This window comes from Lonchura striata, chromosome 18 (genome assembly GCF_046129695.1).
Source record: "Lonchura striata isolate bLonStr1 chromosome 18, bLonStr1.mat, whole genome shotgun sequence".
NCBI classification, from domain to species: domain Eukaryota; kingdom Metazoa; phylum Chordata; class Aves; order Passeriformes; family Estrildidae; genus Lonchura; species Lonchura striata.
In genome coordinates this window covers 5,802,477-5,872,667 of record NC_134620.1, presented here as the reverse complement: position 1 = coordinate 5,872,667, position 70,191 = coordinate 5,802,477, and the positions used below count along the sequence as shown (strand labels likewise).

Sequence of the window (70,191 nt, the reverse complement as noted above, 5' to 3'; positions counted from 1 at the left end):
GGAAGAAACGAGTTATTAATGACAGAAAATAGACATTGTCCTGAACGGCGGCTCCTCGGGCCCCCGGAGTGGGGGGGTTGGTGGCTCCTGTGCCCGCAGCCTGCGGGGGGACCCGGGCCCAGCTCCGCAGGTCCCGGGTGCTTTTTTTTGTGCAGAGATTCGAGCGCTCCTTTCCCCTCAGAAGAATTTTTTCGTTGGAAATGAACGATTTTCAACCCAAAATGAGCTGGTAAAATCATTAACCCACGGCCCCTGTGGTGGCAGCCTGGCAGACACACACGGGGCAGGTAAACACGCCTGGCTGCCCCCCAAAAATCCCAGGCAGGAACGAAACGAGCTCCTAAAATTTTCTCCAGTTGGGGTGAAAGTAGGAAATTTTTTTGTGCCCAAAACCACAGGACAGAGAAGCACGTATCAGCAGGAACTGTTGATATCCGTGGAACAGGTACAAATCTATAGGGTTGTATGGATGGAAGCACACGCGGGCTTATAAAAAAATCATATTTACCACAACGAGTACCGACACCACCCAAATATTCAGCCCCGATTCCCACTTCTGTTTGTGTGGAAAAGCTCGCCAGGGAAGATACCTGTTGCCCTCAGCATTAACTCCATGACATTTCGGGAAGCAGGATGGGGCATCCCACTGCTCCCAGATATCGCTGATAACCCTCGGGGCTCTGCCCCTCCAAAACCGATTTCTCCTCTGCACTCGGGTAGCTCAGGGCCCTGAAGTTGCAGTTTGGGACCTCACCCAGCCCTGGAACGAGAGGGGAAATGCTCATTTTTTTTTTCTTTTCTATTTCTCCTAAGATCATTTTTTGGTATTTAACTTTTCTGAACACGCACACAAAGGAAATCTCAAGAACTCTTTGCGTTATTGATATAATCTGTATTTTTCCTGCGGAGATAAGAATGGATTTTAGGATGCCCGTGATACCCGTCCAAAGCCGAGTTAACGCAATTCCCGTGCTGGGGGCCCACAGCCAGCTCTACCCCCGCCTCCCTGGGAGCGTCTCCCGCTCCCAAAATTCGTGACTAGCCGAATACAAAGGATAATCGCGGTAACACAGAGCGGCCGCCCTGCGCTGTCCTCGGCGTTATTTAGGGCAGGGGAAGAAAAGCGACCGGGGGCGAGAAAAGGGTGGGGGGGAAACGGAAAATGTGGAAGCAAAGAGGAGAAAGGGCTTGGAAAGGAGTAAAGAGTGAAAGAAAAATGAGCTGGAGAGAAAGGGAGCAAGAAATTGTGCCGGGATGAGGGAACTGGGGGTGCCCGGGGGGTCCCCCCGCCCAGGCTCCTCTCCCGGGGAGAGCGGGGCTCCGGGAGGGCTCCGGGAGGGAAAAACATTCGCAGGTGATGCTTTGAGGCCTTTTAGCTTCAAACCCCGCGGGATCGGGCTCCTTCTGCCACCCCCGCCTGCCCTTCCAGGTCACGGCGGGATCGCTCTCAGGGGCGCGGAGGATTTTCCCTTTTTGCCCCATTTCGTTTCTTCCCAGGGAGCGGAGAGAGCGAAGGCCTTATCAGCTTTTATTTCTCCTCGGGGCTGAGATAAAGCCTTGACTGCCGCCCTGGCTGGGCAGAGCGCAGCAGATCAGTCCCGGCCGTGCCCCTCTCTCCGCTGGGGGCACCGGGATGGATCGGGCACGGAGCCCAAAAATCACCCATGAGAAGGGCGCAAAGAGAAATGCAGCGCAATTCCCTCTTTTCCTGGGCAACACTGGGGGGAAACTGGGGAGGGGGCGGTGGAGCCCTGTCTCCCGGGACTCTCCTGCCTCCTCCTCTGCTCTCAAGATGCCTTTTGGAGGGAACGGGGAAAAGAGAACGGATCCCTTCTGCTCCATTAGGGATTAATTCAGGGATCCTCACGCTCTGCTCGGCATCCAGGAGGAAAAGGGATCTTCACCCCCACGCGTGGGAGGTGCGGAAGGGCAGCGCCGTGCCCGCGCCATGCCAAGCCCTGCCTCTGCCCCGCTCCTTCTTTTTCATTTTCGTCACTATTTTAAAGCCTGTAGCTCGCCTGGGAAATTAATGGGCTCAAGGAGGGGAAAAGTGTCTTAATTACAAACTTTTTTTTTTCTTAAGGTAGCTAGAAGCGCGGGAAAAAATCCCCACAAATCGACAAAAACCAAATCCCAAACAGCCGAAACCACAAACTTTAAAAGAAAAACTCTATTCACCTGTAATTAAAAAAAAAAAAAAAAAAAAAAAGAGAGAGAAAAAAGAAAAAAGTTCGAGCCAGGTATCTCCCCTCGAAGGCTCGTCTAAAGCAATTCTGCAGCACTAAATGCGGGATTTTGTAATGGAAATAATGACACAACAGAACTGTGTTGGCAGGACTTTCATACAAATATTTTGTTGATACCAACTCTGAGATCAATGCAGTCAGTCCCTGCCCCCATGACTGAGGGGAAAGAAAATAGGAAGCAATTGGGAGAAAAAACCCAACACATATAAAAAACTCCCAAAAACTGAATGGACAAAAATGCTTCCAGAGAGGAGGATTCTTTTAAACACTTGTTTGCTCCCAGGTGCGTATTTCGCCAAAGCGAAAAGCGGCCAACAAAAGGGAAATAAAAGCAAAGAGAGAACTGGTCCGAAAGGGGAAGTAAATTATCTAAAAATGGAAAGGAAAAATAATAATCCCTGCTAGGAGGGAGCTGATTTTCTCTGAAATTATGTGAAGGAGGAAAAAAAAGAGCGTTGGGAAGCCGCTAGTGCTGATGTCTCTGTATTTTACAAGCCGGGCGGCCGCGCTGCCCCGTCCCTGGGCAGGGTGGCCGCCGAGGAGCCGCGAGAGAAATGCAAAAGCCTCTTCGATTTGGTTAAGCCGACCCAAAAAGTGATTTTAAAGGGGTGTGGAGGGCGGGCGGAGAGGGGGGAGAGCGAGTTCACGCTCGGCACTATTTCTTACTGCTGACACCTCGACCCCACGGCGAGCCAGCACCCCGGCCATCCCCCTCCCTGCGCCTGCCGGGGAATCCCGCAGGGAGAAACTCCGGGCCGGGGCAGGGAGAAACTCCGGGCCGGGGCAGGGAGAAACTCCGGGCCGGGGCAGGGAGGAAGCTCCGGGCCGGGGCACGGAGGAAGCCGGGGCACGGAGAAAGCTCCGGGCCGGGGCAGGGAGAAAGCTCCGGGCCGGGGCACGGAGGAAGCCGGGGCACGGAGGAAGCTCCGGGCCGGGGCACGGAGCGGCGGCCCCGGGAGGCTCGGGCCATGCGGGGCGCTGGGGCCGGGGCTCCCCGCAGCCCGGGGTGCCGGGGCCGGCCGGGGCTGCCGGGGCTGCCGGGGCCGGAGCGCCCGAGGAGCTGAAAAAGCGGGGATCGAGCCCGGCAGGGCTGCACGGAACTCGCGGGGGACGCCCCCCACGGAGGTAAGTGCTGCACGGTGTTTGGGGCCGTGGCTGCTGGAGAATGAGTGTGGGGGATTTGGATTTCTGGGTAATATATAAATATATATATATATGTATAGGGAGAGTGTGGCGCATAGGCGGTGCATCCACGCCGATCCGCTCGCCCGCCTTCTGCTGGTGCGCCCACTCCCACTGAGCTGTGAGGAGGGTGGGGGCAGATTAAGGCTTGTGTGCACCCAAAATGCGTCTTGAAATCCGGTAAAAATGTAAATATCCATATAAAACCAATAGAGGATGGGGCAGGGATGGCTTGAGCTGGCGGAAACGCTGTTGGGCAAGTGTTTGTGAAGATCTCATCACCTGCACATCCACACACGCGATTTTTGTGGGTATTTCCGTGTACAAACAGCCACGTTTATTCACGAGGAACTCTCGGATCTCAGCACTCGTGCGGTTACACTGCACGTTTAGTCTAAAGATACCGAATCAATAATACATGGAATACATGCGATATAAAAATCGCTTTAAGCTTGAGAGAAGAGGCATCGTGTGTGGAGCGTGTTTGCAAACGGGGTGTCCGCACTCCTGTATGCACATCTGTACTTATACATCTATTTCGGTGTATTTTCATCTGCATTCCTGCTCTCCGAGCCCTGATCCTCCCCGCTCCCCGGTGGGTCTCTCGTTCCCCGGCAGCAGCAGCAGAGGATGCCGGCCGCGGGGGAAAATGCTTTAATTCTCATTTTGGGTGAGGCCCTGTCCTGCTGCGCTGCCAGCACTCTGGGCGCTCGGTGCCAGCTGGAGAACCATCCTCGCTGGTTTTTTCCCTTCTCTCCGAGGTTTTTTTTCCCTCCATCCCGGACATTTGGGAGGACTCCGAGCTGACAAGCACGGCTAGATCCAGCAAATGGGGCTCATCGGGGTTAAGGGGGCCTTTTCATCTCTTTTTATTCTTTTTTCTCTCCGTCCTTGCTGGTGCTTTTCCTGCGGGCCTGGTTCCCCGGGGGCTCAGGGCAGAGCACAGGGCTGGGTGCGGGGGTGCTGCCTCAGCCCCTCGGCTCGGGCAGGGCTGCGGTGCCCGCTGGGACTCACCTGGGCAGCCTTCAGCTCCTCGCTCTTCCCTCCGTGGTGCTCTTTATTTCCTCGCTCTCTGTTCCTCCTCCTCTCTTTTTCTGTTGGAGGAAAAAACGCTTTAGCACCTTTTTATCTATGTGTGTGTGTGTGTGTATTTTTCCTTTTGGTTTTTTTTTTTCCTTTTATTTTTTTCCTTTTATTTTTTTCATTTTTATTTTTTTTTAATTTTGAGTGAAATCTTCTTGCTGCGACCCAAACTTCCTCCAGATTAAAGGAGAGCAGGGACACGGGGCAGCGCCAGCGGCATCACTGCAGCCACTGGCTGCGCATGGAGGGATCTGGAGAGTTTTGAGTTTTTTTTTTTTTCCTTGTCAATCTCATTTGGCAAATAATCGCCTGGACTTACTACTTTTTTTTTTTTTTCCTTTTTCCCCCCTATATTTTTTTATTTAATCAGAGCAAATAATTGGTTCCCGAAGCACACTTGAATCCGTGCAAATAACCAGGTTATCATTTACTATATATAGCCCAGCGTGCTTGCTTCCAGAGGCGCCTGAGCGTTCATTGGACAAGTTTCCTGCTCACCCTCACAGAATTATTTGTTTGGAAAAAGAACATCAGCTGAATAATGCCAATCCCGTTGGGTTATTTAACTTGTGGTGAAGAGAGAGTTTTGCTTCTGCTTTCTCCTTTTTCTGCTCCGAGGACGAGTGGGTTTCCCTGACGTTTCCAGCGGCTCCGTGCCTGCTCGTGTATGATATAAAACCCCTCACACCGGCGTGTCTAAGTCTGCCTTGTGAATATCTGTATTTATATATATAAACATACATCATATAGAGGTCGCACACACCCAGCCACGGCTCTTTTTTTTTTTTTTTTTTTTTTTTTTTTTTTTTTTTTGCATTTCACCGAATGGATTTGTTTTGAGGGAAAAAAAAAAAAAAAAAAAAAAAAAAAGCGCAGGAATCTCCCTGATCGAGCTCTAAAAAGAGGAGAATAATACAAATTAACCTTCCATTACTGCTGCAGTCAACCATGACAGAATAGGCCAGTTGCGTGGTATGTGACGTCTCCGTGTCCTATAGGAGCAAAGCTCGTGAGATAGCAGCTATCGCCTTGAACTCTCTTTATTTTATCGGAGTATGGCTGGTAATAAACAGTAATATTTAATTTGTCTGAGACTACAAACCGGCTTCGAGCTGGAAGGCTCCTCGCCTTACCCTTCCAGTCCTGGGGGAGCCTGAATTTGCCGTCCTTTTTTTCCCCAGCTGCTTTTTTTTTTTCCCCCTCCTTTCCCTCCTTGTCCACTCCTCCCCCCCCCCCAACCTGCAGACGGAAATAAATTCGATTTATTTGCATCGTTTTCAGCTTGTCTTCAAGGTGTTTGAGAGCTAGTTTGGCACTGGAGAGGTGAGTGCTTTTCTAGGCAGCGGCCGTGCTCGGGTTCGCTCTTCCGAACTTCAGCATTTTCACTTCTCCCTTTCTTTCCGCCGAGGGGAGGGAAGCTCTTGCTCTCTGCGAGAAACCTTTCTCCTCGTTGCTTTTGCTTTATTTATTTATTTAATTTTTTTAGGGAAAAGCCCCTCTCCTTTCGGGGATGCTCGCAGCACACGCGCGGCGCGGGGCCGGCCGTGCCCGCCCGCTGAGCTCCTTTCCCCCTTTCCCCGGACTTTGGGAGCCGTGCCCGTGCCAGGGGAAGGGCACGGCGGAGGGGCCGTGCCCGCCCGCCCCAGGCCGGGCCCGGGGCCGCTCCTGCGGCCGCCGCCTTCCCCGCGGGGGAACGAGCGCCCGCTCCGCTGCCTCGTTTATTTGTGTTTGGAAGGGCTCCACGGCTCCTTCCCCCTCGAAAAATAATGAAATATGGGACAAGCTTCGCTCTGTTTGTTTAAGTAGCGTTCTCTGGCTTATTCTCTGCGGCTACAAGTGCAGTTATTTTATTATTCTTATTTGCGAGCGTTTACTGTTGGCTGTTTCTTCTCAAGTAGCTGTTGGGACTGGCGTGCACATGGGAAGGGTTTGGGAGATGCCAAACTACACCCGCAGACGCGCCCCCCTCCCCAAGAGCCGCTCGCCCCCAGACTTTCCCCTTCCTCACCTCAAACTTTCAGAGGGCTCCGGTGTTATCGCTCCCTGCGAGAGCTGGGAGCGAGGGTGGATTTGCTGAAAACTTCCTCAAAACGCCAAAAAAAAAAAAAAAAAAATTGACTGAGAGGCAGAAAAGAGAGTGAGGGATTTTTTTTTTTTCTGGATGGGTGGGGGGACGGGACAGAGCGGCGAGCAGAGGGTGGGGGCTGCAGCAGGAGGAGGAGGAGGGTGGGCAGAGCAGATCTGAACCATGCCATTTATTCCGAGTCTTATCAAAAATCCGCCTCGCCAATCTGGTTCTCTTCAGCCTGCAGAATGCGACAGGGAGGCTGTTTACCCTGCGCTGACCTATTCAACTTTACCCTCCCAATAATACATTAAAAAAAAAAAAAAAGAAAAAAAAAAGAAAGAAAAAGAGAGAGCGAAGGAAGATGCAGATAAACCCCCAGCCCCTCTCCTCGCTGACGGCTTGATTATTTGAGGCCGTGGCAGAGAGGCGAGGGGTGAGGAAGAGGATGGAAAGGGCAGGGGAAGGACCTTGGATGCGGCCACAAGCGGCGACAAGGGCCACAGCCCCGCGCGCACGGCCCGGGGCCTTCGGTCCCGCTCCGCCGCGCTCTTTTGGGGGGTTCTACTCATTAGGAAAATCTGTTTTAGGGGAACACCTCGCACCCCCCAATAAAAGGCCTCTGTGAGCACCAGCAAATTTAGAGCTGGGTTTAAATCCACACCTCGGGGCTGCCTTTGAGGGCGGGAGGGGGGAACTGGGGGTGGTGCGAGCTTAGCGGAGCCGGCGATTTATTCAGGGGTGGGGGGGCAGGATATTCCCAGACGCTGAATTTTCTCTTTGGTTGGGAGAGATGGATGGAGGAGGGAGGGAGGGAAGGAGGGAGGGAGCGGGGAAGGAGGTAAAGCAGAGGGGGAGGGTTGCTGGGGAGTTTGATGATTGTCTTTGTGCCTTGTTCTTGTTTGCCGGCCAGAAAAATAGGCTGGAAAAGGAGGTTTGGGGGGGAGGGGGCGGGAGGGAGGGCTGTGGGAGAGGGAGTCTCTCCGGAGCAGGATCCCAGCTGGTTGGGCAGTGGGTCCCGGCACTTGGCGAGCGGAGCTGGACGAGCCCACGTCACCTCCGCGCTCCGCTCGGCTGCTCCGCGCCCCGCGCCCGGCTCCGCGCTCCGCGGCAGCGCCGCGAACCTGCCCGGAGGAGCGGGGCTTACCAGCCGCCCGAAACTTTTTTCTTCTTCTTCTTTTTTTTTTTCCGAGAGGGTGCTGTTTTCTTTTTCCGCTCTTTCGCCCTCTCGCGCTCTCTCTCTCCCTTTTTTTTTTTTTTTTTTTTAATTACTATTTAAAATTTTTAAATTATTTTTAGCTGAGCAGCGGCAAGAGTGGGCTGGGGAGAACTGCATCAGATCAGGCTGAGAAAAGAGTGGGGGTGGGGGTTTTATCTTGGTCTCAGGATCCTTTCTAGTGCGTCTGACAACCTGGAAGTGTTTGGAGAGAGCAGTAGAGAGAGAGAGAGAGAGAGAGAGAGAGAGAGAGAAGCAGGCTTGCATTGGATAGATTTTTTTCTTCCAGGCTGGGTTTTCACATGCTGATCCGCAAATATAAATAAATAAAAGGAAATATGCACACGAGAAGCCTGATCCCATTGTAATTTCCATTGCAAACGGGGGAAATAGAGCCACACATTATATATGTGGAGATGCATTGATTGCATGGAACTCGACGAGCAAGGTAACGGCTCTTGCATTGCCATGTCTGTCCGTGGGGTCTGTCCTCTGTGTGCGGGTGCGTGAGCGAGGCGCAGCGGCAGGAGCCCGGGGGCACCGCGGGCAGCGAGCCCCGGGAGCCCCGGGAGCCCCGGCAGCGGGCACGGAGCGGGCACGGAGCGGGCACGGAGCGGGCGCTGCTCTGCCCAGCGCTCCGCTGGGGCTGGGGGGGCCGGGCCGAAGCCGGAACAAAAGCAGAGGGTGGTGATTAGATTTGATTTTATTTCTATTTATTTCCCTCCTTGTGTTTTTTCCCCTCCCGCTCGGCGCTACTTTAGCAAAGCGAGATGCATTTTTCAGCCGGCCACCGCGGCCTGGTTCTGTCAAGCTCCATTTCTTCTCAGAAGCTCTTTTAAGGGGAAAAAAAAAAAAAAAAAAGAAATTAGAAGCTACGGATCGCCAAATGTTCTTAGTTGTGGGGTTATTTTTTGTCGTCACACCCTCTGTTTTTAAAATTATGATTATTTTTATATCTGCTTAATTATGTCTGGGCGCGGACAGCATCGAGGAGGCTTTGCAGGGCTGGGCTGCGCTGTCATGGCTGGGTCCCTCTTTGTTTTAATAAACATGCTTTAGGGTTTTTTATTATTATTTTCCTTCGTTCTACCCCCTAACCTTGCCAGCTCTAAGGGAATCATAGCTCCAAGCTGGAGGGAAATCGATTTAAAAATGCATAAGCGGCACTTCCCAAGGAAAAAAAAAAAAAACCAAAAAACCCAAACAAACAAGACATCACAACAGTCCAGGAGGAAAAAAAAAAAAAAAAAAAAGGAGGAGGAGGAGGAGGAGGAGGAGGAGGGGAAGAGAAAAGCCTTAAATGGTCCCTGGAGCTGCGGCTCTGCCCCCGCGGGCTGGGCCCGGGCCCGGCGCGGCGGCTCCCGCAGCGCCCCGCGCACTCTCCGCGCTCGCAGCGCTTTCGCTTCGCCCGTGGGTCTGCGGCTGAAAAAACCCCTTTGGGAAGGGACGGAAGGAGGGAGGGATCGGGCACGGGCCGCGTCTGCCCGAGCTGCAGCTCCAGAGGTGCGGACCGGAGTCCCCTCGCTTTTTGTCCTTTTAAACGATGTATCCGTCCGTGTGTGCCTTCCCCACCGCTAGCCGGGAAGATCATTTTCTCCCCTCTCCCTTCCACTCCCAATTTTCCGTGGCTTTTAAAGGAGAATTGCCTTTTTTCTCGCTCTCTCTGCTTGATTTTGAACAGCTTTCAAATATCGTTGCAGGGCGAAGAACTCATTTAAAAACATTCTCATGTATTTAAAGCAAATATTGCCTCCATATGGTTCGCCTTTCAAAACTTAATCCCTCTCTTTGAAACATGCTAGAAATATTGTTTTCAAAGCTGCAAAAACTCCGCACTCCTTAAGAACAATAAAAACCTAAGAGATAATTCAATGGCTTTTCTCTCTCTCTTTTTTTTTTTTTTTTTTTTTTTTTTTGTGTTGCTATTAAACTTTTACCATTCCTGATAGAGCCTTTAAAGCTAAGTCAAAATACGCTTTTAAAACTCACTGCGGTTACTCACATCAGATATAAACCATGTAATTTTAAAGCTCGTTTTTTCTGCTGATGCAGTTTTATCCTAAATGTTATGGCTTAGTTCATTCCAGCCCCAATTCCACCCCCGTTCACCAGCCCGAGTCCTCGTTACCTCGCACAGCCTTTGTCCGATTGATTTATTTGCATTTTATATTGTAATTTTCTCGTCCATCCTTTGCTTTTCTTCTAACTGCCCGGGGTAAGAGAAGAACGGGCTTTTAAAATTTTTCCTGTTTTACAAGAGGTGCAAAAAGTTGAATTTTCCTTGGGAATTGGGTGCCAGAAGTGGCCTCGTGTGTCAGTGATGTTTTCCTGCTCCAAACCGGAGCGGGATGAAAACTTCCACTTCCCTGGCAGGAAAGTTGGGACTTTAAACCCCCCTGGGCCGCAGCGAGCCGGGAGGAATTGGAGGTGACCAAGGCTCGGGGGAGGCTCTGGAGCTCCCAGCTCGAATCCCCCGGTTCTCCCGAGTCGTTTGTGCCCTGAGCTGCTCGTTCCGCAGCCCCGGGGGTGCCTCGCTGGCCGCGTGCTGCCGGGCAGCCCGAAAAACGCGCTGTTTACCTTTTCCAAAAGATGCATTCAATAATACCGCCTCCCCCTTCCCCTCCCTCTCCACCCCCCCGAGCTCCCCCCACCCCAATCCTATCATCCCTTGCGGGCTGCGATAATAAATAAAAGTCTTTATTTCTCCCTCTCCCAAAGTTAAAGGGCCTCGCTCCCTCCCCGGGCAGCTGAAGTGAGTGCTGCCACGGTCGCGGCCGCTGCGCTGGCTCGGGGCCGCCGCGCTCGATAAATAGCTATATTTTATTAAACCTCAGCATTGACTCGTGCGTCTCTTATCTCTGCTCTCTCCCGATGTGTGCCTGCAGTGGGGGATTCGGCGAAGGAAGCTCGTAACATGGCGGATAGCGAGGAAGGCTTCGGGCTGCCCAGCACGCCGGCGGATCCGGAGGCCAAGGAGCTGCAGGCCGAGGGCAAGCAGGACACGCAGCTGGGGGCCAGCAGCAAGCCGCCCACCTCGCCGCAAGCGGCCTTCACGCAGCAGGTAAGCAGCCCCGCTCCTCTCCTTCCACCCGGCCCTCTCCCATTCGGTCATTTCCCCCTTTTCCCCACGCTTTGCCCCCGCCCCGCCTGCGTGGTTGGGTTCTTCCAGGGCAAAGCCTCGCCTGGCCGTGGCCCCGTCCTGCTTTTGTGCTGTTTGAGGTCGCGCTCAAGCGCCAAAGCTGCGGGGAGGTGCCCGTGAGAGTTTTGGGGGAGCAGGAGCCCAAATAACAGCGAGGGGAAGCCGCCCTGCAGTGGCACCCCTACACCCACGAGTGTCCGCGCCTGAGTGGGCAAATGCACGGGCGAGCACCCGGAGAGCGGAGATACCTTTATATAGATATATAAATGTATATATTTGGTGCATTCTGCGCACGCCTTGGGCACCCAGGCGGGCACAGCTGCACCCCGCAGCCCCAGCGGGCACTCAGCGCAGGCTGGTCACGCGTGGGCACCCCCAGAGCGACATTTGGGGTGTCGCTCACCCCTCCCTCAGCCCTCGCTCCTCCCGGCGCTGCGTGTGCCGGGACACGCGTGGGTTCCGTGCGGGATCTCCGTGCTCCGAGCCGTCCCTCGGCTTCTCCCCGCGCTGGGAGCTCCCGGTGCTGGCAGCGGCCCCGGCGGCTCGGGCAGCCCTGCGAGAGGAGGGCAGAAATGCGGGAAAAGGAGATTTTCCGCCGCCGTCCTACTGGGGGGTCCCCCCTTATTCCCTGGCAGGTCCCCCCGATGGACCCCGCTGCCCACGGGGTGCGGCAGAAGGCTCGGAGGGCACCGGGGGTGTTTGGAAAGCGACCCCCGAAGTCTGGCCGGGCTTTTTTAGCGAGGGGAGAAGCGTTTGGCTTGGCCGGGGGTGCCCTGCGGCTGGAGGGATGCTCTGTCCCCGCGGTGGCATCTGCCCCAACCGCAGGGCTCGCTGCTCTCGGGTGGCAAAGCCAAAATCCGGGGGCGAGGGAGGTAGGGTGACACCCCACGCCGCTCCAGCCTGCAGAGCGCAGCCGGGGGTGTAAATCACTCGTGGGACCGTGTACATCTCCTCCGCTTGGCTCTGGGAGCGGCTGGGCCGGGTGCCGGGGGATTTCTCCGGGAGGATGCGCTTGGAGCCGGCTCCGGGGGCTCTGTCCCATCGCCCCCGCCCCGGGAGCCCCGCGGCCCGCAGGACCCCGCTCCGGGCCTGCCCTGAGCCGCATCGCCGCGCTCCGGCCCGGAGACAGGGTTATCCCGGCCCTGCCCCGAGCTCCGGCCCGCAGAGCCCGGCCCTGCCCCGGCCAGCTCCCCGCGGGGCCGTGCGGGGCCGGCCGCCCCGGTGGGGCTGTCCCCGCACCCCCTGGGGCTGTCCCCGCAACTCCTGGGGATGTCCCCGGAACCCCTGGGGATGTCCCGCTCCCCCTGGGGATGTCCTGCAACCTCTGGGGATGTCCCCGTTCCCCTCGGGGCTGTCCCCGCATCCCCTGGGGATGTCTCCGCAACACCAGGGGATGTCCCTGCAACCCCTGGGGATGTCCCCGCTCCCCCTGGGGACGTCCCCGCTCCTCTCGGGGATGTCCCCACACCCCTCGGGGATGTCCCTGCTCCCCCTGGGGATGTCCCCACACCCCTCGGGGATGTCCCCTCTCCTCTCGGGGCTGTCCCCGCTCCCCTGGGGCTGTCCCCGCGGCTCTCGGGGCTGACTGTGCCTCCCCGCTCCGCAGGGCATGGAGGGCATCAAGGTGTTTTTGCACGAACGCGAGCTGTGGCTGAAGTTCCACGAAGTGGGCACGGAGATGATCATAACAAAGGCCGGGAGGTAAGAGCAGGGGGGCTCCGGGGATGGGGGCACACACCCGCCCGGGGGGCACAACGGGCACCTCCTGGCACGGGGCCGGTCACAGCTCTCGTGTCCGAGCCCTCGTGTGGGTGTGTGTGAGAGAGAGCCCTCCCTGCCCGGAGAGAGGCGGCAGAAATTGTTTCTTCTGGCTTCTTTCTTAACCAGAACAGTTGGATCATTAATTCCGACTTCAGGCCTTTGGAAACTTTCCAGGCGAGCGCGAGTTGCAACCACTTGGCCAAAAAGCCAACTTTGTTTAGAGCAGCTCGGTGGGCCACTATTATTATTATTATTATTATTATTATTATTATTATTATTATTGGAGCAATTTGGCTCTTCTGCTCCCCCCTAAAGTTTCATGCTGTTTTACAGAGTTTTTTATTTCTTTTTGCTCACTCTGGAGTGAATATTCCCATCTCAGCCACTTCATCCTTTTTAAAAGTCCAGGCGGTCTTAAGCTACTGTTTATAGAGAGATAACAAAGCTGTTTAGATGCAGAGATAGATGCGTCCGCAAATAAATATCATGTGGGTGTGTTTCTGTGCGGGTGTTTATCTGCGTGGGTGTGCGGAAAAATATTCAGCCTTGCAAATTCGACTTTATTGGGGTTCTAATCGATTCCATGAGCGGCTGTGTAAACCTGACCCGCAGATATTTATATGTGGACGCGGGTATTTTTGAGGGGATTTAACATTATCCTGGATATTAATGTGCTGGAGGGTTGTTAAATTGAAGAGTGGCCAGCGAGACGCAGTAAAAAAGTCTCTCCAGTCCTATCAACAAATTGGGGGCAGCCCCAGGGAGGATTTTTCGTTGTGATTTTCAGTTAAAATCCTTGGAGGAAAAGGGGAAAAACCTCCACCTGTAGGAATAGTTTTAGATTGTAGGGACACAACAAGGCAGAAAACTTTCATTTTGCTGTCAGCTGGTATTTGTTGTAATTTGCTTGAAGAGGGAGGGGGAATATAAATATCGAGCTGGTTGGATAAAGTTTTAGCGAATAGATCTCGCCTTCCCCTTGAACCTCTCTTCTGCAAAAAATGGATTTGAAAGGGTTTTGTGGCCAAGGGGACATGGGATGATGTCGGTGTTGGGATGTCTCGAAACAAACAAACAAAAAAAAAAAAAACCCGGTTCACAGGGACAAAAAAAAAGAAAAAAAAAATAAAAAAAAAAATCAACTTTCGAAGGGAGACAGAAACCACCTTGCAGAATTTTCAAACAAAAATCCCTGCGGACAGAGATCTCATCTGGAGAGCAATAAAATAGAGACATTTACAGGCAGGGCTCGAGGGGCGATGCGGGCTGGGTTTCCTTTTTTACATCATTGCCCCTGGTCCTGCTGCTCAGGTGTTTTCGATGCAGTTGCAGATCAATCTCCATCTGGAATTTGCTTTCTTCCCTCTTAAAACGTTGAAGTTCAACACCCGCTTCCTTCGCTGGGCGCTTTTCACCCCCTTTAACTTTCTAGAAGCGAATTAAAGCCCAGCCCAGGTGCCCACGGCAGCGATAAGATCCCAGCCCCGGAGAGCAGCGCGGTATTTTTAGAGGTGTGGGACATTTTTTTTTTTTGGGTATTATTTTTTTTTTGGTTGTTTATGCGTGTTTTAAGCTCAGGGCTCCATTTTCATCTGCTTTATTTTTAAATATTTGGAAAGCTCGAACTAAAATAACAGCAGTGGTTTAAGTGCTTGCCTTGTAGTAATGGAAAATATTTCGAAAAGCGCCCGCCTTGTGTGTGTCCGAGGGTTTCCAAGGATTTGTCAGGTGTGCTTGCTGCTCTCCCGGGGTGACCACACGGCTGTTCACGGATTTTTCTCTTACACCTGAGTGCGTGCAGGGTTTTTGCTCCGTATCTGTCCCTACAACCTCAAGGTGTTAATATAAATGTATTTTAAAATGTTTATATTTCTATATATGTAATAGACGAGAACATAAAAACATATACATATTCTATAAACTTATACATTTATAGAAAGATATATAAATATAATTTTTATAGGAGTATCTATATTATAACTTTGATTTTAAAACAATTTTTGGCAAATTTCCTCTCCTGTTCCAGCGGTTTATGCAGGGAGGGAAGTAACTTGCTTCCAAAAGTTCTCACCCTCAGATTTTTTCGAAAAATGGAAATTCAAAATTTGGTGAAAGAAGTAATTAGTAAAAATAGTAACAGATGAGCAGGCACACGAGGAGGTGAATAAACAAACCAGCTTCGAAATTCCGATTTGGCTTCGATAAAACCCGCGGTTCGCCCGGGATGGGACCAGCAGCACCCAAGGGGAAGATCCGCCCGGCAATGTGGTTTAACCCTTTTGTTAAATGTTCTCCCCAGTGTCTCCCTCACGCGAAACCACCCTGGCAAACTTAACTGCTTTTATACTTTTATTTATTTATCTATTTATTCAACAGGCGAATGTTCCCCAGTTACAAAGTGAAGGTCACTGGACTCAATCCAAAAACGAAGTACATCCTGTTGATGGATATCGTGCCCGCGGATGACCACAGATACAAATTCGCGGATAATAAATGGTAGGCACGCGTGGGGGAGAGGGACGAGACCTCCGGGCTGCCCGGGTGGGAGAAATCCTTCCATCAGCGCCTCGTCCTTCTTTTTCCATGCAAAATGTTGGGCTGCAGGAGCCTCACCTGGGCGTAGTGGGGCGTTCCCACAGCCCCTGGGAGAGAAATGCATCCGGAAAAAAAAAGGAAAACCCGCAGGAATTCTGTCGCAATTAACGAATCCTGTTTGACGATGGCATTATTTGCTATTATGGAGCTGATTATTTAATTATATTAAGGAAGGGAATATCTCCGGGCAGGAGGATCTTTAAGGCTCGGTTCTTTGCTCCTGGCCCTTAATTCTGGAAAGGGGAAGGATGGGGTTAAACGGGCGAGAGCGGCGAGAGCCATCTCCGACGGGAAAGGTGCCAGAGAGCTCAGTAATTCCCGAGCCAGGCGTGCTGGGAATGCCCTTTCTGCGCTGGAAATGCCCTTTCTGCGCTGGAAATGCCCTTTCTGCGCTGGAAATGCCTTTGCTCCCCGACACGGGGTACCTGGGTGGGAGGGGACGGACGGGGAAGGAGCCCACGGGAGGAACCCCAGGAAGGGGCGGATGGGGCGTAGGAACCCCAGGAAAGACAGAGGGAGAACAGGAGCCCCAGGAAGGGGCGGATGGGGTGTAGGAACCCCAGGAAAGACAGAGGGGGTGCAGGAACCCAGGGAGAAGATAGACGGGGTGCAGGAGCCCCGGGAAGGGGCGGACGGGGTGCAGGAGCCCACGGGAGAGGATGGATGGGGAGCGGGAGCCCACGGGAGAGGATGGATGGGGTGCAGGAGCCCACGGGAGAGGATGGATGGGGAGCGGGAGCCCCGGGAAGGGGCGGACGGGGTGCAGGAGCCCACGGGCCGGCCCCGGTGCCGCGGCTCAGCCCCGTGTCCCCACGCAGGTCGGTGACAGGCAAGGCGGAGCCGGCCATGCCCGGCAGGCTGTACGTGCACCCCGATTCCCCGGCCACCGGCGCGCACTGGATGAGGCAGCTGGTCTCCTTCCAGAAGCTCAAACTCACCAACAACCACCTGGATCCCTTCGGACACGTAAGTACCGGCGCTGGGACCAGGGCACCGGTGTCCCCTGCCACCGAGGTGGTGCCAGTGTCACCCACCCGCAAATCCAGGTGTTGTTTCCAGCCCTGAGAGAGCGGGAGGAGCCCCGCTGGGAACCCCCAGGAACAGAAGTATGGACTTTAAAGCGGGTTATTTCGTGGGAATTGATGCCAGACCCCCGGGCCTGGACTTGGCGAGTGGGTGAAACTCTCCCGGCTTGACTGAGTATTTGGGCACCCTGATTTTAATTGCATGGGGAATCCCCAATCGTTAAAATCCGCCCGCTGCCTCCGGGAATTTGCCTAACAGGTAGAATCAATCAGGCATAATTAACGGAGGAAATAGGACCTTAAACGATGTGGATCCCTCGATCAGGGAAAAAAAAAATAATTAAAGACAATTAGAGAAATTGAAGTCCCGCTAGAACTTCTTGGGCATTAAAAAGGTCTTTGCGAGACTCGTGGGGCCGTGAAAATTTGTGTGAATTCTGCAGCCAGGAACAGCCCTCCTTCGAAGGTCTCCAAAGATGCGAGTTCCTCTGAGAAAATATATATGTGCATGTATGAATTAAAAGAAGTATATGTATATATATATTAAAAAAAAAAAATGTAATTGAACGAATATGTGACTCCAGATCCCGCCAGCCCTTTCCAAAGTGGATTTTTCTCCAGTCTCGTTTCAACACTTCAGTTTCATTTTTTCCAAGTTGTTTTTTTTTTTTTTCCTCTTCGCTTTTTAATGATAAATTTTGTGCTATTAAATCCTCGCCCACGTGGTAGCCAAGAAGTGAGAGAGCTTTAGGGGAGAGGAGCCAGCAGAGTCCCCAGCCCACCTCAATGCTGAGCATCATTTACAAGCTTTCCTTTGCACCTCCATTTGCGGGGGTTCATTTCCTTTTTCTTTTTCTAATTCGAATTTTATTTTAATTCTAATTGAGCTGGTGCGGAAGGAGTTTGCAAGGGCTGCTTCCCAGGGATCAGGAGCTTTCCTGCGGGAAGAGGGAGGGGAGCAGCGCAGCCGGGGGAACCCATCCCACCCCCGGGGTGCTTTTGGGGAGAAGGGGGGGATCCGGCCGGGGGGAAGGGGCCAGGCATCCCCGCTGGGAACAGGCGGCTCTGGGGAAAAAGTCCCTCCAAACAAACCCAAGACGCTGAGGGGACAATAAGGGACTTCAGAGGAGGAGCTGCGCCAGGAGCCTCTCAATTAGAGTCGCTGTAATGAAATTAAAAACCATTAGATCGTTCACCGTTGATGTCTACGACTTTCCTGGATGTCAGAGCAATTTGCTTAAACCCCCGGGACGGGGGAGGCGGCGGCGGGACGCGCTGCGTCTGCTGTCGCCAGGGTCCGGCAGTCATTACCGGGCCGAGCGGCCCCCCGCCGCCCCCATCCCCCCCGAGGCTAACCCGGTACCGAGCCGGGCCCGCTCTTTATCTGGGGCACCGCGCCAGCCCCTCCGGCTCCGCCACCCTCCTCTGCGGGGGGCTGGCGGGAGGGATGGCCCTAAACCCCTCCAGCTCTCGCCCCTCACCCTTTCTTCACTCTTTACCCACCCCCGGGATGGGATGGGGGTGCTGAGATGCCCCATTTGCCCCAGCACGTGTCGGGGGAGCAGTTCTGGCCCCTCAGGGGTTTGTGTGGCCGGAGCAGGGCTGGGGAGGGGGGAGCAGGTGAGGAAGCCCCTGGCAGCACCTCCCGGGAGGGTTTCTGGAGAGATCCGTGCCCCTAGCCCAGCAGCGCAATCTGCCCTTCCGAGGGGGTTCTGAAAAGGGCAAACATTTTGGGGAAGGGGCTGCGGGTTCCTGCTGGTGTGTGTCTCCTCCTTCCCTGGGAGGAAAAGGGGGGGAATGCGCCGTGTTGTGCCCCCTCCATTCCCACGGGATGTCCTCTCCTTCTCCCCTTGCCCAGATCATCCTGAACTCCATGCACAAATACCAGCCCCGGCTTCACATCGTGAAAGCGGACGAGAACAACGGCTTCGGCTCCAAGAACACCGCCTTCTGCACGCACGTCTTCCCGGAGACCGCCTTCATCGCCGTCACCTCCTACCAAAACCACAAGGTGAGCGGCTGGGCCGGCCCCCGCCCCGGCAAAGAGCATCCCGCTCCTTCACCCTTCCTCCTCCTGAGAGACTCAGCCCCTCTGCCCTCCCTACTTCTTCTTTCACCCCTGCTTTTTCTTTCCGCTCCTTCCTTCTCCTTTTTCTTTCTGTCCTTCTCCTTCCCCCTCCTTTCCCCTCTCCACTTCCTTGTCCCCCTTCCTCTTCTTGTCCTTGTCCCCCTTCCTTTTCTCCTCCTTCTCCTCTTTGTCCTTTTCCCCCTCCTTGTCCCCTTTTTCCTTTTCTCCTCCTCTCCCCTCCCTGTCCTTTCCTTTTCCTTCCTTCTCCTTTCTCTTCCCCTTTCTTTCCCTTTCTCCTTGTGCCTTTGTCCTTTCTTCTTGTCCTTTCCTCTCCCTTGCCCATTTTCTTCCTTCTCGCTCCTTCCCTTCCCCTTTCCTCTCTCCCATCCCATCCCATCCCATCCCCTCTGTTATTCCTGGCCGCACAAAGCCAGGCTCGGGGCGAGCCGGGGCGGGGGGAATGAGCTCACCAGGATGCTTTGCTCACACGGAGACGGACCAAGCGAGGAAGTTTGCTTTATCTCCCCCCTCCCCACGGGTCAAAGGCTCCTAATCTGGAGGAGGGAGCCGGGCGCTCCCCGCCGCGGCCGGGCGCTGATAACCCGGCTGCCCACGGGGGCTGCGGGCTCGGCAGCCGGGAGGCCCGGCCAGGAAAGGGAGGCTCAGCTCCCGGCAGCAGGCAAACAAAGCACGAAAAGAACGGCCTGGGTTTGTCCTCTGCTGGAGCAGAGAAGGGTTGGGTGGAATAAGGGGCTTTTTGGCGTGCTGTCGCTGCCCCTCTGTGAGGAGCCCGCTGCTCCCGCTCCTTCCCTGCTTTGGGTTTGGGCTTCCCCAGCCAGCAGGGGAGGAGGAGGAAGGCTGAGTGGTGAAGGCAGCGTGGTTCTCCACAGATGAATCAGGGATGTCTTTCACCAACTGTGCCACAGCCCCATGAAAACTCAATTCCTCTCTTAATCACACAAAAATCACGTACTGTAAACTTGTACTTACAGGCAGGTAGGATGGCTCCTTTGTACCCGATAGAATAATTGTTTCTCAAACAGAGAAAAGTCATTTAGCACCCCAAAGAAATCCTGGATGCTTTCCTGGAAATGCAGGTTCCTAACCAGTGTGAAATTATTGCATTTCCTCCATCCGTCAGCTGGCCAGCAAGATGCAGAGAGCAGAGCTGGGCTGGAGAAGAAAGAGTGTTCCACCATAACTAGGGAGAAAGGAAAATACTTCCCTGCCCTTTAAAATAGGAGCTGCTGGCACGGCCAGGACAAGCAAACCAAATCCAAATTGAGTCCTTGCCAAATTATGCCTTAAATTATAACTCCACTGTGGATGCTATAAAATCAAGTTTAACTTCTGCTTGATGGATTTGCAGAAAGAATATAATATTAATAGAAGTGGGAGTTAATAAAACAGGACACACTGCCTGCTTTAAAGGCATTTCCCGAGCAGAAAACAGACGTGAATGGGACTGCTCTCCTTTGAAGAAAAACGGGGCTGGTTTATAGGAAAAGAAATGATCATGCAAATAAAACGAAAGCAAAGCAGGAACATGTAAGTACAGTAGTTTGGGAAAACTGCCATGCTAGGAGGAGCAGGAATATTTGATTGTAAATCGGCAACATCTGTGTGATAAGAAATGACATCTGTGTATCTGACACAGGCAGGAATCCCCACAGACACACCAGGACACATTTTACACACCCCTGACACATTTCGCAGACTCTGACATCCCTCTGCCCCTGACACACACATTCCTCCCCATGCTGCTTGGAGTCAGGGGTGGAAAGGAGGAAGAGTGGCTGTAGCCCCACGATAAAATCCCAATTGGGAAAGAGAGAGCCATAAAAATAAACCAGGGGATGATCTTCCCTAAATGGCATCTCCCTGCAGGGAAGGGAATAAAACTTGCAGCTCATCCCAGTGCAGATGGGGAATGATATTGGGGTTGATGCAAATGCTGAGGAGAAACATCTTCCAGCTGAGGTGGGTGAAACTGAGTTGGGGTCTTTTCCACCAGCTGAAACTGAGCTCAGCTTTCACAGCTGAGAGGTTGCTTGGAAAATCAGATTTTCCTCTTGCAACGCAGGCTGCATTTCCCCAGCCATAAAGGATGGCAGCCCCTGACATGTGGGGCATCCCCATCTCTTGCTGTCATGCACTGTTGATTTTTTCCCAATTCTCTCTCACCTTCACCCCTCATCTGTAGCTCATCCCTCATGCAATCTTTCCCATCCACCCCACCCAGCCTCTGACATTTTACACAGAGTTTTATACACCCATGTATTTTACACACACACACACAGATTCATCCCTGCATGGGGTTTAGGTTTCAAGAGCTCTGTTATAGCTGAATTCTATTACAGAAGGAATTGTGTGACTCACCCCAAAATGCATTTGAGTCCCTGCTTACACAGCTTATAGAAATACCTGCCTGCATCCATATAGGTCAATTTATTTCGAGAGCACAGCTGCAATCCCAGTGTAGGACTTGTGCTTATTTCCCCTGGTATTTTAGACAGCCTGAAAAGATATTTAAGCACCCTGGGATCTCCCTCTCCTCAGCCCTACTCCCCAAAAAGAGGCTTAAGCTATGAGGAGAGTTTTGGTGAAGTTTTCAGGGTGGTTGTCAGCAGCTCCATTGGTCACCTCCCCCCTCTCTGCTACCCCTAAAAACACCCCAGAAATAGCGAGGTGTTAAAAAAGGTCACATGCACATTTCATTTCCTTGCCATTTACACAATGGGTGCTTGCAATCAGGTTGATTCCCAAATATTAACTTCCCCTGCAGTTAAGCACCATTTTGCTGTAGCTTAAATCATTGTGTTACTGGCTCGTATTTATTAGGTACGAGCTCTCTGCTTAGGACCAGGAAATGAACCTAATAGACAGAAATAATTAAGGTTCTGCCCTCACGAGGGTTCTTTCAAAAGCAAGAATTCACAACAATTATTCTCATTAATTTTTACAACCTACTTTCCCCCCTTAGCTGGACTTGGGCTTTATATTGGTTCCCCCCCCCAGGATATCCGGTTTTATGCTGATTTTTTCCCCCCACCCTAAGTTATTTAACATTCTTGGTAGTCAAAATTCTTTTAAGGAAACGTTAGCTCTGACTGGGATGTTACAGGCACCCAGAAATGCTGTGTGCACCAGGGAGGGGCAGGGCATGGCCCAAGACTGGATTCACTGCCAGAGATCTGGTGGGATTTCTGAAAACCGAGCTTCATCCTTCCCCTAGAAAGACCCAGCGCTAAAATCATGCTGGTGAGTCAGCTGGTGCTTCATTCTGGAGTTCTGGAGCCTGTCCCCCCTGAACTTGTGGCTTCTTGTCACTGTCTTTGAGGGCTGGAGGTGGGCAGGTCCTTGGGTGTGGGCTGTTTTCTCCTGAGAGCTCCCCTGTCCTTCTCTTTGGTCGCAGGTGGGCACCTCCACCTCTTCAGCAGTGTGGTGGCCAGGCTGGCACCTCATGGGATGTCCCCGTGCAGCCCCCAGGCTCTCCCTGCCCCTCCTGGGGTCATTGTCCCTGTGTTTCTCCATCTGGTTGGCAAGAGGGGACAGCCCCTCTCCGTGCCCAGGGCAGGCTCTTCTCCAAGAGGGGACCCCAAGTGCTGGGGTGCAGAGCTCCCTGGGGCTGAGCAAGGTGAGACCAAGTAGCTCCTCTTCATCGCCAGAGCTGGTGGCTTCTGTGCAGCCCTGGGGCACCTGAGGATGGCAGGGAGCTGCTGTTCTCTCCCCGACCCTCTCTGAGGCTCCTCATGGTCCTTACTGCTGTTCCAGCCTCGGTGGGACAGCGCTTCCTTCCAGAGGTCTTGTGTCCTTCACAACTCTGGCTGAAGCAGCCTTGTCTCCTTCCGTCCTCAGTCTTGTCCCTGCTCCCTGCCAGCCCTGGGATGGGGTGCTCAGCCAGCCCCGAGCCCCTGGACCCTTTTGGTCCTCAAAGCAGCCCCTCTCCTCAAGCTTGGCCAAGACTGCCTCTGGATCTGGCATCCATCCTGCCTGCAGACTCATCTCCTTCCCCAAAACCCTGTGCTGAGTCTCTCTGCCCATCCTTGGTCCTTGTGCCCCAGTTCAGGCAGCAGCCTCCTCAGTGAGCCTCACCCCAGTGCCCCCGAGCAGCCTCCCAGTGCCCCTGGCCAGCCTCCCAGTGCCCCTGGCCAGCCTCCCAGTGCCCCCGGCCAGCCTCCCAGTGCCCCCAGCCAGCCTCCCAGTGCCCCCAGCCAGCCTCCCAGTGCCCCCGACCAGCCTCCCAGTGCCCCCGACCAGCCTCCCAGTGCCCCCAGCCAGCCTCCCAGTGCCCCTGACCTGCCTCCCAGTGCCCCCAGCCAGCCTCCCAGTGCCCCCGACCAGCCTCCCAGTGCCCCCGACCAGCCTCCCAGTGCCCCCAGCCAGCCTCCCAGTGCCCCCGACCTGCCTCCCAGTGCCCCCAGCCAGCCTCCCAGTGCCCCTGGCCAGCCTCCCAGTGCCCCCGGCCAGCCTCCCAGTGCCCCCAGCCAGCCTCCCAGTGCCTCCCACTTCCTTCACTGCCTTTGGGTTCAGCATCTTCTCCCCTCGGCCAGCAGCTCCTCCCCTCCCTTCTCCTGGCCTTTACCCCCGCTCCAAGTCCCAGCTCCCATCCAGCTCCTCTGCTTGGCCCACGTGTCCCTGGGCTCTGCAGCCACCTTGTCTTCATCTCTTTTTCTTCTTCCCATTCTTCTGCCTTGGCTTCCTCCTCCATCCTGCCATGGTTCCCACCTGAGAGCCTGAAAGGAAATTCTGTGAGCTCTCCCGTGCCAGGGGAGCCTCCTGTGCCTCCAGCACTGCAGCTCCAGCCCTCTCTGCCCCCCTGAGCAGGGCCACAGCCACCTGCAGGCCAGGGAGACGCAGATCTCCATGGGGACAGGAGCTCTGTGAGTGCTCTGCACCTCTCAAGGGTGCTCACCTGCACCTTTTCATCACTAAATAGTGATTTTTTTTCCCCCCCAATCAGTTTTAAGTTCTTCAAGAAGACCTGAGTAGGAACTCAGAAAATTAAGGATCCACATTCCTTTTCCAGAATGCCCAACCTTTTTTAGTTTCAGAAGAGCCTAAAAAGATCAGGGTGAAGTGTTTTCCCTTAGCTTAAGTGCTTAAAAAGAAATTGATAGCAAAATATGTAAATAAAATAGAGCCCAGAGCACCTGGTGTGGTGCACACACCCCTAACAAAATTTCAATTTTATTACAACTTCTAAAGTGAGAAACAATTGAGAAAAATCTTATCATGGCAAGTTCTTGATAAATAATACAAAATGGTAGTTTTGATTTTGGCCATAATGATATTCATGAGCCCTTAGGCACAAATCCCATATAAATACATGTCTGTGGTAAAGGAAAAAGAAGTAAAGCACCTTTCTTCAACCTAACTCGATACAAAGCTAAATTTTTTCATGCTGGAGCTAAAGATGCTGTTGGGAAGGTCTCAGCAGAAGCGTTTTGTGGCCAATTAGCCCAGAGAAAGGAGTGCAGGGGAGCAGCCCAGGGATTCCTTTGGGATTCCCAATTCCATTGGGAACTGTCACTTCCCATTAAAGTGAAGATGAACCCATAGGTCAGACAAGCTCTGAAAAGTGGAAATCTGGGAGGCTTCACCCTGCAAAGCTCTGGTCTCCAAGGGTCCGTGGCAGCTTCAGGAGCCAGCGAAGCTTTGCAGTCACAAATACACAAACAAAGCCCTTCAGTTTTATTGAACCTGTGCTGCATAATTCAGCCCTGGGCACTCTGTCTAATGACCTCTCAGGACGTTGTATTTTGTTTTATTTTTCATGAGGTAATTGTCATTTGACTTTCTGACAGATTTTCTCCCCCCCTTGCCCCCCCCGCCCCCCCCCCCCCCCACCATGAGTTATAGTCAATTAAACTCAGTTTTGCTGTGGCAAAGCTGATCTAGAAGAAGGTTATTTCCACCCCTGCATTTGCTTTTCCACCTCTGAAATATTTTGGAAGTCAGGCAAAAAAGTGGCCAAATGAAACATCTTCCACAGGTTGTTTGCTAAAGCAGGGATTCTCCAGCTTTTTCTGTTTTCTAGTTCGTTGTGTACAGTTTTGTTAAATCTGGCTTGGGCTCTCCTGGCTTTGTGGTGGCTGATGCCATGATTTGTCACCTTTGTTGTGAAACTTTGTTCTGAAAGCTCCAATCCGTCTGAAGTACACCACAGGTCTGAGAATTAATTCTAAAGGTGTAGTCCCTGGTTTTTAGATGCCTTTAATCCAGCAGATCCTTAATTTTAAGGAGGCTGAAGCTGGCTGTGATTCTCTTGGGGCTTTTGGCCACCAGCATCAACACCTTTGCTTGTAAGTGTGTCCCTCGTGTGGGTTAGGGGACTTCTCCCAAATCACCAGATTTGCAATATTGAGGTCCTGTTTCGAGATTTTGGCTGCAATTTCGTGGGTCATTAAAAGCTTGAAGAATCAAACGGGGCATTCAACTGAGGGGCTTAAACAAGGGGCTGGAGCTCTGCTGGCTCCTCCTCCAGTGACCAGAGTGCACTGGGGACCTGTGAAGGCACTGCCACCCACCCCAGAGCCCTCTGGCAGGTCCCCATCTCCCTCCCTTGATTCCAGCAGGGAGCTGAGGCTCCCAGTGAGGCGCCTTGGTTAAAATGCCTTTGGTCAGGTTGGGATGAATCCGGCCCTTTGTGCCTTTGTGTGCTGGTGCCAATCCTGTAAATCCTCACTCACTGAAGGACTTCACTTATGTGAGCAAATATTGCCATTGGGGTCGGCAAGGGAGGACAACTCCTACATTTACAGGGCTTCAGGAACATTCAAAATGTTGAATAATGCCTATTATTCATTCTAGAAGAGTCCCCACCTTCAAACCGATAGGCAGTTGCTTTGCAAAATACACAGCTGGTTGTGTAATAATTCAGGCCTTTTAATTACAAAATGCACCTCTGTTTTATTGCTAGAGAATGGCTCAACTGGCAAATCAACCCCAAAAGATTGTTTGTTTACCCTTCTCTTTGAAATCTGAAATGAGGGACCGAAAAAAAAGTGCCAAAAGTGCCAAGGGCTTGTTTATGTGCTGAAGTATGGTCCTGATTTAATGGGAATGCCTGTGGAGATAAGTGTAAGTGTGGTGGGGGGCTCTTTGAGAAGTTTGGGGCTGAACGAGGCAAAAATGGCAAATAAACAAAAGTCCCTTGGAAAAAAATATGCAAAAATACAAGAGAAGAGCAAAATAATCTGGTTGTGCATACACCTGGCGAGGTTTGCTATTGACACTGGGCGAGCCAGGTTTTCCTCTTTGGATTTTGGCAGGGAGCTGGGCCCGGCTGTTTGTGCTTGACTGGGTGAACATGAACCTCTCTCTGTTCTCCCTCCGTGGATCCTGAGCTCTTTCCTTCCCCTTGGCCAACTCTCACCAGGAAGGAAGGACGGGGTTTCCATAAAACGTGGGGAGAGCGTGACGTTCCTCCAGTGGCAAACACGGGCTTGTCTTTCCTCCTGGGCAAGTGTCTTCTCTCTGATTCCTTGCTGAGAGCTCAGACTGCCAGGCAGCGATGGAAAAAAGAGGGGAAAAAAGGGAACTTTCCCTTCTTCTGCCCAAATCTGGGGCTTTGCAGCGATATCACACCTGGTCCAGGCTCAGTCCTCTTCTGCCAAGGCACCAAAGCATTTGCATGAGATTTGGCATGGCACAGTGAGTTTTTACAAAATCCACAGGGTAGCTGAGGGTGTTGCTGGTCCACAATGAATATTGGCTTAAATGACAAGCCCTGCTCACCAAAACCCTCAGGAAAAGTAGTGCAGGAGGGGAATGAACCTCTTGGAGCAGCACAGTCCCTTTGGGCAAGGGCATGGTCTGTCTAGAAGCTGCTTTAAATGTTAAATTTAGATGTTTTAAGAGGACCAAAATTGAGTCTGAGGGGATTAATCTGGCTAAACTTTAGATTCTCAAGGCAGCTCACTTGGTGAGCAAACTGGAAGTGATGGGGAGACAAGAAGTCCTCCAGGGTTTGATGGTCACAGGTGAAGTTGCTCTCAAAGTAATTTAGGTAATTAGCCCATGCAGTGCTGGCAGGTGTGGGGCAGGATGGAAATGCAGAGCACCTAGAGCACATTTAGCTGGTCTGAAACACCCGGGAGAGAGTGAGAAGGAACTGAGAGGTGAGGTTTTGGTCTTGCCTGTGCATTGATGAGAAAATTCTTGTTGGGATTTGTTCAGACCTAACTTCCATCCCTGGTCCTCCAAGCAGTGAAGCCCTTCCTGTCCCAGCAGCAAAATGAAAGTAAGAATTCTCAGAAAGCAAATTTTCTCCAGAGAAAAATGTGCGTGAGCAGTCCCACATGTTTGTTATGGGACAAGCCTGAGAAGCGAGAGGCTGCTGGCCGGAGATGTTTTTCCTGTGGAGCATTCCAGGGAAAGGCCCATCTGGAGTGGTCAGTGCCTGGAGCTCCTGCAAGCTGTGTTTTCCCTCCCATCCCACCTGCCTTGGGTTGAATATCCCCTGTCCCCTCTCTCCCAGGCCAAGCCTTGGACTGGCGATGACCCGGTTGTGTTTCCTCCCTTTCAGATCACGCAGCTGAAGATTGAGAACAATCCCTTTGCCAAAGGCTTCCGTGGCAGCGACGACATGGAGCTCCACAGGATGTCCAGGATGCAGAGGTAACATGTGTCACCCTCATGGGGACCCTCCCAGGGCCACCAGAGCCACCTGGGCCTGGCTTGGCACGTCCCTCGTGGCCTGGCTGTGCCGGGTCATGGTGCTGCTCCCTGCCTCGGCATCTGCATGGGTGTTCTACAGCAGGGTGTTGAAATATTCCCAGGACATGGGGCCAAAATCCAGGACTTTCTGCTCCCAGTGGAATTCTTGAATTGCTGGGTGGCAGAGAAAGGACCTCACTTGTGTCTTGGCCACAGGGGCTTTGCATTTCTTTCAGACACGTCCCCATCCAGAAGAACCTTTAGCTTTGTACTAAACTCTCCTCTCTGAGGCTGGACTTAGACCCATTCAAAACTTGGAGTAGCTGGGAGAAGCTCTGGCCACCAGGCTACTGTGGGAGAAGTCCTGAGTGTTCTTTCTCCCAGGTGACAGTGCTTTAAAGACAAAGCTCCCAGCCTTCTTTTGGGAATATAGTTTTTAAGCTTGCTCCAGCTGCCTCTGGAGGTGGTGGTGAGAGTCCTGTGCTCTGTTGTTACTGGCTTTGGAGGGGCTTTGGCAGGAGGAGAGTGTTTTCCTGCTGGGTTCTGGATGTGCAGAGCAGGAGCAGAGGTGTGGTGGTTTCAGGTTCCTTGAAGAAGGAAAGGTTAGAAAATGTTGGGATCTCCAGGGCCAGGTGGCTGAGGAGACCTTTTCGAATCTCGGGTTTGGCTGCAAGTACTTAAGCTGAAAACCAAGCCTAAATCTTGTTTGAAAATCCTGTTTAATGTCCTTTTCTAAATGTCAGGTCCTGCTGGTAATTAACTTCATGCTTTTCCCTTCACTTGGAACTTTCTCCATGTGTCAAGCTGCTTCCTGGTGCAAATGTTTTGCAGGAATGGTGCCATACCCATGAGTCGAACTTAGATGGAGATTCTCTCAGAGCATTTTCTAGGAGGGGAGGAGCCACTCAGATCCTTTATTTCTGGTTCCTGCTGGAGAGATCAGCTTTGGGACCTTCTGATGGGAGGGGTTTTCCCACTGCCCACCCAGGAGCCAGCTGTAGGTGGTCACTTCTGGTTGTTGTAGTTGATGACCTGAGTGTGGCTCTCCATAGCCAGGAAAATTCTGCTGTCAGGCACCAAATAATTCCTGCAGTCCTGCAAACACGCCTGGAACCCACTCAAACTGGGCAAATATCCTCCTGTGTACAAACATGTTCAGACTCAGCCCCAGAAAAGCCAAGACAGATGCATAAAAAAGTAAAAAATGTATAGGTACCACTTAATCTGCTCCATCGAAATCATCTCCATGGGCTCCTGAATGTGTCCTGTGTTCCCTGCCTGCCCTTTCCAACAGATCCTGGCAGGATCTGTCAATATTTATTTATTTATGGTGGCACTACCCCTTGAAATAGCTCCCCCCACCCCGTGCCAGTCTCCCAGCTCCTGCTGGAACTTGAGTGATGATGTGTTCCCCCCTCCCGCCAATATTTTTTTTTGCTGCCAAACCACCCTTTCATTACAGTCACTGGAAAGATTTGAAGGTTTGGATTCAGTGGGGGGGTGTTTCTGGAGCAGGAGGGAGGAGGTGGAACAGGGAGGACTCTTAGGAAGGGCTCGGTGCCATATGAAGAGCATGGCATCAAGCCACGCTGAGCCCGTGCTAAAAATTGATTGGCATTTTTATGCAGGCGCTGCGGTCCATGATCCAGGGAACAGGAACACTGGGAATACATAAATACACCCACTCAGGCCTGGCAGGGCTGGAAGGGTTAAAATCGTTGCCTTTACTGGATAATTTCTGATGTTCATTTTAATAACTCAGCAGAGGAACGGCTGTGTGCTTTTACAAAGGTGGCATTTTTTTAAGGGAGGGCAGGAGAAGATGATTATGGTAAAACAAAGACCCATTCAAGGTTGCAAATATGTGCCCACCTTTGTGGGTTTTTTATGTAGATATATGAATATATTCAAAATTATATATGAAAATATATAAAACCATATATAAAATCAGTTATATATATAAATAAATTGCAGCTATAAAAAATAGGTTGTGTCTATGAGATAAAGAACCATTCAGGATTGAGAATATTGCAGAACTATGCCCTGCCTTTTGTGGGTTTATATAGATTTGACACATAAATATGTATTAAAATGTAATTAAATATGTATTTTATATATTTTAATATATAAATGTATGTTTATGATGTTGTTTCCCAGTGATGGACCAGTCAGTCTATTCTGGTTTTAGGGGAATAGTGTCCATTTGTGCCCTTGGAGATGATGGTGGGATGCTTTTTTAGTGCTATTCCTTCATTATGAAAAAAAGTAGCTGGAAAACCCCACATGTTTATAACAGTGCAGAGTTTTTGTACCAGAAACTTCTGAGCTGACATTCACCCACCGTGGCTTCGGGTCCATCCCTCTCCATGGCTTTCTCCTTTCCAGGGCCTCCCATATTGTTTTTTTTTTTTCCTCTGATTTCCCAGAAAAAAAAGCAATAAGTCTGCCCAGGTAGAACTTCATTCAGGAGTGGTGGGAAGACTTTCAGCAGCAGAGGATTTCACTGGAAAAGAGGAGCCACGAGTCCAGAGAGATCCAAATTCCAGTGAATGTTCCTATTCCTCCCACTGCCTTTCTTTGCTGAAGCACAAGAGGTGCCTTCAGCAGCTTCTTTGGTAGGATGGACCTCCTGGGTAGGTTTTTCAAAGCTTTCAAGTTTCTGAGCATGAGGTTGAGTTTTTTATTTTATTGATTAGGGATCCCCCCCTCAAAAACACTAAAAAGCAAGGAAAAAGCATAGAGGGATGTGAGTTTTACTACGTGTGTGGGTCTGGAACACTGGGAGGGAGCAATTCTGGTCAGCCCTGTAACCAGTTCTTGCTGCTCACCTGCAGCTCCTGTTATCTGTGGTGGTTCTTTTGGGGGCTGGGCAGCTTCTGGTAGTCTGGAAGGCCCTGGTTATTTTGTAATTTAATTAATTTTGTAAATTAATGCAGTTCAGCCTTGAAGCTTCTGCTGGGAAGGCTTTTGAGGGGGGTGATGATGCCATGAAATGGTGGCTCTTGGCTGTCTCGGTGGGTACTCTGAGCCCTTGAGAAGTGACCAAAAAATCCAGAAGGCTCCACGTGAGAGGGAAGAGTGACAGCGCAGTCTGACGTGGTGGCTGCGTTTTCTCTGTCAAGGATCACGAGCCAGTTTGCTGCCTTTGGCATTAATCCACAGCAATCTTCTTGGCTCCAAAGGAATTATTCCAAAGATTCCCATGTGTCATCGAGAGCAGAAACAGGGCCAGACACAGAGGACACAAAATCAGCTCCGTGAGTCAGAGCCAGCGTGACAGAGATGACAGTGCATTTTGGGGTGCCAGCAGAAGAAATGGGTGAGCTCTGGTGTTCCCTGGCTTTCCAGCGTCCTGTTGGACTGATGGGCACCAGGCTGACTCAAGCATATCAGTCTTGGTCACCTCGTTCTTCTTGTGCCTTCTCGCTGCCTCACATCTTGAATCCACTTCCATTTCCCAGGTTCTGGGAAATCTCCCGGGGTCACCCTCTGTCTGAAAGGTTTTCAGTGTGAGATTTGGCATTATAACATCTGCTGGGGAGGGGATGCTTTCCTCCAGCACACATCCCCCAGGAAATATTCCTGCTCCTGGCTGAAATGTGTTCTGTAGAATTTGACAGAATTCAGATGAAATCCAAAAGGAAGCTGGGCAGAGCTCACTTATTCACAGCTTTTTTTGAAGTGAGAAAGCCACTCAAGAAACACAGGGTAGCTGCAGTTTCTGTCACTGACCTTCCTCTGGGGATTTCAGCAGCAGGATTTGATCAGCAGAAGCTCAGCCCAGCACGAGGGGATGAGATGCTGCCTCTGGCCCATGTCCATTCTCCAGATTCTCTCGTGTTTCTCTTACTCCAGCATCTTTTTCTGGAGAAATTTATCTTTTTATTTGCCTGCTAATGAGAGCTCTTGGTCTCTGCCTGGTTCTTTTCATTGCTGGTTCTTGGGTTGGTGGCAGCGATGGCTTTGGGCTGCACTGCTCAGAGGAGTTGCTGACAGACCACAGGATCATCAGGGGATGGTTTGGGTTGAAGAGATCTTAAATATCTTAAAGATCATCTCATCCCACCCCCTGCCATGGCAGAGACACATTCCACTAGCCCAGGTTGCTCCAAGCCCTGTCCACCCTGGCCTTGGGCACTGCCAGGGATCCAGGGGCAGCCCCAGCTGCTCTGGGCACCCTGTGCCAGGGCCTGCCCACCCTCACAGGGACATATTTTGATCTAATATCCAATCTAAACCTATTCTGTCAGTGTGAAAGCATATTCCCTTTTCCTGTCACTCCAGGCCCTTGTAAACAGTCTCTCTCCAACTTTCTTGTAGGTCACCCTGAAACCTTCTCTTTTCCAGAGACAAATTCCAATCCCAGCGTTTTCTCCTAGCAGAGCTGCTCCATCCCTCTGCTCATCCTGGTGCCTCCTCTGGATGTAATCCTGCCTGTGCTGGGCCAGGGCTGGGGCAGCTCTGCAGGTGGGGGCTCACCTGAGGGGCTGAACCCTCCCTTGTCCTGCTGCCCATGATGCTGGGGAGGCAGCCCAGGACATGGGAGGTTTTTTGGGTGCTGGGGCATGTCCAGCTCTCCCCACCAGCACCCCCAGTCCCTCCTCCCCAGGGCAGCTCCATCATTTCATCCCTGGATCCCAGGATTGCCCTGCCCCAGCACTTGGCCTTGTTCAGCTGCCTGAGATGCCCAGCCCAAGGGTCCTGGAGCCCCTCAGGTCCTGGCAGGGAGGTCAGGGCACTTGCTGTGTTTGAGGAGAGCAGGGCACTGAGCAGACTCTCGTACTCCTCAGTGGCATTTGGATTTGTGCTGCTGCACATCCAGCCTCGGCTCTTCTCTCTGCGGGGCTGCTCCCCAGTCCCCACGCAGAGAGGGCTCGTGTTCAATCAGAGGCTGAGGCTGCTGCAAGTCCTCAGGAATTCCTCTCCTACCACAGCCTTTCCTGCTGTAGTTTATCCCCTTCCAGACAACCTCTTGAGAGTGGTTCAATTTTATTTCAATGTGCTAGGAATCAGCTGAATGCACACTGACAACTGGGTTCGGTTTGATATTTTTTTTTCCCTGGGAGATGATCTGTTTATTCCAAGCACTTTTTTCCTCCCCATTCTTCCTTTTGCTGTGTCTGTTATGGCTGACTTCCACCTCTTGCCTCCTCTGGAGCCTCAGCAGGAAGGACAACAATTGGTGGCCTGGGAACTATCAATCCCAAAATAATTGAGTTGTGCTTGCACATCTGGAATTGGGGGTTGATTCTATGCTGGGTAGAGGGGACAGCACTGGTGGGGTGACAAATACTTGTCCTTTTGTTGGGACTGCCCAAGGAGGAGTTGAAATCTGGAAATTTGGAAAGAGTGGAGAGGAATCCCTGTGTTCATCCTTGGGTCAGGTTTTAGGCTAAGATTTGATATTGTGAATGAGGTTTAGACAGTTCAGGGATTTCCAAGGCTGCTGTAAAATCATGGAAAGGAAATCCTTTCCCACTTCATGCTTCACCTTGACCTCCAGCAGATCCTTGGGATCTGATATTTAATAAGTTTTTTGAAGCCTTGTTGCCATGAGCTACAGCAGCTCTGGAAAGCCTTGAGGTATCCAAGCTTTTGTTGCAGAAATATCAGGAACATGTTCAAAATAACTTGTTGATGGCCAGTAGGGACTGGATGCTTCAATGCTGGAGCTTCCTGATCCTAAACTGTGGATTTTTGAACAGATTTTTAACCAGGTTTTTGTCTGGAAGCTTCATTTACTATGCCTTGGCTGGTACATCAGGAAACTTCATGTCTGCACATGAAAATATATGGAAAATTGTTATTCTCTTAGAGTGTAGCAATAAGCAAGAAAGAGAACTGGATGTTGCTCTGTGCAGGTCTGTATTTATCATTTTTCCAGTTATTAGTAATTTGCAGTGGCCAACAAGGTTTTTCTGGTTCCGAGATTGCAAAATCATCTTGAATTTGCTCCTTTGAATTCTTTACTGGCCATGAGTTTGTAGCAGAAATGATCTTACAAAACTCTGGAGTCTGTTGTGGTGAAAGCATCACTTGGCCAGGGAAAGGGGAAGTTGTCATGAGAGAAAAAGGAATGAGTTTCTAATTCCACCTGGCACAGGTGGGGTTTGAGATTGGGGATTGCAGGAGGGATTCGGGCCTGATCTGTGGGGTGGGAGTTCTGTGAGGGATTGGAAGTGGAATGTGGGTGCTACAGGGAAGTTCTGCAGAGCTGCTGTCCAACCCTGTGGATTTGGGAAACCTCTGGCCAGGTGGGAGGCAAGAACAGAGTCCAGACTTCAGCACTGACAGTCTTGGACATTATTCATTATTTCTTTTCCCAAGTTTTAACAAAAATCAAAATACTACACAGCACCTTGCGCTGCTCCTTCCTGTCCCCTTCTAACTAAATATTCATTATTAGCCTCCAACAGACTTTAAATAGACCAGGGACATGTTTTTTCCTTGTAAATTTTTTTCCCAATCAACTTTTAAAAAAAATTCTTTTAGTTTTGCAATTTTTAATGCAGAAATGAAAGTAGTCTATTAACACCCCACGTAAAACAAACGTTCTGGCCCAGAAGCATCAACAACCTCATCCTTGCTATGTGGACAATTTCCTACATTGCTTAAGTCAAGCTTTAATACATTTTTCACCTTCTTTGCTACAGAGTTTTTTTGGACAGCAACATTTCTGGATATGACAGAAACCTTTCATTCTATTCAACTATTGCTCAGGATGACAACCACTAATTTGGGAATAGTGATTTTTAGAAAAAAAAAGATGTTGATCTATTTTAGTTTAGTTTAGTTTTAGTCTTTAAAAATGATAGGTGTACACTCTACAAGTTGAGTGGGTTCAGGAAAAAATATAAATATTTTAAGATGATTGTTGCTTTAGAAGATACCAAAGATTCATTTCAGCTCAGCTCCTATAAGGAGGAATATGTAGAATTACAGAAATAATGGCCTTTGTGAATTGAAAAACATCAAAATGGAAGAAAGAGAATATTTTTGATATTTAGTGAGAAAACATTTCCTTCGTCTCCCTCCTCCAGTAGCTGATTTTTTGGCAAAAATAGCACCCAACGTGTTTTGACTGGAATGGAAATATTTCAGTCTGGAGAGAAGTTACTGCGATACCTCCTGGGAATTGCTGTTTGGAAACGTGGTGACTCCAACCTGTTCCTCTCCTGCTGTGTCCAGAGCACCACAGTCCTGTCTTTTGGCCATGGAGATTCTCACATTCCCTGGGAAATGCAGTCTGGAAGGAACCTGGAGCCCAACACCCCTGTGCTATGCAGACAAGCAGCTCCTTCTTGGTCTGGAAGGAGCTGAGCTTCCCCTTGGCCACCAGGAGAAATTCCTTCACTGGAAGGGTGGCCAGGCATTGGAATGGGCTGCCCATGGAGGTGGTGGAGTCTCCATCCCTGGAGGTGTCCAAGGAATGACTGGATGTGGCACCCAGTGCTCTGGATCACTTGGCAGTGTGTGTGGGATCCCCAGCCTTGCTCTGGAGTCCCATGTGGTGGTGAAATTCCTCCTCCAACCCGAGCTACCAAAGAAAAACTGTGCAGGCTCTTGCTGTTCGGTCTCAAGGCAGTTTATTGTGAGTTATCTAAAAGATTTTCTTCTCTGGCTACTGCAGTTTTCTCAGCAGCTCAGGCAGAGGCACACACACACCCTGACATCTTCTCTGTCTGCTGTCTTCTTCTCTCCCCCCGCCCAGGGCTGCTGCTGTCTTTTATATGATATATTACGTTTTACATGTTTATAGTTTTCCCCTAATAGCTACTACCTATACTACAAAGTGCTTTTCTACTCTAAACCAATCTGTGAGTGCCAACATCACCAAGAACATGGAGGCAAGGAAGAAGAAGGAGGAAGAACAGGATCAGCCCACTTTCCTCCATCTTAGAACTTCTGACCCCCATGTACAAAGTAAAAACCCCCCTGTACAGGTGCTAAAACCCCCCTGTACAATACTAGAAAAATTTCCCTCTGTTTTGTAACTACTTTTCCTATACTATCTAACCCTTTGTGACTGCTTGTTCCACCTCCAAAGTTGGTAACTCATTCCATGGCTCAAACTCAAAATCACAGCTGTTTGCAGCTGCCTGCCAGGGTCTAAAATGCTTCTGACCAAGGCCTGGAACCTCTAAAAATGTCTGAGAGACATTTTGAGTTCCAACAAATGTGTTGGTCAAAGGTTGGACTCAACCTTGGAGGTCTCTTCTGACCTTCATGATTCTAGGAAAATAGTTTTTCATCAAGAAAGAAAATCCCTAATCAGGTTGTTCACTTTTCCCTGCTCTCAGCTCTCTGTTGAAAGAGAGAAAAGTGTTGGTTTGGGTGAGAAGTGTCTGGGGTGGGGATGGCTCCCCAGTGTTTGTGTGGGGCTTGGCACAGTGACCTTTATGGGGTCCCACTGAGAATTTATGGTAACAAATCCTCATGGAGGTCATGTTGCAAAAAGAGACATCCTTTGAAAAGGGTCATAGATCCACTGAGGATGGAAAACACCTCTAGGATTTCATCCAAGATTTATCCACTATGGCCAAATCTACCAGTGGAAGATGTTCCCGAGTGTCACACGGCCTGGCATCATGCCATGGTATGTCCCTCTTCCTCCTCCACTGGAGCGCTCAGGCTCCCCCTGGGAAACAAAAGGAGTCTCTGTCATTTTTTGGGAATTGGGTGTTGGTCATGTGAGGCTAAGAGAGATGAACCCAGCCAACCCACGCAGACTCTCCTTGAGAAGGAGAGCTAAGGGCACACCCAGGAGTCACCTCCTGGCAGGACATCTCCTTGGGAGGGAAACAAGGTGAGGATGCACTTTGGGGTGTTGTATTGGTGCAGTTTTCATGGAGGATCCCAGTGTGAAGGTGGAACAGGCAGCTCAAAGCTATGACCTGAGAGGGCTGGGAGATCCCTTAGAACCCGGGAGATCTGAGGGTCATCCCTGAGGTTTGATGACCACAGCTCTTGACCTTCCCCAGAAGGCACCAAAGCTGCCCTCCTGCTAAATCTCCCGGTGGAATTAAGTGCTGGGTGTCCACAGGCAGGTCCTCTGAATCCCACCACGCATCCTGGCATCCACGGCTGCCCTGAATATCCGAGGGCTAAAGCTCTGCTTCCTCCTAGTCCATCTGTCTTTTATTCCTCGTGCACAGCCTGGATTTTAGTTCTGAGCAAATGCTGCTTCCAGGGGATGAAACCCCACCTTTGGACAGGCTTTCCTTGGCAAGCCCCTGGTTCCCGGCTTGGGAAAGCTTTCATGGCCCAACCAGAGCCACATTTCTTTGCGTTTGAGCTCCTGGGTGAATTTCCCTTCCATTCCAGCTCGGTTGCTGATGTTTCTGGCAGGAACCACAGCAGTGGTTTGGATGAAAGCTCCCTGCTGGCGTAGGTTTATATGATTGCTATTGTTAAATTTTGTAAATAAGTTCTGAGTTCTGCGGTGATAGATCCCCCCTGAGGGGTGTCACTGCAGGTTCAGGACTCCTCCTCTGCCTGCAAATGGCCAGGTGAGCCTGTGCATGGCATTTAAGGAGCTCGAGCACAATGATTTTGGACAGGTGAGGGGGGTACCTCAAAGCCAGCTTGGTCCAGTGGTTGGAGACTCAGAGGAAAAAACTTGTGTTTGAATCAGTGCTTTTGTGGCTGCTCGGGGCCTGGTGACATTTTGAGATGCTGAACTACCTGATCTTTATGCATTTTAACAAGTCTGTGAGTTCAGGAGGAGACTTTTACCTCACCTGAAGTGTTCGAGAACCCCTGTTCAGCTTCAGCTCTCTCTGCAGAGTAGCAATCATCTTTAGGCCACACTGCCAATGTGTTTGGAGAAACATCTCCAGAAAACACCAAAGGGTCTTTGAGGAGAGGGGATTTCCAGCCTGTGCTGGCAAAGCATCCCAACTTCAAACCAGATCTGGGAGGAAGAGAACAGTCCAGGCTTTCCCTCCCATCCTGGCTCTGCTGAGGCTCTGGTGTGCATCAAATCTCAGTGATTTATTTATTTCTCTTTTCTGAGCTTGCTCTGTGGTGCAGGGATCCCCCATCCAGGACAACCAGGCTGACAGACTCGAGGCAAAAGGAGTAGGGACAACTACTGTAAGGGGAAAAAAAATAGACCTAAATATTTAATTAATTTCCAAGTCAGTTTGGCAGAAATGATGTTTTTATTTACATGCATGTGCATATTGCAAATACATTACAAACAGTATACAGCTTATAAATGCTACAATATGTAAACAGAAATCGTGTTTATTTTGCTGAAACTGCATTTATATATTTTATGTGTGTGTATAAAATACTGGTGGTGGAAAAGGCATGAATTTAAGGGGACTAAAAGGAAAGGGAATAACGAGTTCTGCATGGATAAAGTGTGGCGGGGCTGCAGCCTCCTGGGAGGGATATCTCCATTTCCCTGAAAGCCTAAACAAACTCCACGACACTAATGTGCTGCCTTCATTTATTAATCCTCTGATCTATTTATTAATTGATTGCTTTGCTAACTTGTTTCTCTTTTGTTTCTTTGCTTGTAGTAAAGAGTACCCAGTTGTTCCCAGGAGCACAGTGAGACAAAAAGTGTCCTCGAATCACAGCCCCTTCAGTGGCGAGACCAGGGTCCTTTCTGCCTCCTCCAACCTGGGCTCCCAGTACCAGTGTGAGAACGGGGTGTCCAGCACCTCCCAGGACCTGCTGCCTCCTGCCAACCCCTACCCCATCTCCCAGGAGCACGGCCAGATCTACCACTGCACCAAGAGAAAAGGTCAGAGCTTGTCTGCTCCCTGCTTCGTGCTTTCCCCCTCCTAGCATGACTGTCAGCATTGTTTTCCTGATGTTTCCCCTTGGACAGCTCCAAGGATAAGTGCCTTTGTGGATAGAAAGACATCAAAATGAAAGAAAGAGAGTATTTTAGATACTCAGTGAGAAAATACTTTCCTTTGTCTCGCTCCCCCAATTGTTGATTTTTTTGGCAAAAATAGCACACAACAAATGTTGCTGGAGGATGAGCGAGGCATGAGGGCTGTGGGCAGCTCCCCCAGGCTGGGCTGGGAAACTCTAAAATCCCATTTCTGCTGGCTTGGGAATGAGCTGTCTGGAGGGCTGGCAGTGCCTTTCACCCACCATGAATCCACATTTGGAGAGATAGCTGGTGCTGGAGATAAAGATGACTTATCTGCAGCCCCTCAGACAGGGTTAATCTCCAAGTGGAGATACCTTGACAGTTTGTATTTTGCCCAGTTTTCAACTCAGGGCTGTCTCACAGTTGGGAGACAGTTTTCTTTCTGTGAAAATGCTTGGGCTAATGAAGGGTGCCTGGGATTGAAACCCATGATATCCATGGTCCTTCCCTCCTGCTGCCACTGAGCAGCTTTGACAGAGCTTTAGGGATCAAACTGTGAGGGCTTTCCACTGACTGCTCAGCTCGTCCTGGCGTGAAGAGCCCCTGACAGTGATGGGATAATTGTTCTAGGCAGGAGCGAGGGGTTTGTGCTCTCTGCCCTCCTCTCCCAAAGCAGTGGGAATGCTTCAATGCAGCACCACTTGTAGGACTGAGATAGCAAAAGCTTTAGATCAGTTTTACTTGGAAAAAAAATAGGGGATTCCCAGGGCTGGATGTAACAAGGGATGGGCAGGAGCTGGTTTCTGCCAACCCTGTTGCCCTTCTTGGGATTTCCTCTATGGAAAAGCTACCAGAAGGCAGCAAGCACCATGGCATTGAGTGCAGCAGGAATTTCTCCCCACAGCAGAGCCCTTCCCGCTTCCCTGTGTGACCCTATCAGTCAGACACATGCCATTATTTTTAGCAACATAACCCCTGGAGCACTGGGATGTGCAGACACACAGTCTAAGGTAGGGAAGGCTGGGAAGTACTGGCAGAGGAGGCAGGAGGCCAGTGGAAATCTCTCCCACGTCCTTGGTGAATCCCCCAGATATTGTAGGAGCACGTGGGTTGTGTACAGGTATGCAAAGGAAAAAAAAACAACCAAACAAACTGAGAAATACTAATATTTTCCTGAGATTGAGGTAAACAATGGAAAACAGGTGGCATTTTCTGTCCCCTCCAGCTGACCAGGTGACTGTGCTCACGTAGAACGTGTCAGAGCAGGGATTGGAAACGCTGGCCTTGAGTTGGCTGTAAGGCAGGGAATAAGGAGATGCAGTGGCCACCCAAAGTGTCCCCAGGTCAGAGGTGGGGTGTGTGGCCTGTTTTGCCCCTGCACTGCTGGGGCTGTGAGCTGCTGGGGTGCTGCAAAGTCCCACTGCTGGTGCTGGAAGGTGATGCCTGATCCCTCCTCATTGCCGGGAGCTGCAGCTCCTGGGACTCCTTTCCCAGCCCCTCTGTCCTGGGAGCTGAGCTCTCACCTCTCCTCTTCCCCTTTTTCCAAAACTAACCAAAACAAGCCGGCCCAAATGACAGCCAGCCCTCGGGACCATCCCCGACTGCTGCGTGTCCCTGCCCCGCGGGGCAATTCATCATTCGCCTCCGCATTGTAACGCGATAAGGAATCGACAGAGGTTTCCTTCCAGTTTTGGGATTCCCGCTAAGTGGTGTCTCCATGGGTGGTTTCCCTCAATCCCCCAATTATCTCACTTCCTCTTATTGTCACAGAGGACACGGCTATCTGCCCTGGAATAAAGCTCCCGGCCCCTCTTGCCCTGCGTGGCCCTCGCCCCGCGCGGGGGACCGGCCAAGGGAGGCCTGGTCCCAGGGCCCATGGCCCCTCCTTATCTCTGCCATGGCTTGAGTGGCACGAGCAGTTAAGGGCCTTTTATCAAAGCCGCCAAAGGCTTTAATCAAAGAGGAGCAGCGTCCTGCCCGGTACCCGCGGCTTCTTCCCAAGGTTGGGTGTCCCGCTGCTTCCCTCCCCTCCCCGCGCCTTCGGTAAATCGAAAACAGCCACCAGGGCTGAGAGGAAAGAAACACAAAGTTAATGGGAACCAGAGAGCCAGCCCGAGCTGCCAAGCAGCTCTTTGCAAAGTGAAATTAATTAAAAGGAAAAAAAAATTCACTAGAGATGAGCGAATCGTGTTGGATAAATCGGAGCGTGATACGAGGTTTCATGTCACTGAGCGTGGAACTTCCAGCACCAGCAAGGATCTTTGTTGGACATGGGAAAATAATCCTCTGTATGATGTTCCTCTTTTTTTTGCTCTTCCAGCCTCTCATTTCTGAGTTTCCCTTCATAGTACTCCTGCTTTCCTACATTTGTGCTTAACAGTTATCAAGCCTCACCACCTCAGAAAACTCAAAAGCAAGAGTTTGTTTGTTCCGTCTGTCCCTCTGTCCATTTTCTGGACTAGAAATCTTATTGATTGTGTTGGACTACCCACTGCCCAAGCACTGACTCCTACTCAGACAGTTTAGGATTTATCCCAAGTGGATTATTTCCTCTCCCAAGGCTGTGGCTATGGATAAGTGCTCTCGGGGGCAGAGGGCAGTTCAGCTGGCTTTGAGACCAGCTGCTGTCTGCATCTTCTGGGGTGAATTCCAAGCTGGTCTCCTTCCAGCTTTGACATCTCCTGAAGCTTCTCTGCCTCCTCTTCAATCAGAGGCAAGCCTTGGGTTAGCTCAGTTAGGGACAGGTCTGTGTTCACCCAGCTCAAAGGAACCTTGTTCAACTTCTGCTTTCCTGGTGACCCAAGACAAGGATAATTCTCTGTGGCTGGCAGTGTTGTTCTTAGCTGTCAAGGCAAGATGGATTCACTGTGGAGATCTGATATGGAATTACATTAGGGGAGAGCAGCAGGGCTGCCAGGGGGTGTTATCTCTGAAGGCTCCCCTGCTTCGGGGAGGTGATGCTCTCCTGGCTGAGGAAGGAAGGAAGGACACATCCCAGAGCTCCTAATCTGGTGATTCCTGGCGTGCAGGTGGGAGGGCAGGGTCACAGCATTGGGAATGACCCCGGTGCACTGCAGTGGGGTTGTTGTTCCAGGAATGGGGAATGGCAAGGATCATCCTGCCTTGTATCCCAGCCCCACACTGGGATTGCTGATGGCATGTGACAAAGGCACTGGTCTTGAGAGGATGGACTACCTCCAACCCTGGATCTCGTCAAGGAGTGGCCTCAGCTCTTGATGTGGATTTTTAGGCTGACATAAAGAGCAGTTGGAGCTTTGTCTTTTTTTCTGGTTGTTCTCCACCTCTCCCTTTCCCATTGTTGTGCTTGGAGAAGCCCAACAGGCAGCTTGCCTTGTGTCTTTCATTCAGCCCCACATCCCAGTTAGGATACTGGGCCTTGTTTTCCCTTGTATTATCCTCTCTCTCAGACATCCTGTGGACTAAATAGTCATCCCTCTAAACCTCTGCTCCCTCCCAGCCTTACACAATCCCAACCACTTGGCAGATTTCTGGGATGCTTGCGATGCTGAACAGGAGGCAACTGGAACAGCCTCTCCCTGGGGAGGTTATAAAAGTTGTCATGTTGGCACTCTGAGGGAGAAGAGGGATGTGGCAGAATCCACTGGCTCCAACCAGCAAGGACCATGTCCTTCAGCCCCCTAACTTGGACATCACCCTGGGGAAGGATTTCTCTTTCCTCTCCTTCCTGCTCTGATAAGGTCAGTGCTGGTACAGCAATGCCTTTCCACCTTCTCCTCAAGAACAGGCACTGTCAGTGTGCACAGACCTCTTTGTTGACCAAACCACCTTCTCCCACATCCCACCCAGCTTTGCTTTTTTTCACTCAAAGAATCTGTAGGACAAGATTCGGGCACGGGATGCCTCCTTGGAGGACACGCTGCTCACCCTGCTGCTGTTTGGAGATGTGATGAGCTGGCCAAGGCTCAGGCTGTGCTGCAGCTGCAGGGATGCAGTGGAGCCCACAGCAGGGTGGCTGTGGGACACTGAGGGTGAGGAAGGAACTCCCTACGTGGGGGGATGTGCAGGGAGCTGGGGTGCACCCAGCTCTTGCTGAGCAGCCACGCTCTTGTGGCAATGTAGTTTCACATCCCTAATGAGGAAATGCTGAGGGAGCTGGGCCAGTCTTGACTAAGAGGGGACCCCATCAGGTCTGTCAGTGTCTGCAGGGAGGTGCCAGGGCATGGACCAGGCTCTGCTCCATGGTGTCCAGCAGCAGGACAACAGGCAGGAGCTGATGCCTGGGAGGTTCCACCTGAACATGAGGAAGAACTTCTTTCCAGTCAGGCTGCCCAGGAGGGTGTGGAGTCTCCTCACTGGAGATATTCCAGAATTTTCTGGACACAATCCTTTGCCATGTGCTCTGGGATGACCCTGCTGGAGCAGGGAGGTTGGACCAGGTAACCCACTGTGGTCCCTTCCGACCTGATCCATTCTCTGAACCCCCTCTCCAGTCAGAGGTGCCTCCTGTGCCCCTGCAGGGAGTGCTGGCAGCTTGCTGCCTGTGGAGAAGATTCCAGATTTTGGGGGTTGGATTGTCCCTGCCCCACAGCCCTGTCGTGTTCAACACAACACAGCCATATCACAGACAGTGAGATGCAGCTGGAATGGCTGGCATGCCTTAGGTTCTGTGTCCTAGGATTTAGGACTTATTTGCCCCTTAGAGATGTTCATTTTGATTGAATCTGCCTTGTTCTTTTCTTCTTGGACGACCTTTGTCACTCTTGCACCCTGCTATTGGCTCTTCAGACTCATGCCAGATTCATGCTGGAATCCAGACAGGATAAAACAACAGAGTTAGTGATAATCACCCATTGTGTGTCTCTCACAAAGTCAGGATGAGCCTCCTGTAACGCCCTGGAAGTGTGGGTGAGCTCTGAAAACCAAAGGAGTCGTGTCCCATTCTTCATTGTCTTCCACCCTAGGGAGCCGAGTGTCACGTATGGGGAAGGAGCTCTCCTGATTTACACCAGGGGGGAGAGGGAGGCCCAGTGCACCCTGAAGTCCAGAGGCTTTCCATGTTTGCATTTCATTTGACGTGGCCCGAATCTTGGAATTGGGAAAATTCCATTTAAAAGGCCATTTGCGTGGTATTTACAACCCAGCTGGAAGTAGTAAATACCGGAAACCTTGGAAGCACTCATGCTCTCGCTCAAGCTCCTTCATGAGATAGATCATCAAATTCCTTGTGAGGGAGCCAGTTTCCACCCCATTCTTCAGGCTCCGTTTTCCTTGGATTCACTTCAGAGCAGCTTCTCCCTGGTGCTGGCAGCTGCCCCTGCTTGGCAGCACCTCCTGCTTTTTGAGGTTTGTGCAGCATCGAGGGGCTGCTCCCTAGACCTGATCACCACCCCTGGCTTCCAAGAATAGCAGCAACAAGGGGGGGATGATCAGGATATCTCCCAGGATAGCCAACAACCCCTCTGAGGGCTCAGTGGCACCTGGAAAAGGACAAGGAGCTGCTGTCAGGGAACCAGCACCAGCAATCAAACCCTCAACAGGCAGCACATATCTCCAGTGTCCTTGACAGGAGGACGTAAGAGGATATTCAGGGACAGGATTGTCCCTTGAGCTGCGCTGTCCAGGCTCCAGAGCCCGTGAGGATGAATTGAAACTGCAGCCTTTGGCATTGCCTGAGAGACCTGTTTGTCTTGTGCTCCTTTTGTCACTGAAGATGTCACCTTTCCACCCTCCAGCTGCTCTGTGCTGGCTCTGGTCTCCTCTGTGAGGAGTGGTGGGATAAGACCAGAGAGCCTGGGCTGCTGTAAATCCCTCAGGCAGCCCCAGCTGAGGCTCTCTGCTCTGCACCATCCCACCTCGGGAGGCACATGGACCATCCTCTTCCCTCTCCAGCACTTTGGGGCTCCATAAATGGGAAAATCCCTGGGAAGAGGGGCAGGAGAACAGGCAGAAGCTGTTAGGGCAGGCTGCAATCCTTTGTTAGTGCCTAGGTCCTGTTTGGAGATGGGAACAAGGTCCTTACACACCTTAAAACTCCTTTCCACATAAAACATCAGGGAACCTGGATCTAGAGGGACCAGCAGAGTGATCCTGAGAGCTTACAGAAGGACAGAGGGTACTTATGGGGTTTCCACTGAAATCCCATGTTTTTTCCTCTTCACCTGTGATGGATTCTGGAAGTGCTTCTGTCACACTGCAGCTCTGCCCAGCTGGGCTGTGGCAGGCAGTGAAATGTCTGGGCTAAATGGAAAAATCAGCAAGCTCAGGTTGTAAGTCAGGCAGTTTTACACCATGGAAAAACAGAGTTTGACTGGTTTGTGTTGTATATTTTAAAAAATCAAAATAAAATAAACAGTCAAACCCCAAGCCAATGATTTCTGGTGCCAGCAGAGTGATGCGGTTTAATGCTGAAAACTTTATTAGCAGAACAATGCTGCATTTTACAAGACATTGTTTTTCCACCCCAGTGTTCTTATTACTCAGCGGTGGGTCAGGAATCCAAACTTTTTACACTGTCCATAAAAGCTCCAGCTCAGGCTGTTCTTCCAGATGTATCTCCTGTCATGGAGCTGAGATCAGGAGAGAGGTTAGACCTGTGCCTCCAGCTTTTGGCTTTCAGGGGACTTCATCCTTTCCCCTCTCCTACGAAAATGGGACCTGAGCTGGTTAAGGAGGATGACACATTCCTGCATCTCCTTGCTCATTGTTTCAGCTGGTTTTAAAAATGGGATGGAATTGCTCATTTATCTCATCCTGCTTCCCAGCCCAATTCACAGGGAAGGCACAGGAGAAACTCGATTATCAGGGCTCTGCATTGCTGAGGTGAAGGAGCCAGGCTTTGATGTTGTCAGGAAGAAAGAAACGGGGCTGTGGCTTTCCAGCTGAATTTACGCTAGCACAGAGCCAAAGGCCACTGTGGGGACGTCCCCATGGTGTCCCTCAGTACCTGCTCTCTGTGGGATTGTTGGACCAAGATGAACAGCAGCAGTTGTTCCACGCTGGATTTGGAAGACCCCTGGGTGGGAAGAAGGGGTTGTTTTACATGCAGAGAGGGTGCAGCTTCCAGCAGAGCCCTCGTGGCTGTTTAGAGCAATAAGGGTTACGTACATGTGCGTGTTAGAAGAAACAAAGGATGCCTGCACTGCCCACCTGCCCCTCCTGAAGATGTGACATGGGCATTCTCCTCGGAGCAGCCCAGCAGCAACACTCTGTGCCTCTTGTGGGGCAGATGATCTCAGTCCTCCTTTCTGTGCAACTGCTTGGGGATTGTTTCCCCACCGTATTTTGGGGGTGAAAAAAATTACAGCTCAAAACGTTGGTGGAGAAAAACTGTAAAGGGTAACTTGTTCCAAATTTCTTTCAAATTTGACCCCTGTTCAAAGGGTGCAGCCAGGACAGCTCTAACCAAGTAGGATGTTTTCCTGCCTGCACCAGAAATCCTGTTTTTGAAGCAGCAGCAAAGTTAATCCATGTCAGAACAGCTCCCCTTCCCTTGCCACACTGTCCTTAAAGTCTCTCGGTGAAGTGTTCATCCCTGGGAATTTTGCCATCCATTCCAGCAGAGCTGGATTTCATTTGATGACCCTGTGAATGAATAAATAAGTGCACATTCATTTATTCATTTGGCCTCACCCTGGAGATTTCACCTAAATTGTTTATCTCCTTCCCTCTGCTGGCCTGGGATGCTGCAGGAAACAAAGGGCTCTGCAAGATGTGCCTTGTTGTTTCTAGCTGTGAAATTTACTTTTCTCCTTTGTTCCCCTTGGCTCCAGCACACGGCCCTGTGTGGATTTATGTGCCCACAGCCCTGTGTGGATTTATGTGCCGAGCTGCCTTGGCACAGCTGAAGGCTGGGGCTGTCAAACTCCAAATCTGATTGTCCCAACGCTGGGAGGATTTTATTGTGATCTCCATTTTTGTCTCTTTTTATCATTTATATTTTATCATGGAAATATTTTATTGTAAAGGATTTGAGCTGACGGCATCAGCTTTGAGCCTCCTGGGGGAGAGGGGGGATCCTGCTAGGTGCAGAGGTCACAGGCAGATGTTATTCCTCAGGTAAAAGTGGCAGCAGGAAGGAGATGGGGAGCATATGGGGGGATCACCAAGCCCGATAAACCTCAGGATCCCTCCAGCATCTTCATTTTCTTCCCAGAGCTCCTGGCTAAGCCCTTCCCTGCTCCAGCAGAGCGGGCCAGATGCAAGGCTGGGTTTCCACAGGATAAACTGAGATCCATTCCAGGGAAACGATGGGGATTTACCCCGAGGGCAGTGTCAGATTTTCTCGGTAAAAGCAGGAGTGTGGATAGGGATGCTCGGCTGCGGGCGCCTTATCATTGGTGGCTACCAGGACTTTTCTCTCCCAACAGATGAGGAATGTTCCACCACCGAGCATCCCTACAAGAAGCCCTACATGGAGACCTCTCCAGCAGACGAGGACCCTTTCTACAGGTCCAGTTACCCGCAGCAGCAGGGACTGAACACGTCGTACAGGACTGAGTCGGCGCAGCGCCAGGCCTGCATGTACGCCAGCTCGGCGCCGTCCACGGAGCCCGTGCCCAGCCTGGAGGACATCAGCTGTAACACGTGGCCCAGCGTGCCCTCGTACAGCAGTTGCACAGTGTCTGCCATGCAGCCCATGGACAGGTTACCCTACCAGCATTTCTCTGCCCACTTCACCTCGGGGCCGCTGATGCCCCGCTTGGGCAGCGTGGCCAACCACACGTCGCCCCAAATCGCAGACACCCACAGCATGTTCCAGCACCAAAGCTCTCACCAGCCCATCGTCAGGCAGTGTGGACCTCAAACGGGCATCCAGTCCCCTCCCAGCAGCCTGCAGCCGGCGGAATTCCTCTATTCCCACGGCGTGCCTCGAACCCTGTCGCCCCACCAGTACCACTCGGTGCACGGCGTGGGGATGGTGCCAGAGTGGAGCGAGAACAGCTAACCAGGGGGGCAGGGAATGCCAGAGCCACGGGAAAATCCCAGCAGACGGGAGAAGGAAAAGGAAAAGAATCCCCCTGTTGATAACAAAGCGTTTTGCAAGACTCCTTGAAGTGAATGTTCACCGCTAGCACTCGAGAGGGACGGACAGTGACTGAAACCACGGCTGGAAGTCATCGGCCTCGCTGTGACTTGCCCTGACCCCCCTTTTGTTTTCTTTTGTCTCAAAAGAAAAGCCAACGGCCCAGCACACTTCTGTCCCTCCAGGGTCCCACCCAGTTTGTGTTGCTGCCACCACCCTCATCCCCCCCTGCCCTTCTGCTCTTTTTGTTCTCCAAGGGACACCAAACTCCTGCTGCCTTTCTCACCACGGTCAGAATGCTTGAACGAGAACAATTAGGATGTTACTCTTTTTTTTTTTTTTTTTTTTTTTTGTGGTGTTGATGTTGACAATGTTATATAATAAATAATAATATATATTTTTTCCTTCCATTTTCTCAGAAAAAAAAAAAAAAGAAAAAGACACCGGCCCTTTTTACCAAGGGTGGATTTTGGAGTGGTGTTTCTTTTTCTTTTTTTTTTTTTTTAGTCAGTGTTATCTTTACTTTCAACAGAAAGAGGTACTGAGAACCCCCAAATCAATAAATCCAGTACCTACCTCACCCAGGCATTGCACCAAGAGTGAAATTACTCCCACAGGGAGCTGTGTTTCCTTACAAATTCCCCAAAATTGTCTCCAGGAACCATTCCATAAACCATCCCCTCATCTCCTTTCCCACTTGTAATTCTCTCACTCCTCTTCCCTTCCCATCTCCTGGTCTTTCCTGGTCCCTCAGCCATCTCTGACGGAAGTGTGGGGTTATTTCCAAGCTTGCAAACATCCCCAGCTTGAGTCCTGCTGGATTTTTAGCAGCATGTGGAAAGCCAGGCTCTGAGCCAGCTGCCACAGGGGGAGAGGGGGGAGAGAATGCAGACACTGAGAGGAAAAAATTTGCTCACCAAAATGATGATGACGCTTGTTTGCAATCCCAGGCTTTCATTTTCTCCTGTGTTCCTTTGCTTCCTCTCCAAAAGAAAAAGGAAAAAAAAAAAAAAAAAAAAAAAAAAGGGATATCAGTCTGGGTGTGTGAAGCAAGATATTAAATAAATGTGTTTAAAAGGGGCAGAAAGTGATCATGAGAGGCTGGGAGTGGTGGAGGCAAAAAGAGAAGGAAAAGCAAATTTGTGCAAAGAAAAATGTCTACTGCAGAATATTTCGGGTGTAAAATTTCCTGGTCCTATTTATTTATACGTGGGAGTTCCAATAACTCCAAGGATGTCACAAAAGCAGCTGATTCCAAGAGGTTCAAATTTTCATTGAAATGGAAGTTTGCTTTCTTTTCTTCTTTATTTTTTCCTCTCCAAGCTGTGCACACTCTATATAATTTACATATATTTTTAATTAAAAGTAATTCTAATTAACTAAAGAGGTATACCTGCGTGTCAGCCTCTGGGAATGTGGGCGGGAATGTGTGGGAATTCTGATCTGGGAGGGAATATAGACAAGTATCCAAAGCCATGGAGCTAAGGAGAAAAAAATAATCCCAAGCTAGCTGTGTGTCAGGTTTCGTGTGCCAATTTATGGCTACTAAATACCACACACTCTCAGTGACAGGGGAGTGTCCATCTATTGTTAATGTATTTTCAGGTTTGGGGTGGTTTTACCTGATTTTTTTTTTTTTTTTTTTTTTGCTTTTATTTGATTCCTGTAATTTAATTTTTATTGATTTCTGCTGTAGCAGAGGAGGTGCAACACCACGGGGGGAAGGTAGGGATGGGCTGAGCTTGAGCTGAGTTTGGGGCTGTGGCCTGGGGTCACTTTCCCATCCAGGCAGACTTCCAAGTGACCTTGGTGGGTGCTGGGGTGGCACTGGGAATCCCCAGTGAGGTGGAACTTCCACCCTGTTCCCAGGGAAATGAGGCTGGTGGGAGGTGTTTGGCCCAGGGGAGGCTGTGTCCCAGCCTTGGTGAAGGAAGGGAGATGCTTTGGGAACTGGAAACCAGGTGGGAAAATCAGCTCCAGGGCGATGATGAGGTTGCAGTTGGGAAACCCAACAGAAAGGTTGGCTCTGTGTGGCTGCTGGGCCAGGATCACCGCAGGAAGAGCATGGAAGGAGCTGAGGTGTCCCCAGACTGGCCAGGATCACCTCAGGAAGAGCATGGGAGGAGAGGAGCCCAGGAGGTGCCTCCAGCCTGAGGATCACCTCAGGAAAAGCATGGAAGGAAAAAAGCCAAGAAGTGTCTCCAGCCTGGCCTGGATCACCTCAGGAAGAGCATGGAAAGAGAAGAGCTCAGGAGGTGTCCCCAGCCTGGCCAGGATCACCTCAGGAAGAGCATGGCCAGGTCCTGGGAAGGAGCTGAGGACGTGTCCCCAGCCTGTCCCACATGGCAGGGACACCGAGGGACACCCTGCACAGGCACAGAAAGGCAGCAGGATTGTTTGGGATACAGAAAGATGGGGTCGGCTGAAGAGGTGTTTAAAAATGGTTTATTGCAAAATCAGTCTCGTGGAAGGGCGGGACTGTAAGGTTGTTGCACCCAAAACCATCACATTAGAAGCCTTGCATCAGAAGCCATTATAATTCTAATTACAATGTCTTTTATAAAGTTCTTATCCAATCAGCACCTTCCACGGAGCTCATTAGCATACTTATAACCGATTGCTAATTGCTGAGTTTTACACAATTTACAGCAATGCATCTTTTTCTATCCAATCACTTAACTACAGAAATTTACTGCTGTATCTTCTACTTTTTATCAACTCTCTAATAAGTTCTGTTGCTAAACTTTGTGTTCTACTCTCTTGGCTTAGCATATTTGTTCACTTATATGAGGCCTATTTCTACTTGCTTAAAACATACTTCTGCTGAAACTACAACTCTTTATTCTTATTTTGTGTCTGTTTCACTAGTCTATTCTACAGCTTCAAGCCTTCTCCAAGGTCTTAGGTCAAACCCTGTATCCATCTCTACCTCGGAGCTTGTGTGTTGGAGGCCTTGGGAGCTCTCTGTGCTTGCATTCCCCCCACAGGATCAGCAGGGCCACTCCACAGAGATATTCCCACCTTGCTGCCCCAGGGATGTGGGGCACGGGATCTTCTGGGCCTCTCCCAGCACTGCCTCCAATAAAACTTTCTTCTTTCGGATGTGTGCTTTTACACGTCGTGATTGTTGGGTTAGACACAGCCAAAATGTGATGCTGGAGCTCGCTCTGGGTATCAGCAACATTTGTGGGCACAAGGAGATGCAGGCACCACATGTGGGACCTCAATTCTTGCAAAGATTTTTGTCTGCATGCACCACCCCCAGGGAATCACCCAAACGTTGCATTAAATCACACAGAACATGAAGGGCTCCAGGATTGATGAGTAAATTGCATTTTGAGTCAAGGAACACAACAATTACACTGTATTTAGCTGTCATCTGCATTGTGCTTTCCCAGCTTTGCTGTCCCACTGCTGACCATGTAATCATCTAATCCCCATCGAGTGGTTCCCATGTAATTAGAGGGGCAGTGGTTACCCTGCAAGTAAGGAGGTCTCCCCAGAAATGCCTGCCAGGCATCTCAAAGAGGATTAAGGAGAACTAAACTCCCATGGAAAATTACTTCTTAAGTGTTGTGAGGAAAGCCTCAAGCTTCCAACTCCACTCATTTCCTCAGATTTGGTTTTTGGCTCTTTGGGGTTATGCTGAGATTCTGTGATGGGTTTTGGGGTTGGAAAACCAGGCAGATCCCTGAGGATACAGCCTTGTGGAGCCACTTTGGTATGAGGAGCAGGGAGGCCATCAGTGTCATCACTTGTCACAGCAGCAAAATCTGGGATAAGGCAAAGGAAAGGTGGTGGGAGGATCCAATACAGCCTTTTCCTCCTCTATTGAAGAGTTTGTCAGCGTGGCATTTCCATATGGCAATTCCATTTCCATGGGCAGGACTGGCAGGAGTCAGGATGGGAAAGGAAAAGTGATCCCAGCCTGGATGTGGATGTGCCTGTTCTACCTCGAGCTTCTACTTTTCCCCAAGTGGCCCAAAACAACACCAGGAGCTGTCAAGACGAAGGTTATCCTCTCCCTTTGATGTTCCAAAGAGCCTAATGTGATTTCTTTGATTTCTTTTCTTATGGATTTATTTCTTAGCCAAGAATAATAATGCCGACGATAACAATAAACAGCAAAATTAGGAGAAAAATGACATTTGTCAGTGGATGAATTGGACAAAAGAGCTTGCAAAATTCACACTAATCAGAGCTAAACTGGCAATTTTTCCCTGTGAGGATGGGGAAGAGGAATCTCAGAGAAGCTGTGGCTGCTCCTGGATCCCTGGCAGTGCCCAAGGCCAGGCTGGATGGGGCTGGGAGCAGCCTGGGACAGTGGGAGGTGTCCCTGCCCATGGCAGGGTTGGCACTGGATGGGCTTTAAGATCCCTTCCAACACAAACCATTCCATAATTATTTAATAAGAAGCCTTGAAACTTGAGGAGGACCATCCCCAACCAATCCTCTGGTGGTTTTCCATAAACCCCACTGAGGGTGTTGGGGGTGGGCTGGGCTGCTCCTGCCCCCGGCCTGGGGACAGGGATGATGGAACCAGAGCCCAGGAGAGGAGGGAACTGGCCTCCAAAGGGAGCTCCAGAGGAGGAGGAGAGCTGCTGAGCTGGGGGAGAAGGCAGTGGAGGCCCGTCCTCCCCTCGAGAGGGAGTCTGGTGAGGAGAGGAGCCGTGCAACATCACCAGGCAGAAGGCAAACTTTAGGGATGAAGCAGAATAAACAAGAGCAGGCTGAGCAATTCCTCAGAGCAGGAAACCCAACCCGTGCTGAGAACACCTCTGAAAGAGCGAGCAGCAATTCCAGGCTGTGGTCACAATGCTGTTTTTCCAGCTGCCTCCCTGGGCTCAAACACTCCCTGCTGGGTACCTGGGGAGGATTTTGATGCCCTGAGAGGCACAGAGAGCTCTTTGTCTGCCCCATCAATCACTCCACATTTCAGGTGTCACCAGCCACAGTGCAGGGTGGGTTTTGAGATGATTTTTCCCCACCAGCAGCCCCCAAACCTGCACTGGTGAAGCTTTTCCTACAGGCTTGTAGGGGGCAAAGTCACCCCTCTGCTGCTCAGGCTGCTCCCACGGCAGAGCCAACCTCCCAAAAATTGCTGTTGTGCCTCGAGGGCTGAGGGAAAAAAATATCCCAAAGCCTCAGGATTCTTGTCCATAAATCCAGCCCACAATATCATAGATTTTACAGTGCTGCCAACTCTGACAATTTTATGATGGGTCTCCTGTGATTTGCAAAAGTGTGGTTTAGTTTTTTCTCCTAAAATTTCCAGCTCCTGGAGACCAGTGAATATATGAGGTTCTCAAAGGATTCTGAGTCTTTCCCCCACTGCCGTGGTTTTGATTTTTTTTTGTTTGATTTTAGAATATACTGTAAAGTTGGAAATTTTACTGGAGAGAAAAGGTGAGGCAGAGAAACCACGACTTGGGGAGGTGGGGCTAGAGATAATCATGGCTCAGAAATAATTAGTTTTGGGGGTTTTTAGAATTTGATTGTTTGCTTTTAAAAATTATTTTTCTCTTTTAAAGCCAATGCTTTTGCTGCATTACTTTTGACTAATAAAAATGACAAAGTTGAAGTGAGTGACAAATGTTCAGAGAGTGGTTTGAATAAATCCCACCCCCAAAGATGGATGATACTTCATTCAAATTTAGATTTTACTCTTTCAAAATTTCCATTGAAATTTTCCAACCTGAAGTCATTTGGGAAGGACACGTTTCACTTGAACCCATCTCACCCAGGGGCTCCAATATTTCCTATTCCTTTTTTTTTTTTTGGTTGAAACAAATCCTTCAGACTCAGTGCCTGGTTCTGGCTGTGAGGTTTGGAGATTTTGCCCTGCAAGGACTCAGCTACAGAGGAGTGGATATAAAAGTGTTCCTGAGACAGATAAATGCAGAAATAAAGGTGCATTTCCCACAGTCAATCAGAAGGACTGGTTTGAACATCTTGGCTCAAACTTCTCCTGAGAACACTTGGGAAAACCCTTGGGATTTCCTTGGAGACAATCCCAAAGTTTCCTACCAGCCCCATTTGCCCCTGGAGGAGCCCTCCCAGCACAGGGATTAAAGGCAGGGGGAAGAGGAGGGTGGGGTTTTGCATCAGCTCCTTGTAGAGATTCTGTTGGGAGCACAAGTGAGCAAAAAGAAAAAAAAAATCAAAAAAAGGATGTGGTGAGGATATGGGAATTGGGCACTGTGGATGTCACCTGGGCACTGCTCTCACCCAGAGGCGTTTGCTTCTACTACAGCCAAAGAAATGAGCTGTCATCTGTCTCAGGGCAAAAAATGTTGTTTGAATTATGAAAAGTACAGCTCTAAGGTGGGAGGGAGGAAGAGGCAAACATGGTGAGTCCTTCAACAGCAAGGGACTGAGGGCTTGGGGGTACCTGTATTCATAAATGTGGTTTTGTTGCCTATGGTAAAACCAGATTATTATTATTATTATTATTATTATTATTAGTAGTAGTAGTAGTAGTAGTAGTAGTAGTAATAGTAATAATATTGTTATTAATATTAATATTAATATTAATATTAATATTAATATTAATATTTATTTTTATTTTTATTTTATTTTTATTATTATTATTATTAGTAGTAGTACTACCATCATCATAATAACAATTATAATTATATTCTAATACTAATTCATTAAAATACTTTAATATTTTAATTATTTATATTTTATTATAATTTAATAACACATTTTACTGATTTTGTATTTATTTAAATGATCATAATATTTTAGTTAAGAATAATGATTTATTATAATTAATTAATATTATTGTTGTTGCAATAATCTCTCTGTTTGGTGGGAGGTGCCATGTGGAGAATGCCTCTACCAATGTGTGCCCGTGTCCCCGTGGTGCTGTGGTGATGTCCCTGTCACCGACCCTAAATGTATCAGCGACTCTAAATGCAAATTTCCCTTCAGCTTTTCCTCAGAGCTGCACTGCCATGAATCAGGAATTTGTCTGTTGCCCCTGGGACTTCCCATTCTCCTGCAAAAGGCACGAGATGGAATCCCAGCTCCTCTTTTCCTGCTCCTTCTTTCCAGCTGGTTCAGGGCACTGCCCGTGCCGGGGGTAGGGCTTTGCCTTGCAAATTTGGGGGAGTTCCCCAGTTTTTTGGGATCCATCCGAGCAGCAGCTCTGCTTTCCAATGTTTTGCTCCCTGAACTGGGTGTCCTGTCCCATCATCCCAGGCTTCAATAAATGAAGTTATTGCAAATCGTCGGTGCCAATACTGATGGTTGAGGGATGCTGCTTGTAGCCAACCACCACCTGGAATTTTGGCTGCTACAGATCCCCCTGGGATCTGTTGGCCCAGGAAACGTTCCACCCTCTCTGCTGTCTATTTACCCAGTCCCTGCCTCATCAGTTTGCACTTGCAGATCTCTGTAAAAGGCAGTGTCAGGTCCTGATCTTCATCAGAAACTCGCACTGGGGAGTGCCCCAGCATTTCCCATCTCTGGAGCACTGCAGACCTGAGATGTCTGGCTGCAACTTCTTCATCAGAGCTTCTAATTACAAAAGAAGTGGCCCACAAACACCCAGGATGGTTTTTGTGTGGAGAAAGCAGGCCCAGCTGAAGCCTGGTTCCAAAGATGGGTAGAAGGATGAATTTGGGGCTGTTCCAGTAGTGTTGGCTCCCCTGCCTGGACGGGGAAGGAGAGGTAAATCCAGACTTGGAGAGCTTTTAATTGAAGGCAGAGGATGCTGTGGGTGTGGGATGTGGGATCTGTGCTGCTGGGACAGTGTGGAGCTGCTCGGGGAGCCAGGACAGAGAATGGCTCTGCACAGACACTTTACAGGCTGAATGACAGCCCCAGTATTGATTTTGGGGTGCTGCCAGCCCACGGGATGATGACAAACCCAGGCTGGCAGTGCCTGCAGCCCTTGCCTACGTGGGGAGCAAAGAATAAAACCAGTGTGGGACATTTCCAAGTCCTGCCCTGGCGCTGGGTAGTAAAGCAGGGAGGCAGCACCACCTCGTAGCTCCAGGCTGAAGCAACCTTGCACTGCTGGATGGCTTTCAAAGCCTCCAAAAACACTTGGCAAAGGAGGGTAAATACCACTGTCAGACCTGTGTGGGTACCTGTGCTTTTTGGGTGTGTTTAACCAGCAGCAGAATGCTGCTTTTAGCCCTGCATGACATCATTGCTTCACTTACAAAGGAGCAGTTGTTCTTTTCTCCTCCATTTTTAACCCAATCACCTGAAACAATCAATTGGCTTTTATGGAAAGCATGGGCTAGAAGAGGAAGCATCAGAGCTGCTTAGGTTTTGGCATAAATTATAGCAACCTGTTGCTCAGCTGTAAAGAGTATTCAAAGAGGGAATAAAACATGGGGAAGTCAGGAACCAAAAAAGATCAAATGATTCTTAGCTGTGTTATAATACAGCTATTCTATATCTTATTATTATTTAATAGTAATTAGAGATAATATGTTTAATATATAATTTAATATTTATTAATAATTAAGCAATTTAATATAATAGTTTAATATAATCTATAATGTAAATAATAATTTCAAATCTCAAGTATTTCCCCACTGTCTTCCAGACACTGGGGTTCAGTCTGTGCCTTTACTTGAAGGTTTTGACCCATAAGGAACTGAGCTCTGGGTCTGAGCAGGATTATCACCCTCCCAGGTCATTCCTGAGCCTGATATGGGATTATTGTTAAGGTTGGTTTGCTTGGATTTTTGTTCAATTGGCACAGCTGTGAATAAAGTACAGGAAAGTGAGATGTCCTTTCTCACCTGGCCGTGGCAGCTTTTAGGGCTTTTAACAGCTCGATCGGCTATTGATGGATGGGGCAGAGCCCCTTGGATCACCAGCTGGAGGCTGCACTTCCCAGGACAGAATCCTGGAGAACTTCAGGACAGGTAACTCTGCCTGAGAGCTGCAGCAGGCTGGGATGGGACAGTAGCTAAATATAACCTAAATTAGGGCTTCATCTGCAGTGTTGGGAGCCAGGAAAAGTTGAGCAGGCACTATTTAAAGAATGAATCGACTGGAGGAACTCTCCAAGCTCAATGGCATTTGACTGAGGACCCTCAACATTCAACCTGAAATTCTTCTGTGTTTTTGTTGAAGGTGGTTGAATTTTGCTTGTGAAGATCCCAAAAGACAACTGCAGATGCCCATTTCTTTAGGAAATTAAGCTACTCCTGACTCTCTGCACCAACTATTCCTTAACCAGAAGCTTTTATCCATCAGTTTTGTCCATAGCAGGGGTGCTGCTGGGAATTCCAACAGGAATATTCTTTTAGATAGACGGGCCCACAAAGAGTTAGGGTGGAGACAAAGGTCATGTGTGTTTTTTTTTTTTTAATTTTTTTTTTTTTGCTTAATCCATCCTGATGAAGTTCAGTGCAGCAGAAATGTATTTATTGAATGCTGTGCTGTGGGGATCTGTTCTCCTTCAGGACAGAAGAGTGGGATAACAGGGGAATAAATGATTTGTATATTAGGGATAACAGAAAGCACAGCCATTGTCCAGACCTGGCTTGTGCAACTCACTTGGGATTCCATCAAGGACATGATCCTTGCCTGGAGGAGAGGGATTAAATGGGAGGATAAAAATGGCAGAGCCAGGAAAACCCCCCCAGACTCCAGTAAAAGACAAGCAAACGCTGCTCTCTCCTCACACTTGGGAGTGACCCTGGCAGGAGATGCTCCCTTGATTCCCAACCTTTCCAAAGCACTCGTGGCAAGGAGCAGCTCAGTGGTGCCACGACCCTGAGCTGTCCCCTGCTCCCGTGGCTGGTGCTGGTGCTGAAGGGGCTCTTTCCCAGTGTCACTGATGGCCCTGACCTTTATGTTCAGCCCAAGCTGGAGCTCACCGAGCTCCCCCTGAGTGGGGAGGGATCAGCCTGGGAGAGCTGGCACTGCTTCCTCCCCATCCACCTCCTCCTGGCTTCCCCTGGCGTGGAAAAACCCTCAAGCTACCTGCCTCCCTCCCTTGAAGCCAAGGGAATGAAGGGAAATGGCAGAAAATCCCTTACATTGCTGTGATTTTTGGAGACATAAAAGCTTCTCTTTGAGAGCAAATACTTTTTTTTTTTTCTTTTTCCAACCCCCCCTTTCTCCTTCTCGTGGCATTAGGGCTCAAGAAATTCCTTGGAAAATAATTTGTCAAGGCCCTGCCTGATCAAAGACATATATAAAAGGACCCTTTTTTTTCAAGGGGAAAAACTCCCCCTCCGAGCTCAGAATGAATTGGCAATTCATTTACCAACTGTCAGATAAAGTAGCTCAATCCCTATCACATCTTTAGCTGGAGCTGTGGCCAGAAGGAAGCAATTCCCGGCCCACTGTGCGTCCATGTTTGGGGTATGTTAGTGATTAGAGTATTCCTGCCTGGGGGATGCAGAAAGATATGACTCAGATTCACAAAAGAGCCATAAATCTCCCCCCTTTTATTCAAAATGTGTGTTTTATAGCCATTTCCTGGCCAATTTCTGCCTCGGATAAATATGTAACATATCTGTGTGTGTAGAGTTTTTAGGGCTGAGTGTTGGGCTTCCTCTCAAGAGCCAACTGCCTGCTCAAAGCAGCAGAGAGCCACACTCAGCTTTTTCCTTTTATTCACAGAAAGTTCCTTGAGTGAGCCTCGATTGCCTGTCCTGGTGGCACCTGCTCCTGTTCTCCTTGAGCTGCGGTCCCTGGAAAGGGCTGGGTGGGAGATAGGATCTGGAGGACCCCACAAAGGTCATCCAGGCTCCAAGACAGGATCAACCAGGTTGGAAGGACAATGTAGGGCTGAAGGAAAAGGCAGGAGGAGATGGACAGCATGGAGGAAAAGTCAAGGCAGGGAATTCCCCCAGCAGAAATGTCCAATATCTGTAACTGTGCCTGCAAGCCTTCACTGAAATCAGCTGAAGTAGCTGGGAAATGCTCCCCAAGACCCATTTGCTCTTCATGTTCAGGCAGAGGATGAGTTCCAGGAGGAAGGAAGAACAACAGGAACAACTGTGCTCCTGGAGAGCTACAGCACTCAGCTGCCCATCGGTGTCCTGCTCTTCCAAGTCACGCAGAAAGCTGATTCCCCTCACTAAAACAACAGGAAAACCCATCCTCTTCGCAGGAAAGCAGTAAATTTGGGGGTCTGGCATTGCTGGTACTTTATTTTTAGCTCTTCCTTCTAATCCTTTAAGCCTGTAGTTCCTTTCTGTTTCCTTTTCCCCTAAACCAGGAGCTGCAATCGCTTGGCCCTGGTTCAAAGTCTCAAAGCCAAGGGCAAAGCTCCCAGATCTCAGAGCAGTCTGTGAGGGGCCTGAGGTTTATCTCCTGGAGGGTTTGATCTCAAAGCTGCTGGAGTTGGTGGGAATCTCATCCCCAGCCCTCAGGAGCTTTGTTTTACCCTGCCCTCAAACATACCCAGCCTGTCTGGCAGTAGCCTGGGTGCACGTGGCGTTTAAAAATAACACGTATGGCTGCAAGAAACAGCCTCAAAATGCTTCCTCAACTTTGGCCCAAAGCTAGAATTGATCTCAGATACCCAGTGTGATGCCTTGAGTGGAATACAAAGCAAGAAAAACACGGATTAATGACGGGGGTTAATGGCAATTTCTCCTAAAGGCAAGAGGAAAATATCACTTGTTAGAGTGAGATTTGTGTTATAGCTGTGCTCTGGATGCTCTTCAGGAGGGAGGCATTGCCAGGCTGCTCTTTTTCTGCTCTTTGCTGCTTTTCAGTGATTTTTGGGAGCTTCACATAGCAGGTTTATCTCCTTCCAGGTGAATAATCCTGTGGCTCTCAGAGCCAGGAGATGTCGATTCCTTTGAATTACCTCCCTCTGCATCAGTCACTGCTGGTCCTGGGGTCATTTATCAGCAGGGGAAAGAGCTTCTGGAGATCCCCCAAACGCTGGGTTTAGCAATTCTCTACTTGAGGTGACACTTTGATTTCAAACAAGGAACCAGCAGATCTGAAACCTTCCACACAAGTGTCTCTCAGCTCTGCCTGCAGCTTGTAGCTGAATTTATTTTTTTTCTCCTCGTGGTATCTCCATTTCAGGCCCCCTCATGTAAACATTTCGAAGCACATGCTGGTTTTAACAATGATTCATCCTATTAAAGTCCAAGTGGCTCCTCACAGGATGCTTTCCAGAACTAGGCAATGGATATAAAAAGGGCAGGGACCACGACTTCCCTGGGCTATCTCAAGTGCCTGATACTTCAGACACAACAGGCTCAGTTGCACAGGAGTTGGGCTCTCTATTAAAGCTGCTTAGAAATAGGATTTATAGGGGGTTTTTTTCCTGGTTTTTTTTTTTTTTTTTTTCCCCTCTAGGAAATCCCCTTTGTTCAAACATCCTAAACAGGCTCAGCTTGTTGGGGTTTCAGACAGCTCCAGGGTGGCTCAGAGCAGGGGTCTCATGTGAGGGAAGGGGAGCAGGACGTGACTTTATGCACAGCAGGGTTTATTACCAGCCAGAAAACAAAACAGTCAAGCTGAGAAACACCAATTTTCCAGCTTTTGACCCAAACATTTGGTGTTCAATAGATACAACGCACAGAAGGGCTCTTCCCCCCTGATTTGTGCCACTTTTTGTGTTTTACACAGCTGGGGAGGGCCTGGCTGGTCCCAGCTCAGCGCAGGAATTTGGGAAGCTCTGCCTGGGGAGCACGTGCAGCCCTGCAGAAGGTCCCTGCCTGTGCTCCAGCGCTTGAAATGTCACTGGGAGGTGGCATCTGTGCCCAGAGGGCTCCGTGACCCTGGCTGGGACAGCTCAGGTGCTGGCACAGGGATGTCCCAGCGCTGTGAGGGTTCCAAGGAGCTCTGGGGACAGGGAACAGCCAGGGAAGGGGGACAAGGAGCATCCCTGGGTCATACCTTGACTTGTTTTTGTGGAAGACTATCAAAGCTCTCTCAGAAATGGATTTTTTTTTTTTTTTTTTGGGGATCACCTTGTGGATTTAGGCAGAGAAGCTCAGGGAATTTTGGGGGATGTCTCTGGGAGGTTTTCCAAGCATCCACGACCTTCACTGCCTGTCCCCTCTGCTGGCTGGGCCTCAGCCAGCCCTGCCTGGCTTTGTCAGGCTGCTAAGCCTGGGCTCTTCCCTAAAATAGAAATTAAAAATGCTTTCATTGATTTTTTTTTAAATTATTTTTTTTACAAGCTGAAATGGAGCAGGCGTGTTACAAACAGGGTGTTTTTCATGAGACACTTAAAAGCCACCAAAAAAAAAAAAAATCCAGAAATGAAGCTATGACAAAATTAATCTTTTTCCTTACAAGATGATTCAATGCAGAGAAGTGTTTTACTTCTTTAGTGATTTATCAGCTGTCTTCAAATAGACCAGGTAATTTAAGGTAAAAAATTATCATTCTGTTGAAAAATCACTTTTTCTTCCTGGAGGAGAAAAATCATTTCAAGAAGAAAAGCTTTCTCTGGGTACCAGGAAAGTGCTCCTGGAGATGTTGTGGAGACAGAGAAAACAAGTGAAGTGAGCTGATTTTATATATTTATATAAAGTATTTTAAGGTCTCTTTGAATGACTTTTTAATCTGCTTGATTGGTGGACAACCAAACAGAGGTAGAAATGGCAACATGATATTTTTGAGGGGAGTTTCTAACTCATCAGACATTTGTAGAAGATATCTATGGACCCTTGGGAGTTCTGCAAAAAGAAAATTGATAGCAGGACATGACCAGGGAAAACAGAGAAAATCCAAAAGCCCTGAGCATGCTTTAGGAAAAAAAAATATAGAATTTTCAGGAAAAGCCTCAAGATGCTGGTGGTGAGGCTGAGTGAGGGAACACCTGGGGAAGATTGATTAAGAGACAGCCAATGTGTGCCTGTGATTTATGAGGAGTGGGCCTGGCTTTAGTAGGAGTTTTTGGGAGATATTGCTGCTATGGTGCAGGACAGAAAGCTCCTGGATGCAATCGAGTTCCCAGACTGTCAAACATCACTTGATAAGGTTCCAGGAGGGAGATTATTCACTCAGAGAGGGGGAAACAGACTAAGAGGTCAAAGAAGCTGTGGGGCACAAACCTGCTTGGAGAATTCTCTCAGTGCATCCAACTCAATAGAAACATGTGTGTAAATATATAAATACATATCTATCTGCCTGTCCATCTAATTATTTACCCAAAACAGCCACTCCTGCTCCTCCTTCCTGGCAGCAGGGAGCAATTCCCTGTGCTTGAATCCTGCCTGCTTCAGCTGGGAGAAGATTATTTTAGGGATTCACTCCCAGGAGGCCCCTTTGGACTTGAGTTTTGGGTTGGTTTTTTTGCTCCCCTGTGTGTTGGATGGTGGAGCTGGGATCAGGGGGTGCTGGCTGTGGTTTTTATCCCATTGTAGCTTTAGAACTGAAGGCATCAAAAGATTTCTGGGATTTATGAGGCAGCTTTAGGCCTTCCTCCTTTCTCTTTTCACCTAACAACCTGGATTTTCAACATGACCCAAAAACCATTCTAATGTCTCACTGGATAGCTTCAGAAGTGGGAGATTCAGAGATCCATCCCTGCCTTTTTAAGTGCTTTCACTGTGGCCAAGGCACTGAATTCCCCTTTTTAAGGTGTGATGAATAACCAGACCCTGCCTGAAGGATGCTTCAATGAGCACACAGTGGTTTCCAGCTGGAGAAAGACAGCGAGCAGATAAGAGAGGTTGATAACTTTGGCTTTTGGGAGTGATCAATGGCCTCAAGATATGCCTTACAAATGTTGGCAAAATGAAGGATTTTGAGCATCCCTGGAGCTTGCAGTGCCTGAGAGTCTGGAATGTGCACTGCCTTTCAAATGGATCAGGGGAGATTTCTGTAATGTAATCTCTGGCTTTATTTGTTTCCTTGCCATTTGAAATTCTCTGGGGAATCAGAAGGGCTGGGCTGTGTTCCCTGTCCTTTGATAAGGTTGTGTCTTTTGGAATTTCACTTTTGGAGGTGGAGGATTGAGAGATGTGTCCAGAAGGGAGTGAGGAGAGGCCAGCAGCTTCAGGGACTTCTGCTCTCACTCCACACCAGCTTCCTTCTGCTCTTCCCCCCAGAACCTAAACAATGAGAGCTCTTCAATTCCTGATCAATAATCACTCTTCTTGGCACAAAAATGGGCACTTCTGAATCCATCCAGTGAGACATCAGAATGGTTTTTGGGTCATATTGAAAAGCCAGGCTGTTAGGACAAAAGAGAAAGGAGGAAGGCCTAAAGCTGCCTCATAAATCCCAGAAATCTTTTGATGCCTTCAGTTCTAAAGCTACAATGGGATAAAAACCACAGCCAGCACAAGAATATGGGACAGTGCTTCCCTGGAGCAAGGAATCAGCTGGGAACTTAGGCCAGATACAGTTATGGCATCACCTTGGCATGCCAAAAGAAGCCTGAGCCTGCCTTGGTTTGTGGTGGTGAGGGAGGATCTCACTGCCCTATGACCTGGGGTAAGTCCACCTCCAAAGTGTTCTCTTTGATGGGGGTACCTAAACCCCTGAACTGAAGTTTTTCCATTTAGGAAGAGACCCCACATGGTCAATGGCCCATACACATATGGGGAAGGTCCAAAGTCAGTGGGACCATTAGGAAAAAAAAGGGAATTCCAGACAAAACTCTTCCCTGGCAGCACAGTCAGATGGTGGAGGGCCACAAAGGTCTCATGTGCTTTTAGGATGCAGTTGGACATTTTTATAGGAAAATAACTGCATGTGGGACTCTCACAGGGAAAGGAGGGGAATACCATGCACTAAGTGGCAACAGGGACGTGTTTTGGGGCTCACAGCTCTGTTTGAGACCAGTCACCTGTGATCTGTGTCCTGATCTTCACTCCTACCTGAAAGGGGTTTTTCCAGCAGATTCTCACTCTGCTTTAGTTCATGTGAAGATGCTTGGACCAGTTCTTGGGAAGAGCAAGCCTGGACAGAGTGGGAACAGGGAACAAGGACGTGTTTTGGGGCTCACAGATCCAAAGAGACCTGTGAGCCTGAGATCTGTGTCCTGATCTCCTTCACCCCAGCATGGAAGGGGCTTTCCAAGCAGATTCCCACTCTGGCTTGGTTCATGTGAAGCTGCCTTGCATCAGTTCCTGGGAAGAGCAAGCCCAGATGGAGTAGAGGCCATAAAGCTTTTCTGGGGGAATGTCCCTGGGAGCTGCTTCCTCTTCTTCCATCCAGCTCCTGCATTTTCCTCCAAGCACCATCACCATTAACCTGCAGGAAAAGGTTCTAAACCCTCAAAATACACCTGGGAGCATTTACCTTGCATGTCCCAGGATTTGCAGTGCTCTCCCAGGGCAGAAGGGGATGGCTGCAGTGTGACCCCATCCCCACAGATGCTTTCCTTGAAAATTAACTTTATCTGAGCCCAGAACAGCCCACGGAGAGAGCTCTGCCTCTGAGAGAGATCTGGGGTTCTTGTACTCAGGGCTGTGGGAGTCCTTGGCAGCTAATTTTAGCAATTTCAAATTTCTGCCTCAAGTTTAAGCTACTCATCCAGGCTTTTTCAAAATAAACGTGTGTCCTTCAGCTCCTGGAGGCTCCACAGGTCAGCAGAAAATACAGAGGGAGCATGTGGTGCTTGTAGGGATGCCCCAGCAGTGCAAAACAATGCTCTGGCTCTGGGTGAGGACAGGGAGCTGGCACAGACTCAGATTTCTGCTCGGAGCCTCTCGTAGGCCGAGACAGAAAGATAAACAGAAATGGGAAACAGTGGCTGGAGCAACACAAATGCAGCTTCTCCTCTGATATTTGCTCTTGGGGGTGGTTGCATTCCTCCAAAGTGGAGAGCAAGTCAACAACGAGACAATAATCATCACAGCAACAATAAAAAACGTGTCCACTCGGCCTGGCTCCTAAATCCTGCTCTGGCAGGGGCTGGGGCTGCCTGCTGCTGCTGCTGCAGCCCTGCTGGGAAGAGATAAGGAGACACAACCCTGCACTTGAAAGTGCACTGGAAATAGAAAGGGAGATAGAGAGAGCTCTACAAGAGGAACCCGAGCAGCCCCAGGCTTCCCCCAGGCCTGGCTGGGGGCTCCAGCAGCCAGGAGCCCCCTGGAGCAAGCTGAGAGCAAATTCTGTGTTGTGTCTGATGGACAGAGGGTCAACGTGCTCCTCAGAACTGCAACAGCTCTGCTGTCCCCAAACTGGCTGGGGATGGGGCTCCGGGGTGAACAGCACTGGCACAGCTGGGCTTTGGAGCAATTTGGGCCAGACCTGCCATTCATTTTGGGTGTAAGGGAGCTCTGGAGTCACCAGTGTCAGAAAAGTGATGGATATTATACAGAATGTACAGAAGGAATTGTTCCCTGGCAGGGTGGGCAGGCCCTGGATCCCTGGCAGTGCCCAAGGCCAGGCTGGACGGAGTTTGGAGCAACCTGGGACAGTGGAAGGTGTCCCTGCCATGGCAGGGGGTGGAATGAGATGAGTTTTAAAGTCCTTTCCAACCCAAATCATTCCACGGATTCCTTAGCAGACAGTTCCACGATCATCCAGTGCAATGACAAAGACAAACTCCTCGTTCTGTTTGGAAAACAGGAGCTTTGGGTGCCTTTTGGGTCAGCACACGTGGCCCCTCCTGGGCTCTGTTGCTTTTTCTCACTGCTCATTTCAGCTGACAAACCCCTTCCAAAGCAGCACCTAGAGAGACTGCAAAGCCAGCAGCAGGGAGCTTTTCCAGCAGATGTGGCTCTCCAGAATCTTGGCTTTCCCTGCACTTGGTGAGGTTCTCAGGAGAGGGAAGGAGCCTCTCTGAAGCCAAACCTTTGCCCACAGACCAGAACAACCCCATCATACTGAACATCAAACATTTGTTTTGACCTCAAGGGAACATCCAGACCTTGGCCATGAGATAGGATGAGCTCATGGTGTTTGTCTGCAGCAAATTTCAAGCCATCTCTGCTGCTGGGCATGTGCTGAGCATCAAATTTAGCTCGATGTTCTGAGAGATGCCTTCCCCAGAACTGCTCCTGTGCTGGGTGTAGCTCATTCTCCATGTGCTTTTTCATTTTCCAGTAGTGATTTAAGTCCTCCACCTGCTCAGCCGTTTTCCAGAGGTGAATCCAGGAGCTCAGGAGCTACATGAGGATATCTAATTCCTTTTTCCACCCTGCTCCTGCCCTCCAAAACAAACAGCAGCAGGCAACACAAACACTGCTTTCCATGAATTGTTCTGCTCTGTTTTCGAAGAAGAGACCTGGGAAAATCTGTGGAAACTTTCTCGCTGGCCCAAGTGAGTAGAGAGAAAGAAAAACATTGCTCCAGAGTCAAAATTGAAATGGTTTTGGTTTTTCTTGTGTTCAAAGATGAACAGGAAAGGCAATTCATGAGGGAAAAGGGAATGGCTGCTGTAGAAACCACAAAAAAGCTTTCAAGGACCTGGCTCCAATCCTGCTGTGCTTGGACGAGCTGCTGGTTCACAACCTGGATGTCACCAGGAGTCAGGCACGATCAGCTACTCTGCAAAACAGAAAACTGTGGGACAGGGAAGGGTTCTCCAGGTAAAATTCACTGTTGGACGGGGCAGCAAAGAGGCAGCTGCTGTTTGGTCAGAAGTACTTCAGTCTGGAGCTGAGCTTCCTAAATCTCTGCTCTAATTCAAGCCTTGTTCTTCCTCTTGCACCCCGCCCAGGATCAAAGACAGGAGAATAAAATAAAAGGAAGTGGTTGAAATGGTCTTGAAAGAGGAAATTCTTGTCTAATTCCAGGCTGTGGCAGAGGCTGTGTGCTCTGCCTGGGGAGACTCTCTCATCTCCCAGGCCTGGAAAAGCCATTGGCAGTTTTGAATCTAGAACTAAAGGCTTCCTCCCCTCTGGCCCCAGAGAGGGAGAAAAAAGAGGAGTGTTTCTGTGCATGGAAAGGGTGGCTGGTTCCACGGGAGGAATCCTGTCTTGGCTGTTTGGGAGGCAGGATGTCAGCCTCGGAAGGCCCAGGGTTTATTTTGGAAAAGCAAGCTTCAGGTTTCTCATCTGCAGCACATGGGTGTGCTTCACCTCCTCCTCCTTTGTGCCTTTCCTGCCAGGGTGTTCCCAGCCCTCCTGGTGGCCCTGTCCCCAACTCTGGGACAATGTCACTGTGTCCCTGTTGGCAGCAAAGCTCCTGGCACAGGAGGGTGCAGCTGGAGGCTGCTTTCCTCTGCCCAACCTCCTTGTGGAGCTTCCCTGCTGGCAAACCTTGGCTTCTCCAGTTTCCCACACTTCAGCTCATCCACTCCTTCCCTGAGATTCCAAAGTGCTTTGTGGGAAGCCAAAACACCTGCTCTGAACTCGGATCCTGGAGGAAAGTTGGCAGAGATGTCCTTCCTGGAGTGGAATGATGATTTTGTTTTTAAATTGCAGGTAGACAGGATTCCTTCTGTCTCTCCTGAAGCACCTGGCGCTCTGCTTCAGGAATTATCTGGGATGTGCCAGCTTGTGCCCTCTGTCCTGGCTCCCTGCAGGTGCCATCTCCCAGCCAGCATTCCCATCTTGCTTCCAGGAGGTGCCAGTGTCACTCCCAGAGCTCTGTTCCTCCTGCTGGAGAAGAACAGCATCTCTGGGCTCTGCCAGCTCTTACTCCAGCCTCATCCAGCCCTGTGAAGTCAGGCCAGCAGTCTGATCTGGAATTAGGCAATGACAGTGAGGACTTAATCTGGTGTTCAATTAGTGGTCAGCTCAGCTCCCGAGACACAAGGGAAGAGAGGCAGCTCCTCCTATTTTCCTTTTCAGCAACAGCCCAATAATTCCCCAAATCCAAACTTTGGATTGCTCCGCTGTCCTTTTGGAAAGGGGAACAAAAATAACATCACTAAGCCCACTGCAGCCCCTTGAAGTGGACTCAAATGGAAATAAAAGCCCTTTGCAGAGTGAGCTTTGGATGGATTTTTCACTGAACATCCAAAAATTCCTTGGAAAGAGCGTGTCGGCCAAAGGCCAGGCTCTGGGCTGTGTACCTGTGCTCTGTCCAGATGGAGGAGAAACAGAACAGATGCAGCAAGATGAGGAGAAGCTTTCAGAGTGTTTTCAGAGCCTCCTGTTTGCTGAAAGGGCTGGAAAGTGATTTAGAAAACGAATCCTTTGAACATGAGGAAAAAATTGTCTTGGACAGTGCCACCAGTGCCCTTCCAGGCTTCCAGAGGTGGGGAAATGTCATTTGCCTGCAAGGAACTCAACCCAAACTCTCCCTTGGGTCAGCTGCCTCTGTGAGAGGCTGGAGTGGGAGGAGACAAGCACAAGGGAAGTTGAATGAGGCTCTTAAACCTCTAATGCAGATTAAAGTTGGCAATTATTTGGTGGTTTTTCTTCCTCTGACTTTGCCCAAATGTCCAAGGAGATCTGAGATTGCACTGCTTTCCCAGAGGGGCAAAAGGAAGGGAAATTTGTTGGTGAATACAGATTAAATATAAAGGAAAAATTTGCACTTATTTGGTGGTTTTTCTTCCTCCAGAGGGGCAAAAGGAAGGGAAATTTGTTGGTTCATACAGATGAAATATAAAGGAAAACTCTGCACTTCCCATCCCTCTTACACAAGACAAGGAAAGCAGCAGCTCTCTGGCCACAGCATCAGTGGGGCTCCAGCTCCTGAAAAGCAGCTGCTGTGGGCTCTGGATGTGAAAATCAGACTGCATCCCTCTTCTCAAGTTTTTACACATTATTGCCTTTCCACTGTGAAGAGAGAAATTTTAAAAGACTGAGATGCACGTAGGTTTTTTTCTACTCCATTAACTGTGGGCACAAAAAAAAGAAAACCAGACAAGCAATGATTTCCATGGAAACCTGGGGTTTTTAGCTGCTCTGGAGACTGCTGGTGATGTGTGCTCACTAAAGGTGAAATGCTGGCAGCTGGAGCTAGTGCTGAAACCACTGGATGGAACGTGGAAATCAACGTGGGACTGATGTCGAGCCTGATGGAAAAACATGGGGCTCACATGAAATACTCACAGGCCAGACAAGCAAATCAGGTAATTTAATAATAATAATAATAGTATGGAAGAAACCTGACCAAGAATAACCAAACTCAGATCTATGGACACCAGAGCCTGCTTTCTGTTTATAATATTGTTTTACAAGCTCCTGGCAGCATTCCTGAGCCTAAAAGTGGAGTTCAGTTCCCTTCCCACTGAAGGCCTGTGTATTCCACCACTGTGGGCTGGTTTGGGATAGCAGGGAGCTGGGCTGGACGTGGCCAGGAACCACAGAGGATGGGAAAAGCAGAACTGACAAGTGTAAAAATCTGGATTTACAGAGTCCAATGATGCATTTGAGCTGCAGCAAGTTGTCAAATGCAACAAGGGCTGCATCAATCCAGCCCCAGGCCTTTGTTGTGGAAGATTCTCACTTTCATGAAGGAAACCCTGAGGAAGAGACACTGAAGTTTAAGATCTTGCATCATATTTAGTGTCTCATTTTTGCTGTGATTTTTCTCTGTAAATTTAGGAACTTTATCCTTCATTTTCAGCTCACTTTAAATGTGTAAATTGGTTTACAGCTGTGAAAAGAAGTGCACACATCTGTCACCACTGATATTATCCAAGGGTTTCCAGGCTTGGATGTCTGATGAGGAAAGATCGTGCCTTGGATGTGGAGCTGGAAGCAACAGTTAAACAGAAAAAGGTGCTGCAGCCATGAGAAAGGGCACAGGGAGGAGCAGGAGAGATCTTGCTCCTGTTCACTGGGGCAGAGCTGTGGATTTGTACATCAGGACTTGGTGCAGCCATTCCTGGTCTCTGCCTGGGGCTGGGTTTGGCTGCAGCATCTCCTGAAGTGTCTGGGAGCATCCTGGTGGCAGTGGAAGGAACCTCCTGATACCGTTACAGGTTTGTGGATGTGAGGGATTGAGGAAGCTGGAGCTGCAATCCAACCCTGTCTCACCTTCCCCTGGGCTTTCCTGGCCAGCAGGGAACCTGGGGGCTGCACCTCTACCCCCGAGGATGCAGAGAGCCTGCCTTGGATGGGCTCACCCCACTTCCCACACCTGGGCTGAGGAAAAAGGCTGGACCAAACCCTGAGTGGGATGTGGCTTCACAGGGAGCAGACAGAAACGCCCCAGTAGGTGAACAGCAATGGGAGATTTCATGCATGGAAGTTCTGTGCCTGAAGAGCTGTCTGTCCTCAGCTGTTATCCACTTCCACAAGGGCAGGATGGAGAGGGAATAGCTTTCCTTGCCTTCACAGACATCACTGCACCAGCACGGCAGCACAACTGGCTCAGTGTGCAGGGAGGGAGGGAAGGTTGTCTCTTCAGAGAGACGAGCAGACAGACAAGCAGACAGCGAGCCAGCTTTCCTCCGTTCTGTGCACAGAACTCCCAAACTATTGAAGGAGTGATTTGTAACCAGGAACAGAATCAAACCACTGGCAGAGCTCCCTGGAAAAGATTCCCAGCTCAGCCCTGGCTGGCATTTGAACAGGAGCAGCTCCTCATCAGCAATGTCAGGGTTAAACACTCGCAGCATGTGTGCAATTGCAGAAATGCCCCGAGAAGAACCAAGGAAATATTTCCATCTTAAACTCCGATAAGGAGTGAAAATGTGCAACTCATTCCATATGGTGGCTGCAAGGCCCGAGCCAAGCGGAAAAGCCACGGAGTCTGCCAATCCCTAAGAACTTGCAAGCCTGATAAATGAGTGCCTTGCTTTGGGAAAGCCAGAGACAAAGTCACACTAGAAAGGAGAAAACAGAAGAAAAGTGAGGAGCCTTAAAAAAAAAAAAAATTAAGCCAAGTCTTCCCCATTTGTCTTGTCGGCTGGCAGCAAGAATTTCTGGAAATGTTTTACATGTCAAAGATTTAACCAAGCTGGGATGTTTGTGGACAAGCCGTTATAGGCAATGAATAAATAAATCAGGAAAAGAGTCTATCTCCTGCTTTACAAAAATGATCCTGGCCTGAGAGAGCTGCATTCTTCTGGGAGACTCTGTGCAAGGCAGGATGGAAGCGCTCACAGCCAGAGTGTTCTTGGGTTTCTCCAGCATTGACATGGAGGACAGTGCTGAGCTTGGTCAGGCAGCAAGGAGGGGAAAGCTGGAGGGACAGCTCCGGCCAGGGGAGCACCTGGGCATCCTCCAGCAGTGGGATTCAGATCCCAGCAGTGGGATGCAGATCCCAGCAGAGGGATGCAGATCCCAGCAGTGGGATGCAGATCCCAGCACAAGGATGGAGATCCCAGCAGTGGGATGCAGATCCCAGCAGTGGGATGCAGATCCCAGCACAGGGATGCGGATCCCAGCACAGGGATGCAGATCCCAGCACAAGGATGCAGATCCCAGCAGTGGGATGCAGATCCCAGCAGTGGGATGCAGATCCCAGGCCTGTGAGCACCCCCAGCAGCAGGAATGGGTGCTCAGGGATGCAGCAGTGGCACCTCCTGGCACAGGGGTCAGGGATCAGGG

At 50.0% G+C, this 70,191-nt stretch overlaps 1 protein-coding gene across 1 annotated transcript; it reads left to right on the top strand.

Annotated features, from left to right (window-relative positions):
- Positions 1 to 10,691: 10,691 nt before the first annotated feature.
- Positions 10,692 to 46,801, top strand: TBX5 (T-box transcription factor 5). Its single transcript, XM_021549829.2, has 8 exons — positions 10,692 to 10,853; positions 12,538 to 12,632; positions 15,069 to 15,188; positions 16,106 to 16,253; positions 18,171 to 18,323; positions 26,911 to 27,002; positions 37,571 to 37,797; positions 46,224 to 46,801. The coding sequence occupies exons 1-8, from the start codon at positions 10,707 to 10,709 to the stop codon at positions 46,799 to 46,801; spliced, it is 1,560 nt and encodes a 519-aa protein (XP_021405504.1). The 5' UTR covers positions 10,692 to 10,706.
- Positions 46,802 to 70,191: the final 23,390 nt, after the last annotated feature.

Excerpts from the sequence above, each read along its gene's own strand:
- TBX5 (XM_021549829.2), top strand. The coding sequence starts at position 10,707 with ATGGCGGATAGCGAGGAAGGCTTCGGGCTGCCCAGCACGCCGGCGGAT. Across the intron at positions 10,854-12,537 it reads AAGCGGCCTTCACGCAGCAG|GGCATGGAGGGCATCAAGGT; the intron begins GTAAGCAGCCCC and ends CCCGCTCCGCAG. Across the intron at positions 15,189-16,105 it reads AAATTCGCGGATAATAAATG|GTCGGTGACAGGCAAGGCGG; the intron begins GTAGGCACGCGT and ends GTCCCCACGCAG.